At 43.3% G+C, this 72089-nt stretch overlaps 1 protein-coding gene, 1 pseudogene and 3 gene segments (V, D, J or C); 4 read left to right on the forward strand and 1 right to left on the reverse strand.

The window, feature by feature from the left end:
• Positions 1 to 574: 574 nt before the first annotated feature.
• LOC130519907 (Ig heavy chain V region 6.96-like) lies at positions 575 to 1177 on the forward strand. The segment is given in 2 exon segments: positions 575 to 647; positions 732 to 1177. Coding segments are annotated over 2 exon segments (366 nt in total).
• Positions 1178 to 6116: 4939 nt separating this feature from the next.
• On the forward strand, positions 6117 to 6694 carry LOC130519904 (immunoglobulin heavy variable 3-30-3-like). The segment is given in 2 exon segments: positions 6117 to 6241; positions 6327 to 6694. Coding segments are annotated over 2 exon segments (366 nt in total).
• Positions 6695 to 11097: 4403 nt separating this feature from the next.
• On the forward strand, positions 11098 to 11584 carry LOC130519905 (Ig heavy chain V region 5A-like). The segment is given in 2 exon segments: positions 11098 to 11152; positions 11243 to 11584. Coding segments are annotated over 2 exon segments (345 nt in total).
• Positions 11585 to 32671: 21087 nt separating this feature from the next.
• LOC130519908 (immunoglobulin heavy variable 3-48-like) lies at positions 32672 to 33122 on the forward strand (annotated as a pseudogene).
• Positions 33123 to 53777: 20655 nt separating this feature from the next.
• LOC130519906 (uncharacterized) lies at positions 53778 to 56408 on the reverse strand. 2 transcript variants are annotated; one of them, XM_057023514.1, is made up of 6 exons: positions 55551 to 56408; positions 55396 to 55434; positions 55264 to 55311; positions 54912 to 55163; positions 54560 to 54820; positions 53779 to 54475 (listed from the first exon to the last, which is right to left on the reverse strand). In XM_057023514.1, exons 1-6 carry the CDS (start codon positions 55570 to 55572, stop codon positions 54288 to 54290), a joined length of 810 nt encoding a protein of 269 aa, XP_056879494.1. In that variant the 5' UTR covers positions 55573 to 56408; the 3' UTR covers positions 53779 to 54287. The 2 variants fall into 2 exon arrangements, with proteins under 2 accessions (XP_056879495.1, XP_056879494.1); XM_057023515.1 differs by lacking the exons at positions 55264 to 55311; positions 55396 to 55434 and having other exon boundaries at positions 53778 to 54475.
• Between the last annotated feature and the right edge of the window lie 15681 nt (positions 56409 to 72089).

Here is a 72089-nt window from a genome sequence, read left to right on the forward strand (position 1 = left end):
GGAGGCCTCTGCTGTGTATTAGTGTCCACATACCCTGTTGAAGAGAGCTGAGAGGCTTTTTTGAAATTCCAAAGTTATTTTTCAGATTTATCATTGTGACAGATAATGGTTTATTTCCTGTTTTTGAGTCAATATTATGACTAAAACAATCCATCCAGCACAGGAATGTAGGCAGAATTAATTAATAATGCCAATGAATTTATTTCACTTGATATTTATTTAATTTCTCCAGCCAAAAAGGCAATATCTTCACATTTAACATCAAACATGCAAAAATCAGACAGATTAGATTTTGGTGAAAGTCTTGTTGAATCTTCAATAAAAAGATATTCTTATTGATTCCATCTTATTTATTGTGTTAAATATTTACGTGAAAATATTTTAAAAATTCATGACTGAAATCATGTGAATTAAGCTGTCACAATTGTTTTAAAACTGGTAAATAAAAAATATTTTTTTGAGAAAAACTCAAAAAGTGAGAATCGAATTGATGCTGTGCAAATGAAACTGAGGAGGAGTTGATGCAAAACTCAGATGTGCTCCACGTCTACTTATGTGAGAGCAGAGAGGACAGAGAAGAGGGGACACACAGTTGAACATGATGGACTGTAGGACAGGACTGCTGCTTCTAACTATCTGCTGGGCAGGTGAAGATCTTAACTCATCCTGATTGTTGACACACTTTGATTTTGTCATGAGCTGATTAACTTGATGTTTCATCTTTTAAACAGGTGTTGATGCTCAGACTCTGACCCAGTCTGAACCAGTGGTTAAAAGACCTGGAGAATCTCACACACTGACCTGTTCAGCCTCTGGATTCACATTCAGCAGCTACTACATGGCCTGGGTCAGACAGGCTCCTGGAAAAGGACTGGAGTGGATTTATGCTATCAGCAGCGGCAGCAACTACAAGTACTACTACTCTGAGTCAGTCAAAGGCCGGTTTATCATCTCCAGAGACAACAACAGAGCACAGCTGAATCTGCAGATGAACAGCCTGAAGACTGAAGATTCTGCTGTTTATTATTGTCCTCGATGGTCACAGTGAGTGAAGTCAGTTCAGCAGCTGTACAAAAACACACACCTCATATTTCCTGGTCTGATCACATCTATATTTCCTCTTCTTTCAAAATACAATTATTTCCTTTTCAAATAAATGAGAAAATAACATCACAAATTTTTCAAGAATAACTGAATATTTATCGGGGAGCTGATCAAAACCCTCAGAGCATCAAAACAAGATCTCCACAAGAGGCGCCTTCACACCAAGATTGCTTCAACGCCTTCTTCCTTAAGATTTTTTTGTGCCTTGCAACAAATGTAACAGAGAGGGAGGTCTGCACAAACTTTTTGTTCTTGAAACGCACCAGGAACGTTTGAAAGAAGCTTGGAGCAGTTTTACACAGTACTGCTCACAACAAAAATGAACACTGTGAGGCGTCATTCCTGTTTCTTCAAAATAAAATGGGATGATCTCATCTTTTAAGTTTTGTTAGATAATGAATGAATAAACAAACCAGTAAATATTCTTGTTTTGAATGAATGTGTTTTTAGATATTTCCCCATCCAAACTCTTCAAAATATTATTTACCATTTGCTGAATTGTTAGTCTTTGGGTCAAACAGTCATTAGAGGAGTACTAACTGTTGAATGGTTTCCTGGAGCCTGTTTGAGCCTGTTTGAGCCTGTCCTCCTGATACCCTGATGCAAATCTTCAGTGTCTGGTGGACGTCTGTCCTGCTGACTGCTCTTGTTCTCTCTGCTCCATGACAGGTCACATCTCCAGCATCAGTATGTTGAACACTCTCTCTCGCTGATGCTGCTCACTGACTCTCTGTCCTGTGAGTTCTGCTGCTGTCTGACACTGCTGAGAGACGGTGACTCTCCCAGACCAACAACTTTCTTCTAAATGTCATTTCCTCTCTACAGGTGGTTCAGGTCACAGTATGGAGTCCATTCCTTCCAATTCGGTCATTAAAAGCATGGGAGACCCTCCATCTGTCCTGAAGGAGATCTGACTCCACATTTAGGTGTAGAATGAACTGGATCAGACAGGATCCTGGAAAAGGACAGTGTGAAAGGATGTATAGAAATCACTGAAGACAACATCAACAGTATGGCTTATCTGAAACTGTCCACTCTAAATCAGGTGGACTCTGCTGTGCATTACAGTCCCAAAAAACACTGGGTGAAGATAGTAGAGAGGCTTTTCTGAAATTCCACAGGTTATTTCTACATTTAGACCAAAAGGTGGGAGCAGAACACACAAAGTCAGATGTCTCAGTGTGACAGTTGATGTGGTTTTTCATTTCCTATTTTTGAGTCAAGATCAACACTTAAAAAATCCATTCCATCACAGGAATATTAGCAGCAGTAATACAATCATGCTAAAAAGAAAAAGACAATATCTTCACTCTAATTAATATCAAGCATAAAAATCAGACATATTACATTTTGTTAAAAGTCTTGTTCATCCTTCAATAACAATGTGTTTGGATGAACAATTGGTTGGCTTATTGATCAACCTGTCTCTCTGTCTGTCTAATTATTAAAGTTGATTTGCATATTCTTGTATCTTATTCATTGAATTTGGTGAAAAAAATTACAGGATCAGATGGGACCATCACTTTAATAGGCAAACTTTATTAAAACTTTTGAAGAACAGATTTTAAAGTTTAAAAAATAACAAAGTTTTACTGTTGGTCAAAATTAAATTTGTGCTGCACACATCTCAGGATGAGTTGGTATAGTTATGGTTGGGTAGGGAGCTTTGAAATAAATGATGTCTCTAAATACCAACAAAGATAGGGAAAGGATTGTGCATGTGTGTGTGTGCGTTGTGTGTGTGTATGTGCGTGTGTGTGTGTGTGTGTGTGTGTGTGAGTAAGAGAGTCAGACGAGAGAGAGAAAGAAATGAGGACTCTCAACACTGAAGAATGATGAGATAATGCTGATTTGTGTTTCCACACGTTTTGACTTGATCTCATCCAGCTTCCAGACTCACTGGCATTAACCAAAATGATGCCTTGAACAAGTTTTAATGACACAAACATACTTTAGTAACTCTGTGACAGCAGATAATGAGGAGGCTGAAGACACAGATCAGGTGCACAAACATCTATAAACCATGAAAACAAACAGAAGAAAAGCATTTTAGAACATAAGAAAATAATGAATTGATGAAACAAACAAGTGGGATGATGATGATGATGATGATGATGATGATGATGATGATGATGATGATGATGATGATGAAATGATGATTGTCTGTGATCAGATGTACGACAGGTTAAATTCTAGAATATAGAACGCTCCCTGCAGACATGTTTAAAAGTCTACATTTCTGCTCAGTCTAATGTGATCAAAACAGTCATGTGACACAATTTATACGGTTCAAGTTCATTAAACATATAATGGATCACCATGGATACATTTCATGATGAATGATTCTGAGTGTCTCTCTTCAGATTGTCTTGGGGTGTTTATGAAAATGTCCCAGAGAGGGACGTCTATGCAAACTCTCTCCTGTCCTATAAAAACAGCAGGAACTTGAGGAGCCTGGAGCAGTTTTACACAGTTCTGCTCAGATCAGAGCACAGAACTGCAGTGTCAGCACATAATGGAGAACACAGTGATCAGAGGTTTACTGATCATTGTCACTGTTCACGGTGAGAACATCAGGGCTGCTGTTACTTCTTGTGGACAGGTCCAGAATGGGCTTGACCTGGTTGTTGGGTGTATTTCTATTGTCTTTCAGGTGTTTGGAGTGAAAGACTGGATCAGTCTCAGCCTGAAGTAAAAAGACCTGGAGAGACAGTGAAGATGTCCTGCACCATTTCAGGGTTTGACATGACCAGCTACTATATCCACTGGATACGACAGAGACCAGGGAAAGCTCTGGAGTGGATCGGGAGGATGGATATCAGGTTCAAACTCTGCTATCTATGGAAGCTCTTTCAAAAGTGGTTACGTGATGACTGAAGACGTGTCCAGCAGCACTCAGTACCTGCAGATCAGCAGCCTGACAGCAGAGGATTCTGCTGTTTTCTTCTGTGCTCGGAGAAACACAGTGACTCCAGAGAGGAACAGCTGTGCAAAAACCTCCACAGACAACAAACATGTCTCCTTCTCAAAAACTGAATTACAATCTTCATAAAGATTTACCAGGAAAGTTTTTCAAAGTATTTCCAGCAGTTTCTTTCTTAGGTGCACATAAATAGACATAATGTTTTAGACTCTCCTGTGTTTGTTTATTATTTTATTTATTTTTGTTCTGCTTGTTGTCTTGCTCTGTCCTGTTAAGATACTAATTACTGTCATGTCCCTCATTTGTGTCTCATCATCTTTGCCCCGTCCTTGTGTATTAAAACCACTTCTCCATCCATCCTGTAACAGAGAGTGTTTTGTTAAAGTGTCCAGTGGGCCCCTCATGTCTTTGACCGGGTTATCTTGTGTTTTGGTTTGGGCTGCTGTCCTCAAAAGTTTGACTTTTTTCCTCCTCCGAGATTGATTGATTGGTTTGATCCCTGATGCAGTTTATTAGATTTCAGAGCTTTCTTTTGGATTTTTTTCTTGTCCTCCTCATCAAGATCCATTGATTGGTTTGATCTTGTGAAATAAATCTGTATTCTTCCAAAACTGTTTTGCATGTGCTGAACTTCACATGTAAAACATGATTTGACTGTAGGTTTCCACTCTCCTATTGGCTCCAGTTAGATCAACAGTGATGCTTCACATGTTTGATTCGATGCAAATTCAGAGTTCTTCTTTGTTCCTCATCTATAAAACCATCACATCAGACTGTCAGTGGAGTTCTCTGCACCTGACTTTCAACATTAACCATGTTCTCTGCAGCTCTGCTGCTGCTGTTGGCAGCTGGATGTGAGTCTCTCTCTCTCTGTGATTTGTCAAAGTCAGCAGTTGATCTGTTTGAGTGTGATTTTATAATCAGTATTGTCTTTGTTGTTTCACAGGTGTGAAGGGTGAACAGTAGACACAGCCAGCCTCTGTGACTGTGCAGCCAGGTCAGCGTCTGACCATCACCTGTCAGGTCTCTTATTCTGTTAGCAGCTACTGGACACACTGGATCAGACAGCCTGCAGGGAAAGGACTGGAGTGGATTGGAAGTTGGGCTGTATCCACCCCATATTATAAAGCTTCCCTGAAGAACAAGTTCAGCATCAGTTCGGACTCTTCCAGCAACACAGTGACTCTAAATGGAGTGAATGTGCAGCCTGAAGACACTGCTGTGTATTACTGTGCCAGATACACAATAACACAAAGCATCAGTGGAGCTGAACAAAAACCCCTCGGAGCATCAACACATCATCACCAGAGGGGGCGCTGTTACACCAGGAATGATTAATCACTCAACATGGTTGACTTTGAAATGTTGAGGAAAGTTGCTTTAGATCAATACTTTTAGAACAGAACAATTTAAAAGAAACTATTAAAATATAGAAGAGTTTTGATACGGATACATTCATTAAAATTACTTAATATATTCAAAACTGCTTTTACAGAATCCTAAACATTTTAGCCTCAATATTCTGCAAGAAAAAATCATGGATATGAGAAGTAGTTTCACAAGGACAGAGCAGCAACAATAAATGTATTACTCAGTAATTTCATCAATGATCACAACAGTTAATCTCAACATACATCCAAAATTTAAAGAACACACACTAGGTCACAATTTTAAACATATATCAGTGTTTATATTGTTACCCAAACATTCATGATCAAATGAAGACTTATGGACAAAATTCTGTCCTTGTTTATTAATAATGATTAAATATTGAAGAAAGAGTTGTTTTACGTGCCTGAAAATACTTCAATGTCAGTGACTGAAATCTGGAATCCGTTTAAATTCCCACATCTCAGAGTTCTCCCTCGAGATGTTCTAAAGGCCTTTCTGCATTAAAAAAACCCCCAAAAAAACAGAATTAGCAGCTGGAATAGGACTGATAACAAGCACCACTTAGTCCTTAGTCCTTGGGCCACTAACGAACCATTAATTTAAAGGTTTAAAAAGGCTGAGATCATAGGCTCACATCATCCAAAGAGGAGGAGGCATCACAATCAAATCCAGTTGTTTACTGAGGAGGAGTCGATGCAAAACTCAGATGTGTTCCACGTCTACTTATGTGAGAGCAGAGAGGAGGACAGAGAAGAGGGGACACACAGTTGAACATGATGGACTGTAGGACAGGACTGCTGCTTCTAACTATCTGCTGGGCAGGTGAAGATCTTCACTTATTCTGATTGTTGACAGACCATGATTTTAGTCATCATCTGATTAACTTGATGTTTCATCTTCTAAACAGGTGTGGATGCTCAGACTCTGACCCAGTCTGAACCAGTGGTTAAAAGACCTGGAGAATCTCACACACTGACCTGTTCAGCCTCTGGATTCACATTCAGCAGCTATGCGATGCACTGGGTCAGACAGGCTCCTGGAAAAGGACTGGAGTGGATCGCTTATATCAGCAGCGGCAGTGGCAGCAGCCAGTACTACTCTGAGTCAGTCAAAGGCCGGTTTATCATCTCCAGAGACAACAACAAAGCACAGCTGAATCTGCAGATGAACAGCCTGAAGACTGAAGATTCTGCTGTTTATTATTGTGCTCGATACGCACAGTGACTGAAGTCAGTTCAGCAGCTGTACAAAAACAAACACTTCTTATATTTACTGCTGTGAAGAGCAGAATTGAACACTGACAATTGTATTATTTTAGGCGTTTTAAATCCATATTATTATATTACCTTTTTATTTTTAATAAATCCTATAAATTCACATAATTCATTAACTATTTTTAGCCAAAGATAACAATACAATACAACACAATACACAGTACATGCTTGAATGGATCAGAGCTACGATGATTAATGTTGACTATTTGGGATGAATATATGAGGAATAATAGCTTAAACATTATGAATACACACACATGGCCTTCACTGTTGGCTGGTTAAGGCTGAGACTTAGCGAACTCAGGGTTTTAAGCATTGACATTTTTACCCCTTCACCCGCCAGCACTCTCTCCAATCACTTTTCACCTGCAATGGTCCTATGTTTGTTCAGCTACAATTAACCTCTATCAAAACTATTTTAAAATGGACTAAGGTGATTGCAAAACTGTTTCTATTTCCCTGGAATCCCTGATGCAGTTCAATACATTTCATAGCTCTCTTTTGGATTTTTTGTTGTCTTTCCCACCTGTTTCTTTTGCGAGGTCTCAGGTGTCTGTCTTGGGACGACTCATTCTTGGTCTATGATGCAATATCCTTTTTCACTGTTGAAAGTTAAGACAGGAACAAATACAAACATCCAAGTTAAAGTGAGATTTATTTCAATCCATCAATCAACCAATCAGTCAATCTTTATGTGACGGGTGCAGGAACCCAGGAACCGTTGCAGCTGTTTCCGGGACTCGGGGATGGGCCCGGAGGTGACGGCAGAGACCTTGGAGGGGTCCATCTCCACACTGCCTTGACCGATAATGTATCCCAGGAAAGAGACGGAGGTAGCATGGAATTCACACTTCTCGGCCTTGACAATCAGCGAGTTCTCCAGCAGGCGTTGGAGGACGGCCTGGACATGATGCACGTGTTCCTCCTTGAACGGGAGAAGATCAGGATGTCGTCCAGGTAGACAAACACAGTCTTGTTGAGCATGTCTCTCAAAATGTCATTAATGAGTGCCTGGAATACGGCCGGGGCATTAGTAAGGCCGAAAGGCATGACCAGGTACTCATAGTGTCCAGTGGGTGTGTTGAAGGCGGTCTTCCACTCGTCCCCCTCCCGGATCCGGACTAGGTGGTAGGCATTGCGGAGATCCAACTTGGTGAAGACCATGGCCCCCTGAAGCAGCTCAAAGGCTGAAGCGATGAGTGGGAGAGGGTATCGATTCTTGACCGTGATCTCATTGAGGCCCCTGTAGTCGATGCAGGGCCTCAGGGACCTGTCCTTTTTCTCCACAAAGAAGAACCCTGCCCCAGCAGGCGATGAGGAGGGACGGATAATCCCGGTAGCCAGAGCGTCATTAATGTAGACCTCCATGGCCTCTCTTTCTGGCGCAGACAGTGAGTAGAGGCGACCCTTGGGAGGCGTGGTGCCGGGCTGAAGGTCTATGGCGCAGTCGTAGGGTCGATGAGGGGGCAGGGAGGTAGCCTTAGCCTTGCTGAACACCTCCCGGAAGTCATGGTACTCGGAGGGTACCGCAGACAGGTCGGGGGCCGGAATGGATTCGACTGATAGAGGCGCGGCAGCTTGATTAAGGCAGACCTGGTGACAGGAGGAACTCCACCCCAGAATGGAACCCGTCGCCCAGTCAATGTGGGGATTGTGACGACGGAGCCAGGGGTAACCAAGGATGAGTGGGAGGTGAGGTGACTTCAGGACGTGGAATTGTATGGTCTCGTGGTGGTTGCCCGACAGAAGCATGTGGATGGGCGTGGTCTGGTGAGTGACAGTCCCTAGGAGATGGCCATCCAGGGCGCTGGCAGGAACTGAATGTGGTAACGGAACCCGGTCGATACCCAGCTGGACGGCAAGCTCCTCATCGATCAGGCTGACATCAGCCCCGGAGTCTATGAAGGTGGCGAGGGTGTGAGAGCCCCCCGCCAACAGAAGCCGGACGTGAAACAATGGCCGTGGGCAGGGGGCAGAGTCTTGAGTCCGGCTCAGCAGTACGCCCCCGTCTACTGCTGAGCCCTCCCCTTTTACTGGGCAATGAGAGACAAAGTGCCCAGCCTATCCGCAGGAGAGACAGAGGTTCCCCTGTTGTCATCGCTCTCGCTCCGCAGGAGTCAGGCTGGTGCGTCCCACCTGCATGGGTTCGGCCCCCCCAGATGCGGGCCCTGTGAGAAGGTTGGAGGCGGCTGGAGATCCTCGCAGGCGGGCAGACGACCGGTGCGCCACCTCTCCCTGGCGTAGCTCTCTTCTCCTTGCCTGGATGCGCCCGTCCAGCCTAGAAGTCAGCTTGATGAGTCCATCAAGGGAGGGCGGAAGATCAAAGGGAACAACGCATCCTTTATGTATGGCGCTAGCCCATTGAGGAAGGCGTCGCACTGGGCTGCTGGGTTCCAGTCACTAAGCCGGGCCCGGGTATGGAAGTCGATAGCGTAGTCAGCAATGGGCCGACTTCCCTGCTTCACGCTCATGAGTCCCCCGGTGGCATCCGGGCCCAGAGAAACAGGCCCAAAAACCTTACGAAGTTCCGCAGAGAAGGCCTGGAAAGAGGAACAGGCTGGCGTTGCCCCTCTCCCACTCTGCCGTTCCCCACAGGCATGCTCTGCCAGTCAGGTGATTGATGGTAAAGGCGACCTTCGCTGCCTCCGAGGCGAAGGTGTAGGGCTGCAGAGCAAACAGGATTGAACAGTTCGTGAGGACGGATTGCAGCCCTCTGGGTCCCCAGAATAACGCTCTGGGGTTCCCACCCGGGGCTCTGGAGCAGTGCCTGGTGGGGGAGCAGGAACAGGAGCGGCCGGTTGTGACACTGAGACCACCAGCTGTTGGACCTGGGTGGCTACTGACATTAATGCCCGCTCCAGGACCGAGGCTGTCTGCCGAGCCTCCGCAGCATTGGAGGCTAGCTGGGCCTTGAATTGTTGGAGCCTTCCCTCCACTTGGTCCAAACGAGACTGAGGTGGTGACGAGTGTGCTGGGTCCATGTAGGGCCAGATTGTACTGTGACGGGTGCAGTTTGGACCCAAATGCAGCACTCTGGAAAGCTAGACCGTAGTAATGCCTTTTATTAACACACGGGCAAACAGGAACTCAGGCAGACAACGACACATAGGAAATAGTCCGTTCTTCAGGCTCCGGGCCCACACAAAGTCTATGGGTTGCAGGCTCGGGGAGTGGGGCGAGCAGCAGCGAAGTCGGGGCCGGGCGGAGAAGTCTAAACCAGGTGAGGAGACAGGAACCAGAGACGCTGAGGCAGAAGTCGTAGTCAGGGGCAGAAAGCAGGTAGGTTGTCCGGGGAACAGGCAAGGCAGGCAGAACGAAGACAGGCAGGGTTGGTAACGGGTAATCCGGCAGGGAAACAATGCTGGAAAGTCTCGCATGAAAGCAGAAGAACAATCTGGCACTGAGTGAGTGTGAGGCTGGAGAATATACAGTATACTGGTAGGTGAGCTGATTGATGAGTGAGGGCAGGTGTGTGATCAGTGACTGAGAGCAGGTGTGGTGATCAGAGGGTGTGTTGTGAGCAGGGCAGTGGAAAAGTACTGGGACAGGAGGGAACTGGGGAAAAGGGGCTGTGACACCTTTATTCATATACCGTCTGTTACATTCTAAATTGTTTTGAGGAACTTCACAGAATCCCAGGGCCTGACCTAACTAGCAACAGTGGCAGGAAAACCTCCCCTTTAACAGGAAGAAACTGTTGCAAATCTGCTTCGCAGGTTCGGACCGTGAAACGACCAGAGAATCCGTGATCTTCAGTAAAAGTTTATTAGACACATTTGTGGGCCTTTTCACAATACGAGAGAAACATTCTCCGTCTGCCAACAGATAAAAAAAAGTGCTGGACCTTTTTGGGTGTTGGTTTATATTCAGCAGAAAAGTTAGCAACAGTGTTCAAATGGTCATATGATTAACTGACGACGCCATCTTATTACCTTAAATGATTATGTTCTATGTAAGTTCTGGTACCTCATGAGCCAGTCACAAAGTGGCACCAAGAAGTGTGATTAAATGCCTGCACGTACGCACATTCTTCAGTATATGCATAAGTCAGTTCTAGTGATTCAAAGTTACATGATAAACTTGTGCTACACAGGAAGTTTCACAGTAGATTTCATAGTAAATTTCCACAAAACCTTAAATAGGAATTTCATGAATATTTTAATAGGTTACAATTCAATTTCCCTGCGGGGATGAATAAAGTACATCTTAATCTTAATAAGGTAACTAACAGCAGACCTTTATATGTAAAACATGATTTGACTGTAGGTTTCCACTTTTCTATTGGCTCCAGTCAGATCAACAGTGATGCTTCACATGTTTGATTCTATGCAAATTCAGAGTTCTTTTTGTTCCTCAGCTATAAAACCATCACATCAGACTGTCAGTGGAGTTCTCTGCACCTGACTTTCACCATTAACCATGTTCTCTGCAGCTCTGCTGCTGCTGTTGGCAGCTGGATGTGAGTCTCTTTCTGTGGATTTTTCAAAGTCAGCAGTTGATCTGTTTGAGTGTGATTTTATAATCAGCATTTTTCTTTGTTGTTTCACAGGTGTGAAGTGTGAACAGTTGACACAGCCAGCCTCTGTGACTGTGCAGCCAGGTCAGAGTCTGACCATCACCTGTCAGGTCTCTTATTCTGTTAGCAGCTATTACACACACTGGATCAGACAGCCTGCAGGGAAAGGACTGGACTGGATTGGACGGAAATATACTGGAGCCTCCAACTACAAAGATTCCCTGAAGAACAAGTTCAGCATCAGTTTAGACTCTTCCAGCAACACAGTGACTCTAAATGGAGTGAATGTGCAGCCTGAAGACACTGCTGTGTATTACTGTGCCAGAGAGTCACAATGACACAAACCATCAGTGGAGCTGAACAAAAACCCCTCAGAGCATCAACACAACATCCAGAGGGGGCGCTGTCACACCAGGAATGAATCATGACAACAACGTTGAGGCAGAAAGTTTGAGAAGAAGATTTTTACCTCAGAATTTAAAGTAAATATAAAACCTGTAGGAACCTTCAATTTTTTTGTAGTAAAAATGAACTACAAAATGAGAAAATGTTTTTGGATTCCTTTTGCACAAATAAAGACCAAATGACCTAAAACATATATGATGACTGATTTCGTTGAATGCTGAACTTCTGATCTCATTATGATACAAGTGAATTTCACATGCATTTAAAATTGTTTCATAAGGATAATGCAGCAACAATGTATTTGTTTCTCTGTAATTTCAATGATCTCAACAGTTAATTTCAACTTTCACCCAAAATAAAAGCACACACCCCAGAACCCTTTTTTTTTAGAGATCAGTGTTTAAAATTGTTACTCAAACATTCATGATCAATTGATGACTCATGGAAAAAAGGTGTATTTTTTAAAAATCGATTAAATGATGTCACAAATTCATTGAAAATCCCTGATCTCATGAATCTCCCTTTAGACATTCTTGTTGTACACTAAAATTGATTTTCAGCTGGACGAGAACTGCTGAGTGTGAAGTGTGGGGGTACCTCACAAATCATTACTAGGACCACTAGTGCATCATTAATTGGACAAGATTTAAAGTGTCTTGATCATTGCTCACATCATCAAAGAGGAGGAGGCATCACAATCAAATCCAGTTCTTCACTGAGGAGGAGTCGATGCAAACCTCAGATGTGTTCCACGTCTACTTATGTGAGAGCAGAGAGGAGGACAGAGAAGAGGGGACACACAGTTGAACATGATGGACTGTAGACAGGACTGCTGCTTCTAACTATCTGCTGGGCAGGTGAAGATCTTCACTCATCCTGATTGTTGACACACTTTGATTTTCGTCATCAGCTGATTAACTTGATGTTTCATCTTCTAAACAGGTGTTGATGCTCAGACTCTGACTCAGTCTGAACCAGTGGTTAAAAGACCTGGAGAATCTCACACACTGACCTGTTCAGCCTCTGGATTCACATTCAGCAGCTACTGGATGAGCGGGGTCAGACAGGCTCCTGGAAAAGGACTGGAGTGGATCAGTGATATCAAATATGATGGCAGCAGCCAGTACTACTGAGTCAGTCAAAGGCCGGTTTTCTCATCTCCAGAGACAACAACAGAGCACAGCTGAATCTGCAGATGAACAGCCTGAAGACTGAAGATTCTGCTGTTTATTATGTGCTCGAGAGTCACAGTGAATGAAGTCAGTTCAGCAGCTGTACAAAAACACACACTTCTCATATTCGCTGCTGTGAAGAGCAGAACTGCACACTGAATACTCTGATCTGTCATTTTCTGCCTTTTAATTTGTTAAATTACCTTTTTACTTTTAAATTATCTTAAAAAAATAATGATTTCATGATTATTTTGAACAATAAATAGCATAAAAAATGGTGCCAACATGAATTATTTGCAATTTTCCCTTAATGCCATCTTAATTTAAGTATGAGATACTATCATCAAAAGAAAATGTATTCATTTTTGGCTCATGTTGACAGGAGTTTTTGAACTTTGAACAAAATTAGACCTTTTGCTCAGAAGGTACCTGTCTGTGTGTTCATGCCAAAAAAGTGACTCAGAGACCAGAAGATGCAGCCCAGAATATACATAGTAGTGAATTAAACCCAATCATCAGTTGCTTGGGAATAAGTTGCAGTAGCAGCTCCACCGCCCCCCGGTCTCCAAGGTACCTGAACACTCACCAACTGGAGCAGTTTGGACTTGAAATGATGCCTTATGGTCTCTGCCGAATGCTAATATTCAGTTTTTTACTTCTGTCCAGGTCCATCCTATACATATCATGTGTTTCCAGAGCAAACTATTCCTGAGGCTTCAGAGGCAAAGCAGACAACTTATCTTTACACAACGCAAACATGTCGCTCAAAACTCAGTATGAGCAGTCAGTGCTTGGATGATGACTAAATAAGAACATTCAGTGTCTAACCTAAGCAAGACACACCAGTGCATGTTTCCAGTTCAGTCATTCCAGTCCATTCCTTCCAGTTCGGTCATTAAAAAGCACTGGAGACTCTGCATCTGTCCTGACGGAGATCTGACTTCACATTTACCGTAGGTCTAGTATGAACTGGATCAGACAGGATCCTGGAAAAGGACTGGAGTCGATCGGTGAAGGATTCACTGATACCAGCAGTAACGACTATGCTGGCAGTGTGAAAGGATGTATAGAAATCAGTAAAGACAACATCAACAGTATGGCTTATCTGAGACTGTTCAGTCTAAATCTGGAGGACTCTGCTGTGTATTACTGTGCCAAACACACTGGTTGAAGAGAGCAGAGAGGCTTTTCTGAAATTCCACAGGATATTTGTCCATTTAGACCAAAAGGTGGCAGCAGAACACACAAAGTCAGATGTCTCAGTGTGACAGTTGATGTGGTTTTTCATTTCTTGTTTTTGAGTCAAGATCATCACTTGAACAATCCATCCCAGCACAGGAATATTAGCAGCAGTAATACAATCATACTAAAAAAAAAAAAGGCAATATCTTCACATTTATTATCAAGCATAAAAAAAAGTCAGATTAGATTCTGGTATAAGTCTTGTTCAACCTTAAAATAATTTCAATGCAGAAAATTGAGTACTGTTAATTTGGCTTGAAAGAATAGTTGTTCAGAAATTATTAGTTATCATTAAGAAGTTATTATTTCAACACGTTCAACTGTAAAACAGTTTCAAAACAGGGAAAAAATATATTTATTTTTAAGAGTAACTCAAAAAGTAACAATCAAATTGATGCTGTGCAAATGAAAGTGAGGAGGAGTCGATGCAAAACTCAGATGTGCTCCACGTCTACTTATGTGAGAGCAGAGAGGAGGACAGAGAAGAGGGGACACACAGTTGAACATGATGGACTGTAGGACAGGACTGCTGCTTCTAACTATCTGCTGGGCAGGTGAAGATCTTCACTCATCCTGATTGTTGACAGACTTTTTGTCATCAGCTGATTAACTTGATGTTTCATCTTCTAAACAGGTGTTGATGCTCAGACTCTGACCCAGTCTGAACCAGTGGTTAAAAGACCTGGAGAATCTCACACACTGACCTGTTCAGCCTCTGGATTCACGTTCAGCAGCTACTGGATGGTCTGGGTCAGACAGGCTCCTGGAAAAGGACTGGAGTGGATCAGTCGTATCAGCAGCCCCAGTGGCAGCGACAAGTACTACTCTGAGTCAGTCAAAGGCCGGTTTATCATCTCCAGAGACAACAACAGAGCACAACTGAATCTGCAGATGAACAGCCTGAAGACTGAAGATTCTGCTGTTTATTATTGTGCTCGAGAGTCACAGTGACTGAAGTCAGTTCAGCAGCTGTACAAAACACACACACTTCTCATATTTACTGCTGTGAAGAGCTGAAGTGAACGCTGTCTTTATTTTAATAATGCATGCCTTTTAAATGTTATTTAAATTATTTAAATTTACTACTGCTTTTAACCAAAATTAATGTAAAGTGCCTACATGACTAATTTGTAAATTTACTTTAAAGTCATTTCATTTAATTAACATAAACTATCATCAACTGAACATGTATTAATTCTCATTGATCCACCATCACTCTCTACAACTGTTTTACCTTCAATGCTCCAATATTTGGTCATCAACAATTAACCTCAGGTAATCTATCTTCTCTACCCAAAGGATTTAAAAATGACTGTGGTGACTCCCATACTGTTTCCATTGTCCTGCAATCACTGATGCAGTTCAGCAGATTTCAAAACAGCCTTTTGGATTTTTTTCTTCCTTCTCACTTGTTACTTTAGGGGTCCCTCAGGTGTCTGTCCGAGGATGTCTCATTCTGGTCTGTGATACAAAATCCTGTTTGACTGTAAAAAGACAAAAACAATTGACAGTCAAATCAGTGACATCAGATGTTCAATTAATTAGATTGAATATGATAAAAACATTTATTCAGAGGTGAATTGACTGAAGGTATTATAAATACAGTAATTAATTTCTGTTTACATTGGTAAAGGAGATTTTTTCTTACTAAGAAATCTAAATTTATTTATACTAAAATGAAATGATGTAATCACTGACAACCCGATATCAAAAAGAAATTTCTGTCTGTCTAGTTGATTACTCTTAATCTCAGTGATTCATATTCAAATCGCAAGTAATTATTTACAATAAGAATGAAAGATTTAACTATATTATTCTACTTAGTGTGAAATAAAACAACATAACATTGTTTCTACCCTGAGCTGATTTCTGTTTGGTGTTTTGTGGTCAGAACAGTTGGTGCTTCTTTTATATCCTGTCAGAGTTCTTCGCTATGCAAAGGGAACTTCCTGTCCATCTGCTATAAAGACTTGACATCCTGCTGTTAGCTGCAGCAGAAGAAGAGAAGCTCCCATCAGATCAGCTTCAATACCACCATGTTCTCTGTAGCTCTGCTGCTGCTGTTGGCAGCTGGATCCTGTGAGTCTGACTGAGCCAGAGACACTGACAGTGTGATCACCCTGACTGTTCCCTCTACGTCCACTGATTCAATCTTCTGCTCTTCATCCACAGTGTGAAGTGTGAACAGTTGACACAGCCAGCCTCTGTGACTGTGCAGCCAGGTCAGCGTCTGACCATCACCTGTCAGGTCTCCTATTCTGTTAGCAGCTATTACACAAGCTGGATCAGACAGCCTGCAGGGAAAGGACTGGAGTGGATTGGATACCATCGTGTTGGATACAACCCAGTTTACAAAGCTTCCCTGAAGAACAAGTTCAGCATCAGTTTGGACTCTTCCAGCAACACAGTGACTCTAAATGGAGTGAATGTGCAGCCTGAAGACACTGCTGTGTATTACTGTGCCAGATACACAATAACACAAAGCATCAGTGGAGCTGAACAAAAACCCCTCGGAGCATCAACACAACATCACCAGAGGGGGCGCTGTCACACCAGGAATGATTAATCACCTCAACATGGTTGACTTTGAAATGTTGAGGAAAGTTGCTTTAGATCAATACTTTTAGAACAGAACAATTTAAAAGACACTATTAAAATATAGAAGAGTTTTGATACGGATACATTCATTAAAATTACTTAATATATTCAAAACTGCTTTTACAGAATCCTAAACATTTTAGCCTCAATATTCTGCAAGAAAAAATCATGGATATGAGAAGTAGTTTCACAAGGACAGAGCAGAAACAATAAATGTGTTACTCAGTAATTTCATCAATGATCACAACAGTTAATCTCAACATACATCCAAAATTTAAAGAACACACACTAGGTCACAATTTTAACATATATCAGTGTTTAATATTGTTACCCAAACATTCATGATCAAATGAAGACTTATGGACAAAATTCTGTCCTTGTTTATTAATATTGATTAAATATTGAAGAAAGAGTTGTTTTACGTGCCTGAAAATACTTCAATGTCAGTGACTGAAATCTGGAATCCGTTTAAATTCCCACATCTCAGAGTTCTCCCTCGAGATGTTCTAAAGGCCTTTCTGCATTAAAAAAACAACAACAAAAAAAAACAGAATTAGCAGCTGGAATAGGACTGATAACAAGCACCACTTAGTCCTTAGTCCTTGGACCACTAACGAACCATTAATTTAAAGGTTTTAAAAAGTCTGAGATCATTGGCTCACATCCTCCAAAGAGGAGGAGGCATCACAATCAAATCCAGTTCTTTACTGAGGAGGAGTCGATGCAAAACTCAGATGTGTTCCACGTCTACTTATGTGAGAGCAGAGAGGAGGACAGAGAAGAGGGGACACACAGTTGAACATGATGGACTGTAGGACAGGACTGCTGCTTCTAACTATCTGCTGGGCAGGTGAAGATCTTCACTCATTCTGATTGTTGACAGACTTTGATTTTAGTCATCATCTGATTAACTTGATGTTTCATCTTCTAAACAGGTGTTGATGCTCAGACTCTGACCCAGTCTGAACCAGTGGTTAAAAGACCTGGGGAATCTCACACACTGACCTGTTCAGCCGCTGGATTCACATTCAGCAGCTACTACATGGTCTGGGTCAGACAGGCTCCTGGAAAAGGACTGGAGTGGATCGCTTTAATCGGCACCAGTAGCAGCCCTAAGTACTACTCTGAGTCAGTCAAAGGCCGGTTTATCATCTCCAGAGACGACAACAGAGCACAGCTGAATCTGCAGATGAACACCTGAAGACTGAAGATTCTGCTGTTTATTATTGTGCTCGATGGTCACAGTGACTGAAGTCAGTTCAGCAGCTGTACAAAAACACACTTCTCGTATTTACTGCTATGAAGTGCAGAACTGCACACTGAATACTGTTTTTATTTTAATAATTTCTGCTTTTATATTTTTAATTTACCTCCTTACTTTTTAATAATTTACAAACTATGTGTATGTTTATGCATTTATTAAACCCATCAGTAACAAATACATCACATTTCCCCCTCAAATAATATAATATTCTGGTAGCTCAATTACATTGTATTGATGGTAAATTAAGCATAGTTTTGACTGATTCACCTCGAGGTTTTTTGGAGTATCTGCATATTTTAGATGAACTCTTCCCACTACCTTCATTTAACATCAATTATTCTTATGGAATAGTTCACTTCAACAACAGCTGATAAATTCTTGTTGATCCAGCATTTTTCTGTAAGTTATTTTTAACCTGCAATGGTCCAATCTTTGACCGAAACAATTAACCTGAACTCTATCTTATTTCCGAACAAACTATAATAAAAAATGGTACAATGACAACTTTATTAATCACCACACTCCTGCAAAAATTCAACTGATTTCACAACCTTATTTGCAACATTAAATAAATTCGGAGGAATAGATTGAACCAAAAATTTATCTGGATTTAGTTGTGTTCTTTTATGGAATTTGTTGGAAAACAATTACAGGATCTGACTGAACGGGACCAGAGTGAAAATATCCAACAGGAAAAGAAGCACAGTGAGTCAGGATTTAGGCTGAGAGACGAGCAGGAGCAGATGGTGTTGGCAGGTCTGCAGGCAGAGAGACAGCGCTGATGAGCAAAGAAATGACATCTGAAACTATGACTGCGGGAATGAAAACTGAGTTGAACGGATGACCAAAGATTTCACATCAAACCGGCAGAGAACGTGGAGAAGAGACAGCCTGGATAACAAGAAACATGTGGACAGTGCCTCCCTGACCAAAAAAAGAAAAAAGAAAGTGTACATAAATAAATATTAATATTTTCCAATGACATGTGTTAAAAATTAATTTAGAGTATGACTACACATTGTGTCCATTTTCTTGAGTTAAAAGTGCCGAATTTGAGTTTTACCGATCAAATCCAGGGCAGAAACCCCGGGTGAGACAGAGGTGAATTGTGCCTCACGTCTGACTGCATGATCCACTACAAACTGGGTTGCATGACGTGTGCCAGTTTTTGTTCCTCAGCATATCGCTAATATGAACTTTACATGCATGTGTGAGAGAAATATTCCTGCTGATCGCACAGCAGAGTGCAGAGAAAAGTCAGCAGGTGAGGCGTGCAGTACTCTGCCTCAACTCAAGGGGCGGACGCAAGCTGGCAGGTGCTTTCTCGCTGCAGCGCTGCTTCAACAGAGGCAATCCTGTCCTTAAAGAATTATTTTTTTTTTGTGATCATTTTAATAGGCAAACTTTATTAAAATTTATTGAAGACAGAATTTAAAGTTTTTTGAAAAATAACAGAAATTTTTACTGTTGGTCAAAATTAAATTTCTGCTGCTGCACACATCTCTGCACTTTAATTTGTTCACAGAATATATGAATTTCTTAAAACGCAAGATGGGTGCTCTATCCATAGCTATAAAAGAAAGTTCTTTATAGGACAAATATGTTCCTGTGTATATGTTTGTGTTGGATTGTGAGTGTAATTGAAACAGGAATGCTGATGGGATATGACGCATTATCAGTTGTTGTATGCTGTTGGAAAAATGGTGAAATAAGATGCTTTTTTCAGTTCTTACCATCGTAAATCTGACTCTTGAGGAGTCAGTGCCTCACCAGCCATGAACCTCACCGCACATCACTGCTATTTAATACATATTGAATAACACAATCCTCAATCTACTGACAATGGGAGGACCTGTTTGTGAAGTTGGGCCCATTTGCTCAGGATGAGTTCGTATAGTTATGGTTGGGTAGGAAGCTTTGAAATAAATTATGTCTCTAAATACAAACAAAGATAGGGAAAGGATTGTGCATGTGTGTGTGTGTGCGTGTTTGTGTGTGTGTGTGTGTGAGCAAGAGAGTCAGATGGAGAGAGAGAAAGAAATGAGGACTCTCAACACTGAAGAATGATGGAGATAATGCTGATTTGTGTTTCAGCACGTTTTGACTGACTTGATCTCATCCAGCTTCCAGACTCACTGGCATTAACCAAAATGATGCCTTGAACAAGTTTTAATGACACAAACATACTTTAGTAACTCTATGACAGCAGAGAATGAGGAGGCTGCAGACACAGATGAGGTGCACAAACATCTATAAACCATGAAAACAAACAGAAAACATTTTAGAGCATAAAGAAATGATGAATTGATGAAACAAACAAGTGAAACAAACAATTCTAGAATAAAGAACGCTCCCTGCAGACATGTTTAAAAGTCTACATTTCTACTCAGTCTAATGTGATCAATACAGTCATGTGACACAAATTATACAGGCTCAAGTTCATTAAACATATAATGGATCACCATGGATACATTTCATGATGACTGATTCTGAGTGTCTCTCTTCAGATTGTCTTGGGGTGTTTATGAAAATGTCCCAGAGAGGGACGTCTATGCAAACTCCCCTGTCCTATAAAAACAGCAGGAACTTGTGACAGGAGCCTGGAGCAGTTTTACACAGTTCTGCTCAGATCAGAGCACAGAACTGCAGTGTCAGCACATAATGGAGAACACAGTGATCAGAGGTTTACTGATCATTGTCACTGTTCATGGTGAGAACATCAGGGCTGCTGTTACTTCTTCTGTGGACAGGTCCAGAATGGGCTTGACCTGGTTGTTGGGTGTATTTCTATTGTCTTTCAGGTGTTTGGAGTGAAAGACTGGATCAGTCTCAGCCTGAAGTAAAAAGACCTGGAGAGACAGTGAAGATGTCCTGCACCATTTCAGGGTTTCGCATGACCAGCTACTATATCCACTGGATACGACAGAGACCAGGGAAAGCTCTGGAGTGGATCGGGTTGATGAACACAGGTTCAAACTCTGCTAGCTATGGAAGCTCTTTCGAAAGTGGTTACGTGATGACTGAAGACGTGTCCAGCAGCACTCAGTACCTGCAGATCAGCAGCCTGACAGCAGAGGATTCTGCTGTTTTCTTCTGCGCTCGACAACCACAGTGACTCCAGAGAGAGGAACAGCTGTGCAAAAACCTCCACAGACAACAAACGTGGCTCCTTCTCAAAAACTGAATTACAATCTTTTTTTCAAATATTTCCAACATTTCATTTTTCATGAGAAGACTCCAAGTAAAACATTAAACTATGGAGAACTTTTTAGGGATTTTTTTCTTACAAAGATGAACTCAGTTAAAATTAAGAAATATATTTTTGAGTGACCTCTATATAACATATAGAACGATCAATGGTGTGACCTAAAGTATAAATCAATTCAATGACTCAAATGTTAATCTCCTTGACTCTTGGAGAATGCTCCATTAATAACATTCTAAACCCATAATTGTCCTTGGTTTTGTCTTTCCCATGTCCCCTGTGTGTCTGCTTTTCCTCCCTGCTGAGTAGAGTGGTGATGGGGCCTTTTTCTGCCACTATATTGGCGCAGCTGTGGCTCATCGTCTCGTCAGCTGCTAGTTAAAGGCCGGTCCGTCCTTGTGCTCGGCGCTAGTTTGTTAGAAAACTCCAGTGGTATCTGCTTAGCACTCACTAGCCCGAAAATTCTTTGTGGTCTTTTCCTCACCTGTGCTCTCTTTCACCTGTCCGCAGCTGTGCTGGCATCACCCGTCCCTGCTCAGCATCCTACCAGACTTGTCCTACGTCAAACAAGAGATCCTCTTTGGATTCTGGAGTCAGCTACTCTTTTGTTCAGCCTCCTGTGCTCAATAAAGTTGTGAAAGAATCTGTTCCTTTCTCCTGTGTCTGAATTTTGCATTTCAATTAATTTCTGCTTGTCAGTGACCCAACAACAATCTCTTTATTTTACAAGAGAATTTTGCATAAATGTGAAATATCTCCTTTTTACTGTTTTGTTCATGTTTTAAGTGTGCTCCGATAACCTCAACGTAGCAAACCATACATACAGATTCTTGTCCTGCAAGTCAGAAATATCATGTGATCACAAGTGAAAAATGAAGAATGACAAGAAGAAACATGCCAACAACCAGCAAACACACACACACACAACTTGGAAGAGTACATACAATAAGAGCCAGGGATGGTGGTCTTGAGAGCCTTTTTAAAAATAAGATAAAAGACTGTGGAGAGAACCCTGGAGGCAGCATCAACATGCTTGTTTCTCTTCACACCTACTTCCTTCTTCAGTCAGCTCGCGTCTTGATTTCCTAAATTCTGTTCCACGTCAAAATATGTGGAGTCATGACTTAGGAGTCGTCGGCTTGCAACACGCTTGTGGAGATTTTTGGTTGTAAAGACTGAGCAAGTTTAATATTTACTCTAACTGTTTTTAGAGCAACTGTCAGGACACATTTACTCTGAAAAAAACCTCAGACCACTGATTACTGGACCATCAGTGGGACGAAATGACGACATGAATACACATCCTCCAAAGAGGAGGAGGCATCACAATCAAATCCAGTTGTTTACTGAGGAGGAGTTGATGCAAAACTCAGATGTGTTCCACGTCTACTTATGTGAGAGCAGAGAGAGGACAGAGAAGAGGGGACACACAGTTGAACATGATGGACTGTAGGACAGGACTGCTGCTTCTAACTATCTGCTGGGCAGGTGAAGATCTTCACTTATTCTGATTGTTGACAGACCATGATTTTAGTCATCATCTGATTAACTTGATGTTTCATCTTCTAAACAGGTGTTGATGCTCAGACTCTGACCCAGTCTGAACCAGTGGTTAAAAGACCTGGAGAATCTCACACACTGACCTGTTCAGCCTCTGGATTCACATTCAGCAGCTACTACATGGCCTGGGTCAGACAGGCTCCTGGAAAAGGACTGGAGTGGATCAGTCTTATTTACTATGATGGCAGCAGCCAGTACTACTCTGAGTCAGTCAAAGGCCGGTTTATCATCTCCAGAGACAACAACAGAGCACAGCTGAATCTGCAGATGAACAGCCTGAAGACTGAAGATTCTGCTGTTTATTATTGTGCTCGATGGTCACAGTGACTGAAGTCAGTTCAGCAGCTGTACAAAAACACACACTACTCATATTTACTGCTGTGGAGAGCAGAAGGGAACAGTGAACACTGTCTTTATTTGATTATAAATGCCTTTTAAATTGTTAATGACCTCACTTTAAAATGTTTTTTTTAATTATTTTACAACTGCTTTTGACCGAAAAAATGCAAAGTGCCTACATGAATATTTTGTCATTTTCCCTGAAAATCATCTTCATTTAATTAGCATAAACCATCATCAACAGAACATTTATTATTTCTCATTAATCCACCATCACTCTCTACAACTGTTTTTACGTGCAATGGTCCAATATTTTTTCACAAACAATTAACCTCAGGTAATCTATCTTCTCTACCCAAAGGATTTAAAAATGGACTGTGGTGACTCCAATACTGTTTCCATTTCCCTGGAATCACCGATGCAGTTCAGCAGATTTCAAAACAGCCTTTTGGATTTTTTTTCTTCCTTCTCACTTATTACTTTAGGGGGCCCTCAGGTGTTTGTCCTAGGATGTCTCATTCTCATTTTTTCATGGTCTGTGATAAAATATCCCATTTTACTGTAAAAAGATAGGAACAAGTGACATCAGATGTTCAATTAATTAGATTGAATATGATAAAAACATTTATTCAGAGGTGAATTGACTGAAGGTACTATGAATGTGCAATGACACATTGTCAGTATCTGATATATCTGATGTACGGAATATTCACTCATAGAATCAATTTTTAACACTAACGTTTATCATTTCTATTTTCCAACTACTCACCTTCACCACTCGGCATTTTTTTCAGTTTAAATTGACCTAATTTCTATACCTATTGGTAAAGAAGAATTGATATGATTTTTTTTACGAAAAAAAAAAATTCTATCAAACATTTAGTTGATTACTCTTAATCTCAGTGATTCATATCCAAATCCCAAGTAATTATTTACAATAAGAATGAAAGATTTACCTGTATATTTCTACTTAGTGTTAAATAAAACAACATAACATTGTTGCTACCCTGAGCTGATTTCTGTTTGGTGTTTTGTGGTCAGAACAGTCCACTGATTCAATCTTCTGCTCTTCATCCACAGGTGTGAAGTGTGAACAGTTGACACAGCCAGCCTCTGTGACTGTGCAGCCAGGTCAGCGTCTGACCATCACCTGTCAGGTCTCCTATTCTGTTAGCAGCTATGCTACAAACTGGATCAGACAGCCTGCAGGGAAAGGACTGGAGTGGATTGGAAGTTGGGCTGTATCCACCCCATATTATAAAGCTTCCCTGAAGAACAAGTTCAGCATCAGTTCGGACTCTTCCAGCAACACAGTGACTCTAAATGGAGTGAATGTGCAGCCTGAAGACACTGCTGTGTATTACTGTGCCAGATACACAATAACACAAAGCATCAGTGGAGATGAACAAAAACCCCTCGGAGCATCAACACATCATCACCAGAGGGGGCGCTGTCACACCAGGAATGATTAATCACCTCAACATGGTTGACTTTGAAATGTTGAGGAAAGTTGCTTTAGATCAATACTTTTAGAACAGAACAATTTAAAAGAAACTATTAAAATATAGAAGAGTTTTGATACGGATACATTCATTAAAATTACTTAATATATTCAAAACTGCTTTTACAGAATCCTAAACATTTTAGCCTCAATATTCTGCAAGAAAAAATCATGGATATGAGAAGTAGTTTCACAAGGACAGAGCAGCAACAATAAATGTATTACTCAGTAATTTCATCAATGATCACAACAGTTAATCTCAACATACATCCAAAATTTAAAGAACACACACTAGGTCACAATTTTAAACATATATCAGTGTTTAATATTGTTACCCAAACATTCATGATCAAATGAAGACTTATGGACAAAATTCTGTCCTTGTTTAATAATAATGATTAAATATTGAAGAAAGAGTTGTTTTACGTGCCTGAAAATACTTCAATGTCAGTGACTGAAATCTGGAATCCGTTTAAATTCCCACATCTCAGAGTTCTCCCTCGAGATGTTCTAAAGGCCTTTCTGCATTAAAAAAAACAACAAAAAAAACAGAATTAGCAGCTGGAATAGGACTGATAACAAGCACCACTTAGTCCTTAGTCCTTGGGCCACTAACGAACCATTAATTTAAAGGTTTTAAAAAGTCTGAGATCATAGGCTCACATCATCCAAAGAGGAGGAGGCATCACAATCAAATCCAGTTGTTTACTGAGGAGGAGTCGATGCAAAACTCAGATGTGTTCCACGTCTACTTATGTGAGAGCAGAGAGGAGGACAGAGAAGAGGGGACACACAGTTGAACATGATGGACTGTAGGACAGGACTGCTGCTTCTAACTATCTGCTGGGCAGGTGAAGATCTTCACTTATTCTGATTGTTGACAGACCATGATTTTAGTCATCATCTGATTAACTTGATGTTTCATCTTCTAAACAGGTGTTGATGCTCAGACTCTGACCCAGTCTGAACCAGTGGTTAAAAGACCTGGAGAATCTCACACACTGACCTGTTCAGCCTCTGGATTCACATTCAGCAGCTATGCGATGGCCTGGGTCAGACAGGCTCCTGGAAAAGGACTGGAGTGGATCGCTTATATCGGCACCAGTAGCAGCCCTAAGTACTACTCTGAGTCAGTCAAAGGCCGGTTTATCATCTCCAGAGACGACAACAGAGCACAGCTGTATCTGCAGATGAACAGCCTGAAGACTGAAGATTCTGCTGTTTATTATTGTGCTCGACGGTCACAGTGACTGAAGTCAGTTCAGCAGCTGTACAAAAACACACACTTCTCATATCTGCTGGTCTGATCATGTCTTTATTTATTCTTTTTCCAAAATATAATTATTTCATTTTCAAACAAATGAGAAAATAACATCACAAATTTGTTAAAAAAAATAACTGAATGCTTATAGTGGAGCTGATCACACCCTCAGAGCATCAAAACAAGATCGCCATCGTTCCAAGATTGATTTCAACACCTCATAAACATCTTCTGAATTTAGATTTTTCTGAGCCTTGCAACAAATATAACAGAGAGGGAGGTCTGCACAAACTTTTGTGTTCTTGGAGCACACCAAGAATGTTTGACAGAAGCCTGGAGCAGTTATGCAAAAGTACTGCTCACAACAAAATTGTAGATTGAGAAGTGACATTTACATTTCTTAAGAAAATGGGATGATCTCATCTTTTCAGTTTTGTTGGACAACGAATGAATAAATAAACCAGTAAATATTCTTGTTTAAACAATAACCTGGACTGGACACACAACACAGACGCCCTTGTCAAGAAGGGCAATAGCAGACTGTTCCTGCTCAGGAGGCTGAGGTCTTTTGGTGTGCAGGGACCACTCCTAAGGACTTTCTATGATTCTGTGGTGGGATCAGCCATCTTCTACGGGGTTGTCTGCTGGTCCAGTAGCATCACGGACAGGGACAGGAAGAGGATGGACAGACTGGTAAGAAGGGCCAGCTCTGTCCTGGGATGTCCCCTGGACTCGGTGGAGGTGCTGGGAAACATCAACATCAAATCAATTAATAACTTCAAATGTATATGTTAAAGTGTTTGTCTTTGGGTCAAACAGTCATTAGAGGAGTACTAACTGTTGGATGGTTTGTTGGAGCCTGTTTGAGACTGTTTGAGCCTGTCCTCCTGATACCCTGATGCAAATCTTCAGTGTGTGGTGGACATCTATCCTGCTGACTGCTCTTGTTCTCTCTCTGCTCCATGACAGGTCACATCTCCAGCATCAGTATGTTGAACACAATCTCTCTGCTGATGCTGCTCACTCACTCTCTGTCCTGTGAGTTCTGCTGCTGTTTGACACTGCTGAGAGACAGTGACTCTCCCAGACCACCAACTTTCTTCTAACTGTCATTTCCTCTTTACAGGTGGTTCATGTCAGAGTATGGAGCCCATTCCTTCCAATTCTACAGACCAGTACCTCCAGTTTGACTCTCACCACCCACAGGAGCACAGGTTGGGAGTGATCAAAACCTTCCATAACCAGGCCAAAGAAATACCCACCACATCCCAAGGCAGGAAGAAGGAACAGGACCACATTAAGACAACTCTCAAAACATGTGGTTACCCAGACTGGGCCTTCACCAAGACCTCAAAAAAACGAGACTCCGGCAAAGAAGAGGAGGAGAGAAACAAACGCCACATCGTTTTGATCCCCAATCTGTCCCGGGTCTCTGAGATGTTTAGGAGGATCCCTCAGAAACATGACATACCGGTTCAGTTTAAACCCAGCAACACTCTCAGACAGAGACTGGTACACCCAAAGGACAAGACACCAAGACATAAACAATGTCATGTAGTTTATGCTGTACAGTGCCAGGAGGAATGCAAGGAACTGTACATTGGGGAAACCAAACAACCTCTTCACAGAAGAATGACACAACACAGACGTGCCACCTCTTCGGGTCAGGACTCGGCAGTCCACTTACATCTAAAGGAGAGTGGGCACTCCTTTGAGGACAGCCAAGTAAGGATACTGGCCAGAGAAGACCGCTGGTTTGAGAGGGGTGTCAAGGAAGCTATCCATGTAAAAAAAAAACATCCTTAAACAGAAGTGGTGGGCTGAGGCACTTCCTATCACCCACATACAATGTAGTCCTCCACTCCTTCCAACAACAACCCAAACATTCACACCATTCCAGGAGACCTGGTGGCTCACCACCAAGTGAGCCAGCAGACAAAGGGGAGACACCTCAACCGAAACTAGGTGAACAACCCTACCAACGACCCTGCCAATGACTCCCCAGGTGACTACCCAGATCATTAGCACGCTAATGGTCCAAAGGGGCTATATTTTCAAGCTCTGTCCCCAGCGGGTTCAGAACTGAAGAAGCTTTCTGGATAGAAGGTGAAATGTCATCAAAGAGAAGAAATACAGTCCAGTTGACAAAGAAAACTACCTTGGATAACTATGACTTGGATGATTGAGAATCTACACAGACATCTATGCTGGCAGTGTGAAAGGATGTATAGAAATCACTAAAGACAACATCAACATTATGGTTAATCTGAGACTGTCCAGTCTAAATCGGGAGGACTCAGCTATGGATTAATGTGCCAAAAACACTGGTTGAAGAGAGCAGAGATATTTTTTTTCGAAACCCCACAGGATATTTGTCCTTTAAGACCAAAAGGTGAGAGCAGAACACACAAACTCAAATGTCAGTTAATGTGGTGTTTCATTTCCTGTTTTTGAGTCAAGATCATCACTTAAAAAAACAACAACATTCCATCCATATTAACAGTGACTCTAAATGGAGTGAATGTGCAGCCTGAAGACACTGCTGTGTATCACTGTGCCAGAGAGACAATAACACAAAGCATCAGTGGAGCTGAACAAATAAATCCTCAGAGCATCAACACATCAACACCAGGTGGGGGGGGGGAGGTGGGGGTCGCTGTCACACCAGGAATGAATCATGACAACAATTTTGAGGAACAATGCTGGAGAAAAAGACTTTTACCTCAGAATTTAAATTTGATATAAAAACTGTAGGACATGTTTAAGGGATAGTGGTAATAAAAAAGAAATACAAAATAAGAAAACATTTTTGGATTGCTTTTGGACAAAATTATAAAGACCATTGACCTAAAATATACTGTATATGATGACTGCTTTTATAGAATTCTAAACTTCTCATTGTGCAACAATTAAAGTTTTACATGTATTTAAAATTGTTTCATAAGGATAATGCAGCAACAAAATATTTGTTTTTCTGTAATTTCAATGATCTCAACAGTTAATTTCAACATTCATCAAAATAAAAGCACATACAGAGTAGACGATTTTCTAAACAAAGATCAGTGTTTAATACGGTTACTCAAACATTCGGGATCAACTGATGACTCTTGGACAAAATTATATTTTTTATTTTTTGATAATGTTTAAATATTTGAAGACACAGTTTGTTTTGTTCTAAAGAAAACACTTAAATATGAGTGACTGTCTGATATGACGAATTCACTGAAAATCCCCAATCTCATTATTCTTCTGTTAGGTTCAGATGAACTAAAACATGAGAGAAACAAATAAAGGCAAAGACAAAAGTTTTGAATTTTACTTGCAAGGAGGACGGAGAGATGTGCTCAGTTACAGATCTCCAACACGTCCTGAGGCGCACCTCGCCACCCTTCTTTTATTAGGATTAGGAGGTCCCTAGTTACACAGAATTCAATTGTGCCTAAAGGGAGGGGAAACACAACAATAGCAGGGCCCATACATAGTAAAACAACTCCAATCAATGCTGCATCCTGATACTCCTTAAAGCGGCTGTATCTTGTTGTTCTTGAACAGGTGCGCGAGCTCACACATTAAGCATTACGAACATTAAGCATTAACAAGTAATAAAAGCATAATGTGATGAGATGCAATATAACAAGAATAAAGAATATAACAATGTAAAGCAAATAAGATATGACTTCATTATAATGATTTTAACAGTTCCCTTCAGACATTGTTTTTGTATAGTAAAATTAATTTGCAGCTGGATGAGAACTGCAGAGTGTGAAGTGTGGGGTACCTCACAAATCATTACTAGGACCACTGGTACATCATTAATTGGACAAGATTAAAAGTGGTATTGATCATTGGCTCACATCATCCAAAGAGGAGGAGGCATCACAATCAAATCCAGTTGTTTACTGAGGAGGAGTCGATGCAAAACTCAGATGTGTTCCACGTCTACTTATGTGAGAGCAGAGAAGAGGACAGAGAAGAGGGGACACACAGTTGAACATGATGGACTGTAGGACAGGACTGCTGCTTCTAACTATCTGCTGGGCAGGTGAAGATCTTCACTCATCCTGATTGTTGACAGACTTTTTGTCATCAGCTGATTAACATGATGTTTCATCTTCTAAACAGGTGTTGATGCTCAGACTCTGACCCAGTCTGAACCAGTGGTTAAAAGACCTGGAGAATCTCACACACTGACCTGTTCAGTCTCTGGATTCACATTCAGCAGCTATGGGATGGTCTGGGTCAGACAGGCTCCTGGAAAAGGACTGGAGTGGATCAGTCTTATTTTCACTGATGGCAGCAGCACATACTACTCTGAGTCAGTCAAAGGCCGGTTTCTCATCTCCAGAGACAACAACAGAGCACAGCTGAATCTGCAGATGAACAGCCTGAAGACTGAAGATTCTGCTGTTTATTATTGTGCTCGATGGTCACAGTGACTGAAGTCAGTTCAGCAGCTGTACAAAAACACACACTTCTTATATTTACTGCTGTGAAGAGCAGAAGTGAATACTGACTATTGTATTATTTTAGGCGTTTTAAATCCATATTATTATATTACCTTTTTATTTTTAATAAATCCTATAAATTCACATAATTCATTTAGTATTTTTAGCCAAAAATAACACAATACAATACAACACAATACACCAGTACATGCTTGAATGGATCAGAGTTACACTCATTGACGTTGACTATTTGGGACGAATATATGAGGAATAATAGCTTAAACATTATGAATACACACACATGGCCTTCACTGTTGGCTGGTTAAGGCTGAGGCACTTTACAGAATCCCAGGGCCTGACCCTAACAAGCAACAGTGGCAGGAAAACCTCCCCTTTAACAGGAACAAACTGTTGCAAATCTGCTTCGTAGGTTCGGACCGTGAAACGACCACAGAATCCGTGATCTTCAGTAAAAAGCTTATCAGACACATTTGTGGGCCTTTTCACAATACGAGAGAAACATTCTCCGTCTGCCAACAGATAAAAAAAAGTGCTGGACCTTTTTGCGTGTTGGTTTATATTCAGCAGAAAAGTTAGCAACAGTGTTCAAATGGTCATATGATTAACTGACGACGCCATCTTATTACCTTAAATGATTATGTTCTATGTAAGTTCCGGTACCTCATGAGCCAGTCACAAAGTGGCACCAAGAAGTGTGATTAAATGCCTGCACGTACGCACATTCTTCAGTTTATGTATAAGTCAGTTCTAGCGATTCAAAGTTGCATGATAAACTTGTGCTACACAGTAAGTTTCACAGTAGATTTCATAGTAAATTTCCACAAAACCTTAAACAGGAATTTCATGAATATTTTAAAAGGTTACAATAGGGGAACTAACAGCAGACCTTTATATGTAAAACATGATTTGACTGTAGGTTTCCACTCTTCTATTGGCTCCAGTGAGATCAACAGTGATGCTTCACATGTTTGATTCTATGCAAATTCAGAGTTCTTCTTTGTTCCTCAACTATAAACCCATCACATCAGACTATCAGTGGAGTTCTCTGCACCTGACTTTCAACATTAACCATGTTCTCTGCAGCTCTGCTGCTGCTGTTGGCAGCTGGATGTGAGTATCTCTCTGTGGATTTGTCAAAGTCAGCAGTTGATCTGTTTGAGTGTGATTTAATAATCAGCATTTTCTTTGTTGTTTCACAGGTGTGAACAGTGAACAGTTGACACAGCCAGCCTCTGTGACTGTGCAGCCAGGTCAGCGTCTGACCATCACCTGTCAGGTCTCCTATTCTGTTAGCAGCCATCACACACACTGGATCAGACAGCCTGCAGGGAAAGGACTGGAGTGGATTGGGGGACATCGTATTAGATATGACCCACTTTTCAAAGCTTCTCTGAAGAACAAGTTCAGCATCAGTTTATACTCTTCCAGCAACACAGTGACTCTAAATGGAGTGAATGTGCAGCCTGAAGACACTGCTGTGTATTACTGTGCCAGAGAGTCACAATGACACAAACCATCAGTGGAGCTGAACAAAAACCCCTCAGAGCATCAATACAACATCACCAGAGGGGGCGCTGTCACACCAGGAATGATTTATCACCCAGACATGTTGAGGTTCAGTCAGAAGTGTTGAGGACAAATGCTTTAGATCAGTACTTTGAGAACATAAGAATTTAAATGTGATATAAAGTCTATAGAGGTTTTGCACAATTTTTTTTTAAAGAAAAAAATTGTAAAGGGATAAAAAACATTTTTGGATGTAATTTGCACTCATTAAATGACCAATTTATATTATTAATGATGACTGCTTCTGTAGCATCATAACTTTTTAATCTCCTCATTAAATTGTAAGTGAATGTGAAATAGTTCCATAAGGACACAGCAGCAATAATACATTTGTTTCTCAGTTATTTCTTTGATGATCTCTATTGCTTATTTTAACATGTATAAACTAAAAGTGCACAGACACGTACATGATTTCTAAACTTAGATCAGTGTTTTATATTCTCACTTGAACATTCATGATGGAGTAATGACTCATGGAAAAAAGTGTATCTTTATTTCATGATGTAAATTAAGTATTTGAAGAAAGGTTTTATGCAGAATATACTCATATGTCAGTGACTGCATGGAATCTGGAATACGTTTTAAAAACAATAAATTGAGGGTTTTCCCTGGGCATGTTCTAAGGGGCTTTCTCTCCAACAGTTTTCATTTGAAGCTTGATTGGAACTGGTTGGTGTGAAATGTGGGGTACCTCAGAGCTCAGTACTGGGACCACTGGTGCACTATTAGTTGGATGAAATTTAAAGTCTCAGATTATAAACGCACATCATCCAAAGAGGAGGAGGCATCACAATCAAATCCAGTTCTTTACTGAGGAGGAGTCGATGCAAAACTCACATGTGTTCCACGTCTACTTATGTGAGAGCAGAGAGGAGGACAGAGAAGAGGGGACACACAGTTGAACATGATGGGCTGTAGGACAGGACTGCTGCTTCTAACTATCTGCTGGGCAGGTGAAGATCTTCACTCATCCTGATTGTTGACTGACTTTTTGTCATCAGCTGATTAACTTGATGTTTCATCTTCCAAACAGGTGTTGATGCTCAGACTCTGACCCAGTCTGAACGAGTGGTTAAAAGACCTGGAGAATCTCACACACTGACCTGTTCAGCCTCTGGATTCACATTCAGCAGCTACAACATGGTCTGGGTCAGACAGGCTCCTGGAAAAGGACTGGAGTGGATCAGTCGTATCAGCAGCCCCAGTGGCAGCGACAAGTACTACTCTGAGTCAGTCAAAGGCCGGTTTCTCATCTCCAGAGACAACAACGAGCACAGCTGAATCTGCAGATGAACAGCCTGAAGACTGAAGATTCTGCTGTTTATTATTGTGCTCGAGAGTCACAGTGACTGAAGTCAGTTCAGCAGCTGTACAAAAACACACACACTCTCATATTCGCTGCTGTGAAGTTCAGAACTGGAGACTGAACACTCTGATCTGTCATTTTCTGCCTAATTTGTTAAATTACCTTTTTACTTTTTTTACTTTTAATTATCTTAAAAAACAAATGATTTAATGATTATTTTGAACAATAGATATCATAAAAAATGGTGCCAACATGAATTATTTGCAATTTTCCCTTAATGTCATCTTAATTTAAGTATGAGAAACTATCATGAAAAGAAAATGTATTCATTTTTGACTCATGTTGACAGGAGTTTTTGAACTTTTAACAAAATTAGATCTTTTGCTCAGAAAGTACCTGTCTGTGTGTTCATGCCAAAAAAGTGACACAGAGACCAGAAGATGCAGCCCAGAATCTATGTAGTGGTGAATTAAACCCAATCATCAGTTGCTTGGGACATAAGTTGCAGTAGCACCGCCTCCGGTCTCCAAGGTACCTGAACACTCACCAACTGTAGCAGTTTGGACTTGAAATAATGAATGCAAACATTCAGTTTTTACTTCTGTCCAGGTCCATCCTATACATATCCTGTGTTTCCAGAGCAAACTATTCCTGAGGCTTCAGAGGCAAAGCAGACAACTTATCTTTACACAACGCAAACATGTTGCTCAAAACTCAGTATGAGCAGTCAGTGCTTGGATGATGACTAAATAAGAACATTCAGTGTCTAACCTAAGCAAGAACACACCAGTGCATGTTTCCAGTTCAGTCATTCCAGTCCATTCCTTCCAGTTCGGTCATTAAAAAGCACGGGAGACTCTCCATCTGTCCTGACGGAGATCTAACTTCACATTTACCGTAGGTCTAGTATAAACTGGATCAGACAGGATCCTGGAAAAGGACTGGAATCGATCGGTGAAGGCTTCACTGATACCAGCAGGAATGACAATGCTGGCAGTGTGAAAGGATGTATAGAAATCAGTAAAGACAACATCAACAGTATCTGAGACTGTTCAGTCTAAATCTGGAGGACTCTGCTGTGTTATTACTGTGCCAAACACACTGGTTGAAGAGAGCAGAGAGGCTTTTCTGAAATTCCACAGGATATTTGTCCATTTAGACCAAAAGGTGGCAGCAGAACACACAAAGTCAGATGTCTCAGTGTGAAAGTTAATGTGGTTTTTCATTTAATTTCTATTCATATTTACTTTAAAATATATAAAAAAATGTCATAATTAAAATAATTTCAATGCAGAAAATAGAGTACTGTTAATTTGGCACGAAAGTTATTTTTCCAACAAGTGAGACGGTCAAAATCAGTTCAAATCTAGTAAATAAAAATACATTTGTTTTGAGAAAAACTCAAAAAAGTGAGACTCAATCTGTTGCTGCGCAAATGAAAGTGAGGAGGAGTCGATGCAAAACTCAGATGTGTTCCACGTCTACTTATGTGAGAGCAGAGAGGAGGACAGAGAAGAGGGGACACACAGTTGAACATGATGGACTGTAGGACAGGACTGCTGCTTCTAACTATCTGCTGGGCAGGTGAAAATCTTCACTCATCCTGATTGTGGACAGACTTTGATTTTTGTCATCAGCTGATTAACTTGATGTTTCATCTTCTAAACAGGTGTTGATGCTCAGACTCTGACCCAGTCTGAACCAGTGGTTAAACCTGGTGGAGAATCTCACACACTGACCTGTTCAGCCTCTGGATTCACATTCAGTGGCTACTGGATGGTCTGGGTCAGACAGGCTCCTGGAAAAGGACTGGAGTGGATTAGTCGTATCAGCAGCTTTGACGGCAGCAACAAGTACTACTCTGAGTCAGTCAAAGGCCGGTTTCTCATCTCCAGAGACAACAACAGAGCACAGCTGAATCTGCAGATGAACAGCCTGAAGACTGAAGATTCTGCTGTTTATTATTGTGCTCGAGAGTCACAGTGACTGAAGTCAGTTCAGCAGCTGTACAAAAACACACACTTCTCATATTTACTGCTGTGAAGTGCAGAAGTGCAGCCTGAATACTGTTTTTATTTTAATAATTTCTTTTCTGCTTTTTATATCTTTAATTTACCTTCTTACTTTTTTAATAATTTACAAACTATGTATATGTTTATGCATTTATTAAACCCATCAGTAACAAATACATCACATTTCCCCCTCAAATAATTCATCATGGTAAATTATGCATAGTTTTGACTGATTGACCTCAAGGTTTTTTGTATCTGAATATTTTAGATGAAATCTTCCCACATTGGGGGTCTACCTTCATTTAACATAAATTATCCTTATGGAATAGTTCACTTCAACAACAGTTGATAAATTCTTGTTGATCCAGCATTTTTCTGTGAAGTTATTTTTAACCTGCAATGGTCCAGTCTTTGACCAAAAACAATAACCAGAACTCTATCTTATTTCCCAACAAACTAAGAGAGAGAAATGGGGTACTTCTTGTCAAAGTGACAGGTTGACCTTTCCCTGAACCCGCCCACATCTGTTCCCCCCCCCCCCACCTCCCTTCCCCGCCTTTCCCCTTCCCCTTTTTTTAAAAAGGAAGGGCAGCAGTTACAAAACAGTTACAAAACAGTTTTGCCATAGTCCTGGCATAGCCATCTGTGGACAACATGAGTAGTTCTACATCCTTGATTGGTGAGACGGCTGTGACCGTTATAAGAGAATTGTGTGGAAAAGTAGTTGAAAAATCCACGGTGTTTGTACAGCGTTCTCAGGCGTCACCTTCTGAGCCTTTGCAGCAAGAATGGTCTTTGGAGCCTTATAGTCAAACAGGGAGTTTTGGGTATGTGTTCCGTTACAAGACGGGGGAGCTGATTCTCTATCAGCGGGAAGAATCTTCCAGTGAGGGGCCTATGTTGTCGGCTACGATGTCTTCCAATGACTGGGGTGTGTTGAAACTGATCAAACCGAGAATGGTGTGTGTGACTGAAGAAGGCTGTGAAGAAAGAAACAACACAGAACAGAAACCTTCCACAGAACAAACATTTGTGAGCATTTGGTTGACGAAAACCTCGGGTACGGGAAGATGGTTCTATCGTGCTAGCTACAAGATGCAGATGGAAGAGATGTCAGGGAAACCGAGACAGTATTTTGTCTTGGATCTTTTTAGCTCAGACTGTGGGGTTTTCAGCAACGTGTTGACTCTACCTCTTGCAGCATGGATCGAAAAGATGCATGAAATGGATGATAAAATCACAAAATTTTTTCACCATTGTCGTCTTTGGAACAACACTGTGGTGACGAAAAAAAGAGTCCTCCCTCGTGTAAGCCCACACCCATATCTCAAATGTATAAAAGACGTTCGTCTGAACCATACGTTACCCACTACCGGAGTGAAACACTAAGGAGAGCATGTCTACCAACAGAAGCGTCAAGAGCGGATCTGACACTCCGAGCAATTCCTATCTGTGGGATGAGGATGAGACACAAGCGAAACGCCCTCAACGTCGGCTTCGGCCTCGCAGGCTGGACTTTGACTCACTCATCCAACGCTTGGATCCCACGGATTCTAAGGAGTCTCTCACTCCTTGGCTAAGCCCTCCACCAACCCCACCCCTCGGACGCTCGGCATCGGATCCTGGGGTGTCCAGTCCTCACTCACCCTCACTGACACCACCCGTCAGAGACTCAGCATCACTTCCAGAGCTGTCCGAGTCTCTTCTCCAAGGCAGAGATCCTGCGCCGTCTCCGGCTTCTTCACGTCCAGGTTCTCCAATCTCTGTGAGCGGTGTGGAGAGTCTTTCACGCTCAACAACCCCTGATCTGCCTTTGCCCGACGACGCATCAGATCTCCCCGGGGTGTATGTAACGGTGCTGACCAGCTTGACGGCTGGGCATCTGAATTCTTTGGTCTGGTAAAAAAAGGCGTTCTTCATCTACTTAGCGTCGTCCTGGACCTGTACAAGGGTGAGGTTTGCAACGGATGTCGGATCGACCACCCCAGCCAGCGCCAACACCAGTGTTTGGATGTGATCGAACCGGGTTTCTACCGCAACAACTTTTACATGTTGATGAAAAGACTCTACACACCCAAGTTCATTCCTGCTATTCAAAATTTCCTGAAAGCGTGCGGTGTCACGCTGACTACGTGAAAGTCAAGATCGCCGCAGAGACCCTTTTGTTCGAGCTGAAATCCAGCGAATTAATCTACACTCCCATCCAACAAATGTACGAGAGTATCGCCGACAACGACAGCGAGATTAAACAGGAACATCTGGACACGGTGACTCAGTACTGGACTGAAAACACTTATATCTGAAAATGGTGTTTTCAGATATAAAATGGGGAGCTTCTGGGGAAAAGTTGTAAACGATGTAGAAGGTGTCAAGATCCAATTGATCAAGGGTCAGATAATAAACATCTTGTACCAGGCTATTGAGAACAAAACGGCTTCAAACAAAAACATCTTGCTGGAAAAATCCAGAACGTGTGCAGGACCCGCACTTTGGGAAGAGATGGTAAATGACACGATGCTTATGAGCAAATCTGGATTGTCGGATTGTTTTAAAGTAATTTTTAAAGAACTGTCCAACGATGTTGTAAAACCATGTCATATGATAGCCTTTTATGCTTTGCTCATTGATGTGACCAGCAGACTTGTGCAAAACAACCATTCTGTAAGCATCTTGGAAGAACTTGGAAAATTACACGATGATATCTGCCTCAGTCTAGATCATAAAGTCTTAACTCAAACTCTATTGATGATAACGCATTGGTCTTGGACTAGTTTTTGACTATCTGTACTTTCACATTACAAATGTTACAAATGTATTTGTTCATGTTACTCACAAAATGTATTTACTCATGTTACTCACAAAATGTGTATGCTAAAGATTTCTTAACAGCTAATAAAAAAATAAATACCTCTCAAACGAGCATCCCTTCTCATTCTGTTTTCAATATGTCTGAGACACGCTTCATGGAAAAAGTGTACTATGATCCCGCGCATCCCGGTAGCCTCGTGGGGTGTAGAGCGGCTCCATAAGGGGTGCAAGAAGAAATGGGAAACGGTTCCTCGAGAAAATGTTAAAAACATTTCTACAGGGACAGGACGCTTACACTCTACACAAACCGGCCAGGATACATTTTCCAAGAAACAGGGTTTCGCCGCCCCCCGCATTTAAACCAATTTCAAGCGGACCTGTGCGATATGCAAGCCCTGTCGGAGCATAATGACGGATATAATTATTTATTAACGGTCATAGACATATTTTCCAAAAAAGCTTACGTCAGGGCTCTGAAGAGAAAATCAGCGGCTGAGGTGGTAAAGGCGTTTGAATCCATTTTTGAGTCAAGTCAGACGCCTGAAAAAATACAAACTGATGCGGGGAAAGAATTTTTTAACAAGAGTTTTTGAAGCTTTGATGAGAAAACACATATCGTTCATTTTTCATTTTTCCACCGCCAGCCACCTTAAGGCCTCTGTGATTGAAAGATTTAATCGTACATTAAAAGGTAGAATGTGGAGATATTTTACAGCAACAACACACACTCTGCGATACACCGACGTCTTACAAGACTTGGTGAAAAGCTATAATCACAGTTATCACAGCAGTATCAAGATGAACCCGCTGAGGTAACCTCGGAGAACACTTTTAAAGTGTTTCAAAACTTGTACGGTAAATCTGAAAACCGACGGAAGGTTGAAACCAAGATGATTTTCAAGAAGGGGACCTAGTTAGAATTTCAAAACTGAGAGGAGTGTTTGATAAAAAATATGAACAGAGTTTTACGAACGAGGTGTTTACGGTATCTGAACGCATCCCTCGCGACCCTCCAGTGTACAAGTTAAAAGATTACGATGGAGAACCCATCCAAGGGTCATTTTATGAGCCAGAGCTACAAAAGGTAACGATGGGGGAAGACAGACTTTTCCACGTAGAAAGATTCTGAAGCATCGCGTCGTCAGGGGTGAAAAGCAAGTCTTTGTAAGTTGGAAAAACTGGCCGGAGAAATTCAACAGCTGGATCAAAGCCGCAGATTTAAAGAACGTATAAAAATCAACTCGCGATCGCAACGGATATCATTTCATCATGTACGGTCCGAAGGACGAGGGTTTTTTTATTACCCTACCCAACCCTCCAACGCCAGCGTCGATGTTTTTAAAGAAAACACGAGTTCCAGTTACCGCGCGGGATTTGCCTCAACATATCGATTTAGAGGGAAGCTGGGAAGTAGCTTTAACGCAGATTTCATACCCGCACACCTTTTATCACCTTTATCAGGAGGATGCCTACTTTTACTGGAGGGAAAAACCTCAAGAACCGCCACGGAGAGCGAGGTGCATCGTCAAGAGATGAGAGAATCATATTTCAACGCCATCTCAGCCTTTAGATTCGAGATGGACGGACAATTTAGAAGAATAAAGTCTGATATTTACCTCGTCTATGACAGTCTTCTGAAAAGATTTGATTTCCAATCGGGAGGTAAAACCCACGTACTCTTCGAAGGACCCCTGGCATATTTGATGGGTATGAAATCAGGGGAATGGTTTACGTTTGACCAAAGGTATGCGTACTATCCCTGCGATTTACGAGCTGGGTTTTATCACATGTATTGTTACAGCGACGTAGTTGCACCGCAGATGGTCGGCGACGTTTATGCGCCACTTTTGAGAACGATTGATGTAAAAGGAACGTTCGGTGAAATCGTCACACAGTATTTCAATCCTGCTTACTATTTACCGGTGTCCAAAAACCGCATTGAAAACATTCAGGTGGAGATAAAAACGGATCAAAACAAACCGGTAAAATTTTCATACGGCAAGACTATCGCGACTCTCCACTTTAGACCTAGAACTTGAACCCCAGGGTTATATATATTCCAATCGCCCGCCCGCGTCCTCATCATTCATTTTCAGGAGGCTGATCAGCTATCCACACACAAAGTGTTCAAGGCTAAGAGAAAATAGAGAAAAAGAAAATGGCTCGGGTAGGTTTGAGAGAAGATCCTCACCGATTTGTACAATATTATGAGAGTCAAGTAGGGGGGAATTTGCCGGGGTTTTACGGTGCACCGGTCATGTACGGTCGGGGGATAGGATCTTTGTTTTCTAAATTATTTCGTTTCGTCAGCCCTTTGGCCAAGAAAGGTTTCGAAATAGCTAAACCTCATCTTAAAGCCGCTGCGAGTAACATCGCCTCCAACGCCGTCAAACACGTGATGGAACGGTTCGCCGGTGATCAAGAAGATGATCAAGAGATGAAGCAAGAAGGATCCGGGGGCATTATGGTGTTGTCGCGTAGGAAGAGAAGACGACCCCCCGGAGAACGCATCCCCTCGAGCTTTAATAAACAGCCGTTCGGTAAAAGGAAGAAATCAGTTGCAAAAGGCCGTCGTGTGAAGAAGAAGTCCGTCCGGAGCTCTGATATTTTTTAAGAATATCTTTTCTTTGAGAAAAAAGACAATGGCTCTAGTACATCAGAAATCTCCAGAGTGTACTCTGGCCGAATTGGATTTATTTTCAGCACCTATGACGCAGCTGTCTATCGATGAAAAAACCTACACGGAAATTTCTCCCCTGTCAGCCATCACCGACGGGGGACCCATTGAGTTTTTCATCCCCGGAGACGGGGACCGGTATCTGGATCTGAACGACACTCTGTTGCATCTCCGTGTAAAAATCACCAACCTAACGGATCGAACCTAGCTAATGACGCAGCGGTGGGTCTTATCAATTATCCTCTAAATACAATTTTCAGTCAATGCGACGTGACCCTGGGGGATCGACTCATCTCTCAGTCGAGCGCTACCCACCCCTATCGCTGCATGATTGAGACCCTGCTCAACTTTTCACCGGACACGCTCTCCAGTCAGTTTACCGGGGGTCTTTTTTACAAAGATACCGCCGGTCAGTGGACTCTATCGTGCTCGTGAACGGTCCAAATAAAGGGTTAACGAGGAGAGCCGCGTCCACAGCCCGTTCCAGAGAAGTACACCTGCTCGGTCCTCTCCACGGGGACATCTTTTTCTGCGAGAGACTATTGCTCAACTCTGTCGATTTGAGAATTAAACTGACGCGAGCCAACGATGCTTTCTGCCTCATGGGGGCGCGTGACTCTGCTTTTAGCCTAAAAGTACTGGGGGCTTCCCTATTTGTTAAAAAAGTAGCCGTGTCCCCTGCAGTCAGGTTAGGTCACGCCGCCACCTTAATGAAGGGCAACGCTCTCTCCACCCCCTTTCACGCGTTAATGTGAAACTTACTCTATTCCGGCAAACTCTAGGGTTTGCAACCAGGAGAATCTGTTTCTGGGTAGCATACCAAAGTACGTGGTTCTGGTATGGTACCCACGAGGCTTTCACAGGAAGACGAGACCTGTCGCCTTTTAATTTCAGACACTATGACATCGAATACCTGGCTCTCTGTCAGGACGGCCGGCAAGTTCCGGCTAAAGCTTTCCAACCCGATTTTAACAACGGGGTGTCCGTCAGAGAATTCTACAACATGTTCCTGGCTACCGGAGACATCGCAAAGATTTACCCCTGAGTATCAGCCGTGATGACTTAATGACGGCTACTCTCTGTTGTGTTTAATCTCAATCCGAGCGATGACAACGACGCACTGTCTACCGTCTCAAACGGAACCTCAGGCTGGATTGAGATCTAGAACACCCCTGCCGCACACCGCGACCCTTATCGTCTACGCCTGTTACGATTCTATTCTGGAGATCAACGCCAAGAGGCAGGTGCTGGTGGACTATTATTAAAAGATGGACAACGTTCAACTAGAGAACCTCTGCATAGCCTGCGGGAGATGTTTTTTGCGGGGTGTGGGCGTCCGATCAACTGCCCATGCTGAATCCCTCTTTTAGAACCCCGGCCTACTTTATCGTCAACACACATCCGCTCACATGCCGGGGACACTGGTTAGCTTTGACGCTGGAAAATGGTGGCATAGCCACCTTTTTTGAGTCTTATGGATTTCCGCCGGACTTTCGATCACTACCCTCCGAGCATCTTACAGTTTCTGGAAAAAACGTTCTAAAAACATTGAGTACCACGACTTCAGTTGCAGCACACATGTCGACGGTCTGCGCACAACATTGCATCTATTACCTCTGTCCCGCGCGTAGCGGGCTTCTTTTGATCAAGTACTGTCTTTGTACAATGAGATGTAATAAGAATGACTTCATGGTGTACGACTATGTGAGGAAAATATCGCGCTGTATTAGAAATAAAATCAATGGTCCCTCCAAGCAGGGGTGTTTTTTTTTGCAATGTTTTAAAGATTTTTAAAAGTTTTTTGAATGAATGACTGTACGCTCGAAAAATGTTTAATAAACGCTTTATTGGTAAAAGACAAACTTTGTGTATTACTTTATTCACGATGAATGTAATCCAACGCGGGGGGTCATTTGTTCGTCATCTAGTTTTTGACGGTATACCGCAGGTGTTTCAGAGTCTTGAGATCCTATCGCATCCATCTTGAGGAGTCGGTATTTATTACGCGCTTGTGGGTTACTTTATAGAAGACAAAGGGATGTTTAATTCTGAGAGAGTATTTAAAAAAATGTGTCCATCCCGGAGGTTCAGAACCCTCTGATTTTTCTTTTTTAAAAGGAAACAGAGTCGTTTGAATAGATCGATCATGTGAGACCCTTTTACACAACGTTGCCCCGGTACACAAATTCCCCTTTTGTATTCCAAACATCGGACGGTCGGATAATTTCTTTAAGACGTATTCGTCGTTCTGCGATCCGCGATCTCGCAGTGGGAGGCTCTGCACACGTCGTCGCTGATGCTATCGGACGTCCGTACGTCCGTCCCAGAATCTGCCTCGGCTCCGTCTTTGTCAGATTCTCTGTCAGATTCTCTGTCTGATCCTGCTTCACAAAGGTCAGATATCTTTGCAGTAACGCGTTATATTTTTAATTTTTTTCAGAGAGCTCAGCCCCTGCTCGTTTAAGATGGCTCTCATCCTAGCATCCAAATCGTCCTCCGCGACATCTCTGATGGACTGGGAGGGTCGCGTCAGGCGGTTGAGTTGATGAGGGGTGACGAGAACAATTTTTTGGGCCTTTTTCAAAGTCATTTTCGTATCAATCCTCCGACGAGTTCCGATCAAAGGTTACCACCGCTGAGGGAGAGGTAAAAGAAAATCCGCCCGTCTGCTTCTTTAGAACTGTTGCTTCCTCTTTAAACTGGTTCTTTATCAGCCCCAGTTGGAAATTTTTTTCTGTTCTCTTCAGTTTTTAATTTAGAAGGAGTCAGGGGACGTTTCCTTTAGAAGATTAAAAAGAAAAGAAATGACTCAGAGAAACGAACAGTGTGGTTCTGGATAAAACTCGGGTGGGGATCTGTATAGAATGTTCTCTAAGCTCTTGAATCGGTGGTTCGTATTTTATAAAAGGCACAAGCAGATGTCTGGGATAATTTCCCGTTGCTGGAGGCTGGTGTTTAGTTTATTCTTAAAATTGGGCATAGATGGCCGAGTGGGGCGACGTCTTTAAAGAGATGTAAAGAAGCGTACGCTCTGTCGTGGTCTGAAGTAAGCTAGGGCTCTGCCTCTAGCGTATTGGCTGTCGTTCTAAACTTTCTTTTTGGCACAAGCGTCACATAGAAACAAGGGCTTTGAGGAAGGGGGTTGGGTGATGCATTATCTGATGTCGCGCTCGATTCGGGATGATAATTTCGCTTGTAAACGATGGCTGAGGAAGTGTTGGCAGGAATGACCCGACCGCTCAGTCTTGTACGGATCTGGGCAGACGGGGGTGAGATCCACTATTAAACACCGTGAGGGTCTTTTGTGGCGTCTTCAAAAACTCTCCAAGAAAATGTCTTTTGTGATGGAAAAAATCTGATGATCCAAGATATATCATTTGTAGTTTATCCCGTGGGTTTTTAAACATGTTACCAAATAATTGCTGTGTTCAAACTGGATGGTCCGACTGTGTTTCCCTGGTGAAACACGTTTTGAGTCAACATCATAACACTCATGTTTCTGTGGTGGCGATACTGGTGTAAAAATCTTTACCACTTCAGGATGGTCAGAGGCTTGAAAAATAACATCGTCCAAAATAATCAAATGCTTTGATCAGAGGAAACAGTGTTTCATCTTCAAAGATAGGCAGACCTTTGACAAATTTAATGTTTTTATATCATCTTTTGCAGTTCAGTGTACATAGGTTGAAAAGAGGTATAAATCCACACGATATTGTCAGGTACAACATTTATTACACGGTCACAGTTTTCCAATACATTTTTTACAAAATAGGTCTTTCCACACCCGCTCGGACCCACGATTAAACAAGAAAAAGGAAAGATAAACCTAGGATCAAATTCAATTTCCTGCTTTCTAATACCCGAAAGGCAGAGTTGTTCCTCAGCAAAGAGTCGTCTTTTGTCCCACCCACCCTAATTTTTTATCAAATGACACATTTCTCAATGCAAAACCCTTTTTTATCACGTCTGATGCTGTGTTGACGGATCTCGATCGTGTTTCCCTCTGTTTATTACTCAGGTAACCCTCCACCAGCTCTCTGACACTGTCAAAGCTCACACGCTCACCACATTCCCGGGTCTGAGTGATACCTTTCACACGCATGACGACTTTCTTTTTATTTCGTGTTTGGTACGTGTAACTCTTGGGACCCGCCGCTGCAAACTCTTGAATGCTGTCACCATCCAGTTCATCCGTCAGGTCACCTAAATAGTTCACCCAGCTCTAGAGGTTTCTCACCCTCTTTGACCAGATAGATTAAACTATCTGTGTCGATGTAAAACACTCTGTCTTGTAGTTTTTCCAGATAACTGTACAGCTTCAGTCGTGCGTGTGCTGTGGTGAATGCTCAATAAAAACATTACTCTGTTTACCTGTGGGTTGAACGTACCTGTCGTGTAATTTCCACCGACAGTGATGAGAGCTCTGTTGCTGTGGAGAACGGAAAGTATTCGACTTTGTATTTACCTGAAACAATGTAACTAAAGAATTCTTTAGGATCTGAGACAATGGTGGTTTTAAACAAATTATCTCTCTGTGCAAACTTTCCCACAAACTGTTGAGACACAATTTAGCAACCTGTCTTTTCACAGGATTGGGTCTCGATTTGCCAGCATCTAAAAGAATGCCCTGATGCTCCTGTAGTCCCTGATGTATTTTTCCCTGCTCTCTCTCGGTCCGTCGCCTCAGCGGGTAACCCGAGGCTTCCTGCTTTCCTTTCAAAAAGGTGTGTATGTAGTCGGTAAACACAGTGTCGCTGCTCTTGTCAAAGTGCCAGACTTCTGTAATTTTACCCACCCTGTACCCCCACCTCCAGAGCTTTGATGAATTCAACGGTGACCCAGACCCCCGTCAGAGCTCTGCCCTCATCGTCGTGTTCGCAGGGGCCACCCTCATTGTTAGTTTCGGCACAGGTGCGACACAGTGAAAGAGTAATTTACCTCCCTCACTTTTGTGGCTGTAACACGGTGAATAAAAGACCTCGAGGAGGATACACAGTGCTCTGATGAAGCCGTAGTAGCTGCGTGGGTCCTCGAAATCTTTGTAGATGATCACGGGGTGACCAAAGGGTAAGAGCAAGTACTGTTGACAAACGGGTACAGTGAGGTGACATCAACATAGTGGATGTTTTCATCGGCGCGCTGCCGTGTGTCGCAGTTTTAAAGCGCTCGTTCTACCTCCGAAAAGTGCTTTTCGGGGGTTGAGAGGCTCAGGAGCGTTAAAGCAACGGAGAAATTCTTTAACCTCCGTGCATGTTGTTTTCATCTGGTTCCACGTGTGTTCTCTCATGACTACAACACGAACCCCATGTGTGGTCTGTAGCTCTCACTCACCCTCTTCTCACTTTTGTAGTGCAGTTCACCAAAGGTGACGCCTCTCATATCGCACTGTACTGTGGGATCAAAGCAACTGGGACAGCCGTGGTAAAACATCCATGAAATTCCCAGACATGTTTTACACACCGTCAATCTCAGCATATCCGTCTACGAAAAATGCACCAATCTGTTTTTCACCCCATGTTTAGAGCATGCTGTATAAAGATTTTTTCTTTGTGCATCAACCATTCTAACCATTGAACCGATGCGCTAGAGAATCTTTTGCTCTGATTCAAATAGTTGTGAGGGCAGGGGATAGCCAGAGTGTTAGGAGTCAGATAATTGGTGCGAACACCTTCATACAGGCTCCGGCTATGGTGATAGAACCAAAAGGTCTACCCCCGTCTCACCTAGGAACTGATCTCTAAATTTAAGACTGCCCTGGGTGAGAATGTCAACATCATTTTTGCAGTACAGCGAGGCCTCCTTTTTGAAGTCAAAGGTACCTCGGCTGACCTCGTTGTACCACGGGTCAAATTCTTCCCGTTCGCGCACCGTCATGCGATCTACGCCCGTAGTCGGACGGAACGGGATAGGGCCCCACGTAATTGAGGTGAATTTCTGAGCTAAATTTGTGTGGAAATACCCCTTGGTCTTGTCAGTGAATCCTAAGGCTTTGGGCATAGCGCTGAGACGCATGGGGAGAAATGACAGGGAATCTATGAATTTGAGACCATAATGGGATTCCTCAAAACTGAGGATTTTACTCCCGTTCATCAGAATCTGTTGTGGCGTCACATCCAGTTCCAACATACCTTTTAACACCAGATAACTGTCAAACCCCTTGGCATTATGGGCTATAAAGATGTTCTGTTTGTATCGTGGCTTCCTGAAATGCAAAATAAACATTTTAGCACAGTCAAGACCATAAAACGCCTTCTCTTTCACCTTTGGATGTTTTGTATGCACTAAAAAGGAACATGCTCTCCATTTTGACCCACAAATGTTTCAAAATCATAAAAACCAAATCAGGATGTGAGATGTCTGGTTGGAGGGTAGGAATGTAACAACTATGATCGCTTTAGAGTCGCTCTGCAGTTTTTCACCACAGATTTTACATTTTTTCACCGCACAGCGATGCTTTGCATCGTCTAACGACAAATTGACACTGTAGTATAGTTCGCATCGTGCGCATTTTTTGATTCGGTCGCAGAGGCTGGACTTTCTGCTTGAACCGACCAATTTGTGTCTGGTGAAACAAGAGGTGAGCGACACGTTCTGTTACAGTCAGAGCAAACCACTGTGTTGAACCCTTCTGTGGGGCAGGCAGGATCGTTGCACACTGCGCAGTAACCTTTACAAAAGTGGGTATAGGGTGCTTAAAAGTCTTGTAACAATAATTACAGACTGACGACCCCAGGAAGGCTTTGAGATTTTTTATCCCATAATAGTGATTTTGTAGTAAAAAGAAACAACTGATTGGAACATCAGAGAATTTTGTCTCATAATGTGAGAGGGGTTTACTGTGGCATGTTCTGTAAAACACAACAATTTTACGCCCCAGAATATTTTCAAATTTACCAATGTCACTGAAAGTGACGGGGGTCTCATCATTTAAACCAGCCTGATGCTGCAACTTCCTCGCAATATCAGGCATTCGTCTTCAGTAAGTTTCGGGTAGATAACGTGAGCTAGACTGATGGCGAAGCAAAGCTGGTTGTCTCTGTTGTCTACGATAAATAAGTGACGTCTTTTTTTCAATGATTTCACAGTCTAGAGTTTTCTCCATCTTACGTTTGGCACCTCCTCCTGGGTTCTGCACCACGTGAAGGATGAATTCTATATTCTCATCCGATGAAATGATACCGCTTGACTGCACAATCCGATCTAGCATTCCATTAAAAGCCGGTAGAATATTTTCACCTTGTTCATCCACAGCAACTGTAACATGATTGTGTACGTTTTTCACCCACCACCTCCAACTGTATTAAATCATTGCGACTACTATGTCGTCTGGCAACATCCACCAATTCGCTGATAACCCCTGTTACATCTCGATAGAATGTTGCAATGTCAGGCACATTTCCCCGATTGGAATGTTAAAGGAGCGTCTTGTTCTCCATGTGTTAAAATCATTAAAAACCTCTCACCCCGGCAGGAGAGAGATCGGATGGATTTTCTCCTAGCCCTCCTCCCCCTTGCTGAGGAGAAAGATGGGGTGATGGTCTGCTCTCTGACCCCCCTTCTCCTGGCCTCTCATCCTGTTCAGGAGGGGGGTTAGGAAGAGCCGATTGTGTCTCTGCTGAATCCGTTTCTGATCTGATTGTTACCCGGTGTGTAAGACATGATCACTTTGCGTGTGGAGCTGATGAAGGAGAATGATTTTCAAACTCTACTCTACTGCATTAAACTGCATTAAGGTTTTCGAGGGCATCATTTATGAGTTGTAAGGTGTCATTTCTAGGACGTTTTCATTTTGCTCTGTAAATTGTAAATTTATTGGAATGGAGATTGGAATTTCACTTAATTGATCAACAGCTATTTGTAAAGCATTCGGTACTTGATTAAAATATTCAACATTGAAATCCTCATCCATATCTTAAACAAAAGACAGAAAAAGGAAAAAAAAATTACAAGCTTTTTCAGATTCTCTGTCAGATTCTCTGTCTGATCCTGCTTCACAAAGGTCAGATATCTTTGCAGTAACGCTTATATTTTTAATTTTTTCATGAGAGCTCAGCCCCTGCTCGTTTAAGATGGCTCTCATCCTAGCATCCAAATCGTCCTCCGCGACATCTCTGATGGACTGGGAGGGTCGCATCAGGCGGTTGAGTTGATGAGGGTGACGAGAAACATTTTTTGGGCCTTTTTCAAAGTCATTTTCGTATCATCCTCCGACGAGGTTCCCGATCAAAGGTACCACCGCTGAGAGGAGAGGTAAAAGAATCCCCCGTCTGCTTCTTTAGAACCTGTTGCTTCCTCTTTAAACTGGTTCTTTTATCAGCCAACAGTTTGATAATTTTATTTCTGTCTCTTCAGTTTTTTTTTTAAATTGAGAAGGAGTCAGGGGGACGTTTCCTTTTAGAAGATTTAAAGAAATCTCACACATGTCTTCTAAATCCGGGGAGCTGTGAATAACGAATGTCTCTACGTTTCTTGGGTGTGGCACGGTACGGGCCTTCAGCAGGGGTGCGTTTCTTTATACGCGCTCATGAGATCTACGTCGACGCTCTGGGGATGTAAACGGCCGCTTGCTGGTGAGGAAGTACACCCTATCCCAGTCTGTAACGATCTGGGCAGACGGGGGTGAGATCCACTATAAATACCCGTGAGGGTCTTTTGTGGCGTCTTCAAACTCTCCAAGAAAAATGTCTTTTGTGATGGAAAAATCTGATGAGCCAATATATTTATTTGTAGTTTATCCCGTGGGTTTTTAAACATGACCAAATAATTGCTGTTCAAACTGATGGTCCGACTGTGTTTACCCTGGTGAAACACGTTTGAGTCAACATCATAACGCTCATGTTTCTGTGGTGGCGTACTGTGTAAAAATCTTTACCACTTCTGATGGTCAGAGGCTTGAAAATAACATCGTCCAAAATAATCAAGCTTTTGATCAGGAGGAAACAGTGTTTCATCTTCAAAAGAATCGGCAGACCTTTGACATTTAATGTTTTTAATCATCTTTTGCAGTTCAGTGTACATAGGTTGAAAAGAGGTATAAATCCACACGATATTGTCAGGACAACATTTATTCCGGTCACAGTTTTCCATCATTTTTTACAATGGTCTTCCACACCCTCTCGGTACCCACGATTAAACAGAAAAAGGAAATCCTTGATCAATCAATTTCCTGCATTAATACCAATAGTTGTTCCTCAGCAAAGGTAACCGAAGTTTTTACAAATAACATTTCTCATGCAAACCAGACGTCTGATGTGGGACGGTATGACGGATACAAGTCACGCCTCAAATAGGTCAGATTTTTCCTCCGTTTGCTAATCTCCCGAGAACTTGCCTTTTGTCATACACCAGTTGCTCAGGATGCTTTCTGAACTGTCAAGCTCAAATTAGTCATTTCGTCAATGCAAACACCTTCCCTTCACGGTCTCTGTTCACGTGGTCTAGTTCCGTTCCCTCGCTCTGATCTCGATGATCATGTGTTCTCCCTCATGTTTATCTTTGTGTTCTTCTTTCTCAGGTCTGACGTCACGTACTCCTGCAAACCGCTCACACGCTCTGTCTCCATCCACAACATTCCCGTCGGAGTGTCTGCTGTCTACCTTTATTTTCACTGCTCAGTTTGACCATTTCGTATTGGTGGATTTCCCCGCGTCGCCTCACTCTTGGACCCACTGCTGCAAACTCTTGAAGCTCTGTCACCATCCAGTTCATCCGTCAGGTCACCTAAATAGTTACCACCTCTCTAGAGGTTTCTCACCCTCTTTGACCAGATAGATTAAACTATCTGTGTCGATGTAAAACACTCTGTCTTGTAGTTTTTCCAGATAACTGTACAGCTTCAGTCGTGCGTGTGCTGTGGTGAATGCCGCAATAAAAACATTATTCTGTTTACCTGGGGGTTGAACGTACCCGTCGGTGTATTTCCACCTGATGAGAGCTCTGTTGCTGTGGAGAACGGAAAAGTATTCGACTTTGTATTTACCTGAAAACATGTAACTAAAGAATTCTTTAGGATCTGAGACAATGGTGGTTTTAAACAAATTATCTCTCTGTGCAAACTTTCCCCACAAACTGTTGAGACACAATTTAGCAACCTGTCTTTTCACAGGATTGGTCTCGATTTTGCCAGCATCTAAAAGAATGCCCTGATGCTCCTGATAGTCCCTGATGTATTTTTCCCTGCTCTCTCGGTCCGTCGCCTCAGCGGGGTAACCCGAGGCTTCCTGCTTTCCTTTCAAAAAGGTGTGTATGTAGTCGGTAAACACAGTGTCGCTGCTCTTGTCAAAGTGCCAGACTTCTGTAATTTTACCCACCCTGTACCCACCTCCAGAGCTTTGATGAATTCAACGGTGACCCAGACCCCCGTCAGAGCTCTGCCCTCATCGTCGTGTTCGCAGGGGCCACCCTCATTGTTAGTTTCGGCACAGGTGCGACACAGTGTAAAGAGTAATTTACCTCCCTCACTTTTGTGCGGTAACACGGGGAATAAAAGACCTCGAGGAGGATACACAGTGGCTCTGATGAAGCCGTAGTAGCTGCGTGGGTCCTCGAAATCTTTGTAGATGATCACGGGGTGACCAAAGGGGTAAGAGCAAGTACTGTTGACAAACGGGTACAGTGAGGTGACATCAACATAGTGGATGGTTTCATCGGGCGCTGCCGGTGTGTCGCAGTTTTAAAGCGCTCGTTTTCTACCCCGAAAAGTGCTTTTCGGGGGTTGAGAGGCTCAGGAGCGTTAAAGCAACGGAGAAATTCTTTAACCTCCGTGCATGTTGTTTTCATCTGGTTCCACGTGTGTTCTCTCATGACTACAACACGAACCCCATGTGTGGTCTGTAGCTCACTCACCCTCTTCTCACTTTTGTAGTGCAGTTCACCAAAGGTGACGCTCTCATATCGCACTGTACTGTGGGATCAAAGCAACTGGGACAGCCGTGGTAAAAACATCCATGAAATTCCCAGACATGTTTTACACCGTCAATCTCAGCATATCCGTCTACGAAAAATGCACCAATCTGTTTTTCACCCATGTTTAGAGCATGCTGTATAAAGATTTTTTCTTTGTGCATCAACCATTCTAACCATTGAACCGATGCGCTAGAGAATCTTTTGCTCTGATTCAAATAGTTGTGAGGGCAGGGGATAGCCAGAGTGTTAGGAGTCAGATAATGGTGCGAAACACCTTCATACAGGCTCCGGCTATGGTGATAGAACCAAAAGGGTCTACCCCCGTCTCACCTAGGAACTGATCTCTAAATTTAAGACTGCCCTGGGTGAGAATGTCAACATCATTTTTGCAGTACAGCGAGGCCTCCTTTTTGAAGTCGAAGGTACCTCGGCTGACCTCGTTGTACCACGGGTCAAATTCTTCCCGTTCGCGCACCGTCATGCGATCTACGCCGTAGTCGGACGGAACGGGATAGGGCCCCACGTAATTGAGGTGAATTTCTGAGCTAAATTTGTGTGGGAAATACCCCTTGGTCTTGTCAGTGAATCCTAAGGCTTTGGGCATAGCGCTGAGACGCATGGGGAGAAATGACAGGGAATCTATGAATTTGAGACCATAATGGGATTCCTCAAAACTGAGGATTTTACTCCCGTTCATCAGAATCTGTTGTGGCGTCACATCCAGTTCCAACATACCTTTTAACACCAGATAACTGTCAAACCCTTGGCATTATGGGCTATAAAGATGTTCTGTTTGTATCGTGGCTTCCTGAAATGCAAAATAAACATTTTAGCACAGTCAAGACCATAAAACGCCTTCTCTTCACTTTGGATGTTTTGTATGCACTAAAAAAGGAACATGCTCTCCATTTTGACCCACAAATGTTTCAAAATCATAAAAAACCAAATCAGGATGTGAGATGTCTGGTTGGAGGGTAGGAATGTAACAACTATGATCGACTTTAGAGTCGCTCTGCAGTTTTTCACCACAGATTTTACATTTTTTCACCGCACAGCGATGCTTTGCATCGTCTAACGACAAATTGACACTGTAGTATAGTTCGCATCGTGCGCATTTTTTGATTCGGCGCAGAGGCTGGACTTTCTGCTTGAACCGACCAATTTGTGTCTGGTGAAACAAGAGGGTGAGCGACACGTTCTGTTACAGTCAGAGCAAACCACTGTGTTGAACCCTTCTGTGGGGCAGGCAGGATCGTTGCACACTGCGCAGTAACCTTTACAAAAGGGTATAGGGGTGCTTAAAAGTCTTGTAACAATAATTACAGACTGACGACCCCAGGAAGGCTTTGAGATTTTTTATGCCATAATAGTGATTTTGTAGTAAAAAGAGAAACAACTGATTGGAACGATCAGAGAATTTTGTCTCATAATGTGAGAGGGGTTTACTGTGGCATGTTCTGTAAAACACAACAATTTTACGCCCCAGAATATTTTCAAATTTACCAATGTCACTGAAAGTGACGGGGGTCTCATCATTTAAACCAGCCTGATGCTGCAACTTCCTCGCAATATCAAGGCATTCGTTTTCAGTAAGTTTCGGGTAGATAACGTGAGCTAGACTGATGGCGAAGCAAAGCTGGTTGTCTCTGTTGTCTACGATAAATAAGTGACGTCTTTTTTTGTCAATGATTTCACAGTCTAGAGTTTTCTCCATCTTACGTTTGGCACCTCCTCCTGGGTTCTGCACCACGTGAAGGATGAATTCTATATTCTCATCCGATGAAATGATACCGCTTGACTGCACAATCCGATCTAGCATTCCATTAAAAGCCGGTAGAATATTTTCACCTTGTTCATCCACAGCAACTGTAACATGATTGTGTACGTTTTCACCCACCACCTCCAACTGTATTAAATCATTGCGACTACTATGTCGTCTGGCAACATCCACCAATTCGCTGATAACCCCTGTTACATCTCGATAGAATGTTGCAATGTCAGGCACATTTCCCCGAGTGGGAATGTTAAAGGAGCGTCTTGTTCTCCATGTGTTAAAATCATTAAAAAAACCTCTCACCCCGCTCAGGAGAGAGATCGGATGGATTTTCTCCTAGCCCTCCTCCCCCTTGCTGAGGAGAAAGATGGGGTGATGGTCTGCTCTCTGACCCCCCTTCTCCTGGCCTCTCATCCTGTTCAGGAGGCGGGTTAGGAAGAGCCGATTGTGTCTCTGCTGAATCCGTCTCTGATCTGATTGTTACCCGTGCGTGTAAGACATGATCACTTTGCGTGTGGAGAGCTGATGAAGGAGAATGATTTTCAAACTCTACTGCATTAACTGCATTAAGGTTTTCGAGGGCATCATTTATGAGTCGTAAGGTGTCAAGTTCTAGGACGTTTTCATTTTGCTCTGTAAATTGTAAATTTATTGGAATGGAGATTGGAATTTCACTTAATTGATCAACAGCTATTTGTAAAGCATTCGGTACTTGATTAAAATATTCAACATTGAAATCCTCATCACTTAATTGATCAACAGCTATTTGTAAAGCATTCGGTACTTGATTAAAATATTCAACATTGAAATCCTCATCACTTAATTGATCAACAGCTATTTGTAAAGCATTCGGTACTTGATTAAAATATTCAACATTGAAATCCTCATCCATATCTTAAACAAAAGACAGAAAAAGGAAAAAAAAAAAATACAGCTTTTTCAACACTGTTTTAGTACACCTTTGGTTACAATTGGAGGAAACAATATACCGTATGACATTATTGAAAATCTCCAGCACTACCTTGTCTTGGGGGTGTTGGGAATGAATGTAGCAGCCTGTATCCTCCTCCACCCTGTCAAAGAGCGGTTCAGGAACGCTCTCGTGGTGCTCGTGCTGTTGTTGGGGATGATCGTTGCCCCCCGTATCCCCTCCACCCTGTCGAAGGACGATTCAGGAACGCTCTCGTTTAATCTCAACCCTGAATCTGTAATTAGATGAGAGATGAGTTATTATTTTTTTTTATATATTATTATTATTATTAGTCAAGAAGATATAGTATAAAATATACCATCAAACAATCTCCTGACAATGTTAGACTTGTGTCTCTGGTTCCTACGTCTCCTTATCGGCCTCGCAGGTTCGAAAGGATCTGGTGAAAGGGAGAGTGGAGCTGCCGTGGGTCCCGCTGTAAGTACAGGGGTCAGAGTGGTACACGCTTGCCGTATTCTACGTCTCCTCGCAGGGGCAGAAGGTTCACGGGAGGGTGGAAAGGCCGTGGGAGTCACAGTGCTCAGAGAGGCGCACGTTTGAAGGTTCTGTTTTGATGGTTCTGTTTAGACAGAGGGGAAAATCGTTAAAATACAAATCATCAAAACGGCACATATTTTGTATATACTTCTAATCACAGATAAATATATTACCTTGTACAGTCGACTTCGGTCCTCCTGGCTGTCTCACACGTCTTCTGGAGAGTTTGTTCGTCTGCTTACTTGAGTCAGTCCCATGTTGAAGTGCCGAGGTTTCCCTCTCAATCTCAATTTCACCAATTTCAGTTACACAGCAATTTGTCCCCTGCACGGGGAGTGGGGTTTCAGAACACAGCAATGCTTTTACTGCTTTTTCAGTTTCTTGGTTGTCTTCGGATACCAATCTTTCAGCCCTGGCTAACAGATCTGAAAAATGTATCATAAAAAGTTATATTTCAGCAATCTATGAACAACTGAGCTGTTCATAAAAAACAAAACAAAACAAAAAAAACTGTATGTAAAATACCAATGTCTGTTTGCGTGAGGGTTATTCCTTCAAACTCATCGGCGCTGACTTTAAAGATACAGAAAATTACACTTAAAAATCTAGAATAAAAATAGAACAACTTTCAGGTTAAAAAGATCACGGATTGCTTACCAGGATAAATTGGCATATGGTGAACCTCTACTGTAACTTCTAAAACACAGTTATTCGTAAATAGTAGTTAATCATTAATAGTTCATTCATTAATAGTTTTCTAAAACTATTTAGAAAACTACAGAGAAAAAGTTTGGGAAGAATTTGAGGCTTACCGGTAGTCATCTTTGCAGCCATCTTTGTTTGTTACACGCGCTCGCAGACGGTGAAGCTTCCGATGAAGTTCTGGAGGACTGAGCTAATGACTGTGAGATGATCATGTATATATTCGCTTTACAATGCTTGGCGAGAAGGAAAAAAAAAAAAAAAAAGTTGATTGGCGCCGAAAAGTCTGATATTGACGATTGCCCCGGTGGACCAACTGGTGGTGATGTAGCTCCCATGGGGATACCTCCCTACACGGGAACTCTACCAAACAACAGGTTCAGGCGATCTAACTCATGTTAAGAATGTTTTTCTCCAGGAGGGCCTCCAGGTCTCCAGGGGATTTAAGCTTCTTCAGTTACACACCTCGGACACCGGAAGACAACGTAGGCCCCTAAATTTCTTACTTGAGGCCACCAACTCTTTTCTCTTTTCTTCTGAACCACAGTGTTAGGGTTCTAACAGTCTAACTTTCTCCAATAGTTTTCTCTTCTCTAGTTTTCACAAATGTTTCACAAAATGTTTGTTCTGTGGAAGGTTTCTGTTCTGTGTTGTTTCTTTCTTCACAGCCTTCTTCAGTCACACACACCATTCTCGGTTTGATCAGTTTCAACACACCCCAGTCATTGGAAGACATCGTAGCCGACAACATAGGCCCCTCACTGGAAGATTCTTCCCGCTGATAGAGAATCAGCTCCCCCGTCTTGTAACGGAACACATACCCAAAACTCCCTGTTTGACTATAAGGCTCCAAAGACCATTCTTGCTGCAAAGGCTCAGAAGGTGACGCCTGAGAACGCTGTACAAACACCGTGGATTTTTCAACTACTTTTCCACACAATTCTCTTATAACGGTCACAGCTGTCTCACCAATCAAGGATGTAGAACTACTCATGTTGTCCACAGATGGCTATGCCAGGACTATGGCAAAACTGTTTTGTAACTGTTTTGTAACTGCTGCCCTTCCTTTTTAAAAAAAGGCGGGAAGGAGAAAGGCGGGAAAGGCGGGGAAGGGAGGTGGGGGGGGGGGGGAACAGATGTGGGCGGGTTCAGGGAAAGGTCAACCTGTCACTTTGACAAGAAGTACCCCATTTCTCTCTCTAGCAGCGACTCTACTCCGAGCTCCTCCCGGATGGCAGAGCTTCTCACCCTATCTCTAAGGGAGAGCCCAGCTACCCTACGGAGGAAGCTCATTTCAGCCGCTTGTACCCGTGATCTTGTTCTTTCGGTCATTACCCAAAGCTCATGACCATAGGTGAGGGTAGGAACGAAGATCGACCGGTAAATTGAGAGCTTTGCCTTTCAGCTCAGCTCTCTTCACCACTACGGACCGGTGCAGAGTCCGCATTACTGCGGACGCCGCACCGATCCGCCTGTCAATCTCCCGCTCCATTCTTCCCTCACTCGTGAACAAGATCCCGAGGTACTTGAACTCCTCCACTTGGGGCAGGATCTCCTCCTTGACCCGGAGAAAGCACTCCACCTTTTTCCGGTTGAGAACCATGGCCTCGGATTTGGAGGTGCTGATTTTCATCCCAGCCGCTTCACATGCGGCGGTGAACCGATCCAGTGATAGTTGGAGGTCACGGGCCGATGACGCCAACAGGACCACATCATCCGCAAAAAGCAGAGACCCGATCCTGAGGTCACCAAACCAGATCCCCTCAACACCATGACTGCACCTAGAAATTCTGTCCATAAAAATTATGAACAGAATCGGTGACAAAGGGCAGCCCTGGCGGAGACCAACCCTCACGAACGAGTTCGACTTACTGCCAGCAATTCGAACCAAGCAATTCCAGCAATTCGAACCAAACTCTGGCACCGATCGTGGGAGCAGACAGCCCGTATCAGCGGGCCCGACACCCCATACTCTCGGAGAACCCCCCACAGGACCCCCCGAGGGACACGGTCAAATGCCTTCTCCAAGTCCACAAAACACATGTGGACTGGTTGGGCAAACTCCCATGCACCCTCGAAGACCCTCCTGAGGGTGTAGAGCTGGTCCACTGTTCCACGCCCAGGACGAAAACCACATTGCTCCTCCTGAATCCGAGGTTCGACTGTCCGGCGGACCCTCCTCTCCAGTACCCCTGAATAGACCTTACCAGGGAGGCTGAGGAGTGTGATCCCCCTATAGTTGGAACACACCCTCCGGTCCCCCTTCTTAAAAAGAGGGACTACCACCCCGGTCTGCCAATCCAGCGGCACTGCCCCCGATGTCCACGCGATGTTGCAGAGTCAAGTCAACCATGACAGCCCTACAACATCCAGAGCCTTAAGGAACTCCGGGCGGATCTCATCCACCCCCGGGGCCTTGCCACCGAGGAGTTTTTTGACTACCTCGGCAACTTCAGCCCCGGAGATATGAGAGCCCATCTCCAGGTCCCCAGGCCCTACTTCCTCACTGGAAGGCGTGTTGGTGGGATTGAGGAGGTCCTCGAAGTATTCCTTCCACCGATCCACAACATCCCGAGTTGAGGTCAGCAGCACACCATCACCACTATACAGTGTTGACAGTGCACTGCTTCCCCTTCCTCAGACGCCGGATGGTGGTCCAGAACCTTTTCGAGGCCATCCGAAAGTAGTTCTCCATGGCCTCACCGAACTCTTCCCACGCCCGGGTCTTTGCCTCGGCAACGGCCGTAGCTGCACTCCGCTTGGCACGCCGGTACCCATCTGCTGCCTCAGGAGTCCCACAGGCCAGTAAGGCCCGATACGACTCCTTCAGCTTGACGGCATCCCTCACCGCTGGTGTCCACCAGCGGGTTCGGGTATTGCCGCCACGACAGGCACCAACCACCTTGCAAATCCGATGACACAACCACAAAGTCGATCATCGATCTGCGTCCTGGTGCCAAGTGCACATGTGGACGCCTTTATGTCTGAACAAGGTCTTTGTTATGGACAATCTGAGACGAGCACAGAAATCCAGTAACAAAACACCACTCGGGTTCAGATCAGGGGGGCCGTTCTTCCCAATCACCCCTCTCCAGGTGTCACGAATACTTGGCTCAAGGTAGCCATGACATACAAATGGGGAGACCAACGATGAGGATTTTCAACCCAACATAACATTTATTAAAGAACCCAGTGGAATATAAAACAGAAAAGTCCAAATAGTCACAAAGAGGGAAACTCCAAACTCCTGCGGCCGTGACAAGCTCCGGGCTCATCTGACGAACTCCACTGCAGCACACCAGAGAGGGCGAGAGGGGGCCTCCTCGACGCTCTCCAGACAGGTTTTATACCTGGACCCGTCAGGCAGCCAATCCCAGCAGATGGGCCACAGGTGAGCAGGTGAACATGCTGGGTCGACTGGAAACGCTTGGCACTCCCCTGCAGGTCAGCCAGGGAATTGCTCTTCCAGCCAGCCCCGACAACAGTGAGGCACGACAGAGCCGTCACACTGTCATTGCCAACGTGAGCATTGAAGTCACCCAGGAGGACGAGGGAGCCCCCAGAAGGAGCACTCTCCAGCACTCCCTCTAAGGACTCCAAAAAGGGTGGATACGCTGAACTGCTGTTTGGACCATAGGCACAAACAACAGTCAGGATCCGTCCCCCCCACCCGAAGGCGAAGGGAGGCTACCCTCTCATCCACCGGGGTAAACTCCAATATACAGGCACTGAGCTGGGGAGCAACGAGAATTGCCACCCCTGCCCGTCGCCTCTCACCATTGGCATCTCCAGAGTGGTAGAGAGTCCAACCCCTCTCGAGAAGACTGGTTCCAGAGCCCTTGCTGTGCGTCGAAGTGAGGCCAACTATATCTAGTCGGAACTTCTCAACCTCGCGCACCAACTCAGGCTCCTTCCCCACCAGAGAGGTCAGAATCAGAGTACTTTATTGATCCCTTTAGGGGGTGTCCATTAGGGAAATTAGCATCTCCCCAAAGAAACATACAGCACTGTTTAAAAAATTAAAAATAATAAAAATAGAATAAAATAAGAATAAAATAGAATAAATTAAAAATAGAATATAATATAAAACTATAGAAATGTAAATAAATGAACTGACTGAATGAATGAATGAACTGAATGAATGGATGTCCCAGTATTATGTTATTGCAGTGTTGTTCCAGTTCTCCTGTTGGCCCTCCTCCCCCCCTGTGAGGAGTTGAACAGCCTGATGGCTCGGGGGATGAATGAGTTCCCCAGTCTGTTTGTCCTGTACTTGGGGAGGCGCAGCCTCTGGCTGATCAGGCTTCTCTGGCTGTGAATGACAGTGTGCAGAGGGTGGCGGACATTGTCCATGATGCTCCGCAGCTTGTCTATAGTTCTCCTCTCTGCCACTGTCACCAGAGGTTTCAGCTTCATCCCAACCACCGAGCTGGCCCGCCTGATCAGCTTCTCCAGCCTGGAGAGGTCTGCTTTTGTCACACTCTTTCCCCCCCAGCACACCACAGTGTAGGACAGGACGCTGGCAGCCACAGACTAGTAGAACATCCAGAGGAGTTTCCTGCAGATGTTGAAGGATCTGAGTCTCCTCAGGAAGTACATCCTGCTCTGGGTCTTTTTGTACAGCTGCCTCGAGTTGCTTGTCCAGTCCAGCCTGTTGTCCAGCCACAGCCCAAGATATTTGTAGGTCTGCACGCCCTCCACCTCCTCCGTTCCTATCTGAACTGGTCTAGGTCTCGGTCGGTCCCTCCCAAAGTCAATGACCAGTTCTTTAGTTTTGGAGGTGTTGAGCTGCAGGCCGTTGTTGTGGCACCAGGCAACAAAGTCCCTCACCAGGCACCGGTACTCCTCCTCTTCGTCGTCTCTGATACAGCCAACGATGGCTGTGTCATCAGCGAACTTCTGAATGTGACACATTTCAGAGTTGTCACAGAAGTCCGAGGTGTACAGAGTGAAGAGGATGGGGGACAGCACAGTCCCCTCTGGAGCACCGATGCTGCTGACCACAGTGTCAGACGTGATGTCCTTCATCCTGACGAACTGCGGCCTGTCGGTGAGGTAGCTGGAGATCCAAGCAACCAGGCAGGGGTCCGCTCGCATCTGTAGAAGCTTGTCCTGTAGGACAAGGGGCTGGATCGTGTTGAAGGCACTCGAGAAATCCAAAAAGAGGATTCTCGCTGCGCCACTCCCCTTGTCCAGATGCGAGTGGACTCGGTGCAGCAGGTAGATGATGGCGTCCTCTACACCGACCTTGTCCCGGTAGGCGAACTGTAAGGAGTCCTCAGCGTGCTGCACCTGGGGCCTGAGGAGGTTGAGGAAGAGCCGCTCCAGAGTCTTCATCAGATGTGAGGTGAGTGCCACCGGCCGGAAGTAGTTCAGCTCACTCGGTCTGTTCTTCTTGGGGACAGGAATGATGCAGGACGTCTTCCATAAGGTGGGCACTTTCCCCAGCTCCAGGCTGAGGTTGAAGACCCGTTGTAGCGGCTCCCCGAGTTCAGCAGCGCAGGTCTTGAGGAGCCGGGGGCAGTGGGGGGGAGAGCGATGACTCTGTATGCCTCCTTGACGTTGGTGTACAGTAGGTCGATCGTCCTGTTGTTTCTTGTGGGGCAGTCAATAACCTGGTGGAGAGCAGCCAGTGTGGAGTCCAGGGTCACATGATTGAAGTCACCAGAGATGATCAGGAGGGCCTCAGGGTGCTTGGTCTGCAGCCGTGCAGCGACGCTGTGGATCTTCTCACACGCAGTTGCTCCGTTGGCCGTGGGGGCAATGTACACACACAGGGCGATCACGTGACTGAACTCCCTGGGCAGGTAATGTGGCCGCATGCTGACGGCTAACAGTTCCAGATTTGGGCAACACAAAACCGCCTTCACAGAGACATGGCCAGGGTTACACCAACGGTTGTTGGTGTAGATGATTAGTCCCCCTCCTTTGCTCTTCCCGCATGCCTTTGTGTCCCTGTCTGCTCTCACCGCGGTGAATCCTCGCAGGTCCACGTTAGCGTCGGGTATGGTAGCGGTTAGCCACGTCTCTGTGAGAATAAACAAGCTGCACTCACGGTAAATCCGCTGGTTTCCCAGGGCTGCCAGCTCGTCTCTTATTCGTTAAAGAGTTGACGTTGCCCATAATCACGGAGGGGAGCGATGGTTTGTGCCTCCGCCGGTTTTCTGTTCGCCGCGCCTGTACTTTAGCCCCGGCTTTGCAGCCTCTGTAGCGTCGCTGCAGCTCAGCTGGGACCCGGTGTCTCCGTCCGTGTTTATTTTTTACGAGTTCCAGTAACTCCTCTTTGGAGTAAGTGAGAGGTCTGGTTCTTCTCTGTGCGGTCGACGTATCCATGGGATGCATAAAAAGTAACTTCTTGACGAAGTGAAATACTAAAAAACAAGCTAAAATGAGTAAAAACACACACAGTGCTGTAGAGCGCGAGGAGTGGCTGCCGTCTGCTACAGCGCCATAGGTAGACCCTTTACAGAGAGACTGGAGCAGTTGTAGCTGCCACAAGCACTCCCCTAAAAAACATTCCATGTCCCTAGAGCCAGTTTATGCAGCCGGGGATCAGACCGCCAAGGTCCCTGCCTCCGGCCGCTACCCAAAACACAATGCACCCGACCCCCTTGGCCCCTCCTACAGGTGGTGAGCCCACGGGAAGGGGGTCCCATGTTGCCTCTTCGGGCTGTGCCCGGCCGGACTCCGTGGGCAGAGGTCCAGCCACCAGGCGCTCGCCAACGTGCCCCACCCCCAGGCCTGGCTCCAGGAGGGGGCCCCGGTGACCCGCATCCGGGCAAGGGAAACGTAGGACCAGTGCTGTTCATCATAAGGAGGGCTACGCTTCGTCTGATCCCTCACCTAGGACCTGTTTGCCATGGGTGGCCCTACCAGAGGCATAAAGCCCCAGACACGAGAGCTCCTGGGATCATTGGGACACGCAAACCCTTCCACCACGATAAGGTGGTAGCCCAGGGAGGGAATGTTAATAATAGAAACTAATAATACATCAATGCACTCCAGAAGTTTGAGATGTTTAAAGAAAAAGCATTAAACTTACCTGTTTTCATAAACTACTGTCAGAAGCTTTCCAGCAATGGACTTGATTTGGGCCTAAAGAGAAAGAACCAGTCACAGTATTGACAACATTCAAACACACGGGGGTTAAATAAGTTTACAATTCTTAAAAACTGAGTATTGAACTAACAAATGTGTGAAATCCCAGCTGTGAGCTAGTGAATATTAAGTATACAGGTGGTTTTGCTGAGATCAGCTCTAAATTTAGCAGCGCCTCACCTCGTAGAAGGTGCCGTTCATTCCTTCTACTTTAAGGTTGACTTGAACCATGTTGGAGCTTGTTTCTTTTGTTTGTTTCTTAGTTGGTTTTGTTTAACTAAAAATGTTTACCTCTGGAGCTTTGCTACTTCATCTAGGCTAAGGTTCTGACCCTCATTAAATAAATTGACTTTGATTTACTTTGATCTTTAAAAATGTGCTTTGGCAAAGGCCATACAGACTCTGCCCTCCCTTATAATCCTGCTATGTTCGGCCATCATACCCGTGTAGACCCGTATAAAGCTCAGCGTTGGCGGCACCACGGGGAGAAAATGGACACCTTTTTAGGCTCCGCGCAAAGAACTGGCGGCTGGTATTGGTACCATAACCTGACCCAAAGGTGGAGCTGATGAAATTTACCACAATGCTTCTATTTCAAACAAAACTGTCCTGTGTCTCTTACAGTGTTTCTCAATCACTTTGGTACATTTTTCCAATCATTCTTGCAATTTGCAGAAGATCAAGTGCATTTCTCAAAACAGTTTGAACAAATAGCAAAACACCGTGGATCACCTGCAAAAGCCAGTCTCTTGCTCAAAATCCTTAGTCCATCCCTCAAAAGCAAGTTTTTTTGTCAATATACTTGTCAGTGCCATCAGAATGTTTAATCATTGTGTCATTGTGTACGGATAAGACAGTCAAATTCATTAGTCATGTTGGCAATTGAATAGTGCACTTTGAAGGGACATGTTGATGTAAAATGTGGTTTAGGTGTGATGACAAGTGTTGTACATTTGACCTCATATAATGTATATGTGTAAGATTGATTGATTGGAAAAGACAAGATTCACATTTACAGAATGACTTCTTTATTGGCAAACATTGACATTGCAGTGCGTAAAGAAAAAAAAAGACAGCACTGCACATAACAAAGGTGAAATACAATACGTAAGTAAACATAGGTCAAAAATATAAACATAGGTCATACAGTAGGTAAACAAAAAAATATGAACAACTCCCCAAATTCTAATCTCAATCCTGATCTTCAGCTTCTTCCCGTTCCTGTCTGTTAGGCCACAAATTCTCATCCACGTCACACCTGATGTCCTCCCGTGCAAGGCAGCGTGGATAGTATCTTCTTGCATGCCTAATCCATGCTCTGCAGGAATCTGCAGTAATGTCTTGGCATGCTGCATCCATTGCAGCCAGAAGGGTCGTGTGTGGTGTGGTGTGTGTGTGTGTGTGTGTGGTGTGTGTGTGTGTGTGTGTGTGTGTGTGTGTGTGTGTGTGTCGGTCATACACCTTCCACCTCCAGGCTGAGAAAAATTCCTCAATAGGGTTGAGGAATGGGGAGTATGGTGGTAAGAACTCCATCACCATTCTGTTATGGTTTGCGTACCACTGCCTTACTAGGTTTGACTTGTGGAAGCTTACATTGTCCCATATTATGGCATATTTGGGCTGGGCCATATTCTCGGCTGGGCCACCTAGGATATGATCCCTGTACAAAGTGTCTAGAAATGCTATTAGACGTTCAGAGTTGTATGGACCCATCAGTGGAATGTGTGTCAGCACACTGTTATCTGATATTGCGGCACACATAGTTATGTTGCCACCCCTTTGGCCTGGCACATCAATGGTGGCTCGATGTCCAATAAGGTTTCGACCCCGTCTTCTGCGCTTTGTCAGATTGAAGCCAGCCTCGTCCATGTAAATGAAGTGACAGGGTGGCTCACTAGCTTCCAGTTCCATCATGCGCTAAATACAGAAGACAAAATGTTATTTTTGGAATTACTGCATTACATGCATTTGCAAAAGAAGTTAGATCAAACGTATATGACATATTGCATCTTCTTTTCTACAGCCATAGCATATGTGCAAATGCCACACTTACAGTAGTGTAGTGTACATCTTTACATTACATTGCATTTGGCAGACACCTTTTACTGTAAACCCAAAGCGACTTACAAACGAGGACATATCTATATATGGTTTTGGAATAAAAGTTGTACCTGGACAAAGTGGTAGCGCAGCTCCTTCACCCTCTCACCATTTCTTTCAAATGGGACAGTGTATAGCTGTTTCATGCGCATGTGTTGTTTTTTAGCACTCTATCAATGGTAGAGATACTGACTGTTTGGATGTTTGCAAATGTGTCGTTGTCCTGCAAAATAGTAGTCTGTATCTCTCTTAGTGTAATGGCGTTGTTTTCCACAACAATGTTGCAGATAGCCATCTCCTGCTGTGGTGTGAAAATCCGCCCTCTACCACCCCTGTGTACTTGTCTTGCAGTCCTATGTGGGAAATAGAAATGTCAACCAAAACAAATTTGAGGAAGACACAATGGCATTGTATAGAGCATCAGTGGAATAGGCTACTGTAATTTTGTATGGGGCATTACTGTATTGACATGTAAATACAGTAAACTCCATGTATTCAGCACATACTGTTAGATTACACACCTGTTCTCTCTGCGGAAAGTTTGAATAATTGAGGACACAGTTGTTCTGCCAACATTTGGCTGCACCCTTCTCCCCGCTTCAGCCATAGTCAGCCCATGATTCAAAACATGGTCTACAAGTGTTGCTCTGATTTCATCAGGAACACGCATGTGTCCGCCTCTTCCTCTTCCTCTCCTCCACCACGCAGCCTCACCCTCTCCCCTCTCTTCTCCTTCTTGGCTGTTGTCCTTCCATTGTCAGACATTGTAACTTTCTATTGTGCTCTGGTTACCTATATACTCCCCAGTAGATTGTTCATGAGATGCTCCCTTGAGCTCATTCAGAAAACTGTCGATCATTGGTTGATCAACTCTTTTCATTAGAGAAAGTCTAGATTCACCTGGGAGGAATTTACCAATTTAGACATATTTACAGACAAATGTCTTATGGAAATGTATATATGCTTGACATGTTATGATGGCTTGGTAAATCATTTTGCATGTGAAGACTTATATGATGAACTATAGCCTAAATGTTTTGGGGAAAGAGACTATTTGATAGATTCCTATAACAAAGCATTTTGATTAGCATGACAAAAGCAATTGATAATGTACGAAAAAACTGAGAATTGTACACAATCATTTGCATGGATGGACAAAAGCATTTGCAATTTGTTCAATGCAATAGAAACTGCCTTTTCATCTGCACAAATGGCATGATGATGTGACAATTGAACAAGAACTTTTGAGAATTTCAATTCTGATGTGAGAAATGTACCAAACCAATTGAGAAAAACTGTAATATGTTCCTCTGCAAACTGAACTTAACAAACACACAAACTTCATAAATCTGCTGGGAAATGTACTTATTCCATATTGATACTCACTACAAACACAACTCATCCTCAGAGAATAATCTCTGCGTTCAGAAATAATAAAAATCTCAAAGATTACCTGGTCAGATCAAAGGTCATTTCACAGATTGAAACAAGAAGAATGGGTATTTGATTCCCAAAAGCAAAAAGTATTCAGAACTGCAACACAAGGAAACTTTTTTTTTCCCCCAAAAAAATGTGTTGCATACAATTTGAAAAAAGATATGTGCGAGAAACAAGACTGACAATACATGTACGGTTTACTTGCCGTAATATCATGAAATGAGAAAACACTGACCGGCATGTTGTCCAGCACGTCCTCTCCCCTGGCTGGGATGCATTGCAAGCCTTGGTCTTAGAGTACAGTCCACACTGGTCCACGGCTTAGAGAAGGAGAGTGGAGAGAGGCTGGATTTATAAATTAGTTACTACACATCCAAATGGCCTAACTAACCTTTTTTCTTTTCTTTTTTTAAACTCATTCTTCCTTTTTCTCTCTCCCCCACTCGCTCTGTTTTCATTTTAACTTCTATCCATGATTTAACTTTTATCCTAACCCAGTTTTAGCCCTAGTCTTAACCTAACCTTAATCTAACCCTAACCCTCTCTACCTGGGATCTCCTTGGATGGCCAGTGCCCCCAGGGCTTCGCCCCAGGGGAAAGCCAAACTCTTAAACCAAACCCTAACCCTCAGCCTTAACCCTAACCCACCATTTGGGGTAGAGGCAACTAAGCAATTAAGCGCTGATACTCGTTAACTGTGTAACTTTGCTGTTTTTTGGAAACAAGCTTGCCAGAACAAGATCCTTTTAAGGACCGAAACGTTGCTATTACAGCTTGTTTCACCACTTTTGTTACTTTATGAACTTAATTAAACAACCAAGTGTCAATAGGAAAAGCCTCCTCATTTCCATTACATCTCGGAGTATCAGACCATTAATCCATTTTTGTGGAATTTTTAGTTCTATTTTTTCAAAGATATAGAATGTTTCAAAGATACACAAACACCAACTTTTCCCATGTATTACATGCACTTTTACATAAAAACAGCGATCAACCCAAACACACGTTTGCAGGTGTAAGCAAATCACAACTATTACCGTTCCATAGAATATGCACACAGCCAGAGGATTTCAAACGAGCCACCAAGGTGTTATTCTCGGTGTTGTCCAGCAGAGGGTACTCTAGGACCTTTCTCCGGAACTGTTAAAACCTTCCTCCAGACCAGGGGTCGGCAACCCAAAATGTTGAAAGAGCCATATTGGACCAAAAAAAACAAGAAACAAATCTGTCTGGAGCTGCAAAAAATTAAAAGCCTTATAATGAAGGCAATACATGCTGTAAGTGTCTATATTAGCTGTATTAGCCTACTTTCCAAATGGTGAGTAAGCAACAAATACATAATGAGCTTTCATGATTGTAGCTACACCGGTCCAATGAAATAATGGCCATGCATCATACAGATGTCTTTTGAAAAGTTTTACTCCCAACTCTCAATCCTCCGCAGATGCTGTGAAAACGTGTGCGCCTCTTGGACCGTGCAGAATTATTTTAAGGCAGTGTATACTTTCTTTAAACTATGTTGGCGCTCTCTGTTACTGCACTGCCTCACCCACAATGCCACGGGTGTGACCTCTGAACCCTACAAGTGACCTATCAAAGGAAACATACATAAAGAACAATACATTTTTAAGCCATATCAACAATAACGAATTGAGACATTAAATGAAATAATGATCATTTTAAAAATGTAAAATAAATGACTGAATTTTTCAATTAACATGTCTCTCAGATATTAAAATTTTCCATTTTCATATTTTTGAAAAAGCTCAAGGGAGCCACTAGGGCGGCGCCAAAGAGCCGCATGCGGCTCTAGAGCCGCGGGTTGCCGACCCCTGCTCCAGACCAAACCAAATCAGGTCTCCACTGCTCTCCCATTTGTCACCGCTTATTCGACATCTACTGTTCAACTGGTTAGACAAATTAGCAACAATTTTGAATCCACAATGAGATCAAATGAACCCAATAATGATCTTAGAATAATGGCCGCATTCAAAAATAATAAAAATCTCAAAGATTACCTGGTCAGATCAAGGCACGGATTAGAAGGCTGATAGTGGGTCTGAGGGCAGTGGCTGTAATCACTTTGATTTGGTTTCTTTTCAACCAAAACATTTTATACCAACATTCTTTAACCCAGGAAATCAGCAGTTGCAAAGTCAGAATGAGCAGCTTAACAAGTGGGCAGTAGCAGCTGGACCAATGGCAGAGCTGAATGAGAAATGGGCAGATAGCAAAGTCACTAAACTCACATATATGTGAACTCAATCATACACAACCAAACATTGATTTCAGGACCAGATCATGAAAAATATAGATGTCTTTCCAAATTCTGAAAAATAAATAAATCAGAAAGGGTGGTTGTAATCACAATGAAACGCTCAGGTAATTGTTGCATGGAAACCAAAACACAGACAAATGACAAAAAAAGTCAGCATCAAAATGACAGTGATGAAAAGACAACGCAAACCATGATGGGCCACCATAATAGGTCAATGGGGACAACAACGTGTTTTACCAGTGGATGAAATACTTTGTCAGAGAAGTACAAGCTCAGACTTGTAGAACATGTTACGCAAGCCTACAGCCCTTTCCAGGTGTGATTGGCGGAAAATCTGACAGAGCAATCACCTGCCTGGCTGAGTGCACGTTACAATTGGCATCAGGGCGTCAAGGCGTGTGGTCAAATGTGGAGCGTGTCTGTCCAGGCCGCTGTCCTCAGACATGCACACAATGGTTCCACCAGTTATATTGGTCCCAAAAGGAATAGAACATCCATTTTGTCTAACAGGAGGATATGATTTAACATATGCCAGCAAGATAAATGTCACATATGATGAACAAATTCAAGTGAAAATCATCTATGTGCAAAAGACAAAATCATGTACTGGAAAAACAGGAACTACAAGAGCTGCCTTTATCTACACCAATAAGCCAAAAGCAAAAATTAAATATGGCACACATGGTGAAATAACATGTATGTTAGGTTCTTCTACACTCTTTACATGAAGCCCATGTGACCACTGGGAGACATTTTCACTATTCAAGATGTACTTTATTCATCCCCGTAGGGAAATTGAATAGTAGAAGCCTAAACGGGGATTAATATAACTGTGGTGTAGGTTTTGTATTTACAAAGCATAGAAATAGAATAAATAAAACACAAATAAGATTAGAACGTTATCAGCATTATAAGCATATGTGGCGGTGGAAGGTGGAACGAGTGACAATAACGCCACCTGGGGAATTTCACCCCAGGAATTAACTGGAGAACAGGCACGCGCAGATAAGTTCTATTCCAGAGGCAGAGACGGGATCGAGGGTTATGCACTACAATTTTATTAAATCCAATACTCAACGAAATATAACTCGGCTGTATAAAAGTTAAATTAACAAAAGGGGTGGACAGGGCTGGGGCCCCACCAGCAGGTAAAACTCAATTAGGGGAGATAAACAAACTAAAAACACCCGTGCTACTGCAAACAAAACCACACACGAGGGGTGTGATGAAAACGCCCTCCACCAGGGGTTGGGTCCCTGCCGTGGCCCGCAGCACCTGTCCACAAAGAAAAGGAACAATTAAACTTTCAGTGATAAACAATTTGACGCGACGAGCACACACGCGCACACATACACACCTAACACAGACAGGCAAATAAATTGTGACCAGATCGTCTAAAAGAACACAACGTCAACTAAGAAACGAAAAGAAACAAAACCTAAAAAGAGTAAATATAGGTTGATGATACAATTTACACGCTGTTAAGAGTCTAAAATGAAGGCAATAACTCCGTGGTCGCCTCGGCGGCACCACTACGTCTCAGCGCCGTTTCTCCGAGCGAGGGGAGAAAGCGAGAGAGAGCGAGAGCGAACAGGAGAGAGTCCCGAACTAAAGGACGGAGCCAAAGCAGCAGTGGGTCCAGTAAGCGAGGTAGTCTGTGCCAACTGTATTTGGTGGCGCCACCACTCCGTGAGGGGTTCCCGTTGGGGCAACGCGACCCACCGACACCAGCCGGCAGCCAACTGCAGCGAGAACAGCCCCATTACCATTTATCTAGGAACTGCATAAGTGGGGGAGTCAGTGACGCGCATTGCTGCGCCTTACCTGCCCAGTGCAGACTAGCGCACGCGCCCTTACGGCAAAGCGCCCTAGACGGAAGGATGGCGGGAGGAAGCACCGACCTTCTTGGCGCTGCCATACAGCATGCTCGTTCTGTGAAACAGTTTCAGTTGGTCGAACTGCCCAGATAAGCCGCAACCCCGCCGTACTGTCGAAGGGGGAAACAACTAAAGCCAGCTGGAGGCAGTGCCTTATATAAACCTTTTCTCCCCCCACCAATTAATGCATTATCGCCATATGGCACCTGTGCAGAGGGCAGGCCACGCCCTGCCACACATATATACAGCATGAATAGCCATAAGGAGCAAATGGCCCCATGGAGGAGAAGGCTAGAGGCAAAAATCATGGCAACATGGAGATAAGTCAGCCTCCTAACAGAGCTGAGTAGAGGCGTGAATCTAAGGACAGAGCGGCCCAAGAAGTACAACAAACTGTCCATACCCGAGGCACTGGAGACTGCTAAGCAAAGGCTCACAGCCCTGGCTACCCGACTAAAGCGGTACACAAGAGAAGTAGAGGAAAGGAGGATAAACAGGGTGTTCTCCACCAACCCAGCAAAGGTCTACTCTCAATGGCAGGGCAACAAGATGACAACATACCCCCCAGGGCTGAGACGGAACAATACTGGAAGAGTATCTGGGAGAAAGAGGCAACGCATAACACTACTGCCCGATGGCTGCAAGACCTACAAGCTGAGCACAGCCAACTCCCAGAACAAGACCCAGTAGTCATCACCTTAGCAGACATCCAAACAAGAGTGTCCAAAATGAAGAGCTGGACAGCACCAGGGCCCAATAAGATCCATGCCTACTGCTTAAGAAGCTGACTGCACTCCATGAACGCCTGGCAGCACAAATGAACCAGCTACTAACATCAGGGGACCACCCAGAGTGGCTAACCCAAGGCCGGACAGTCCTCATAATGAAGGACCCCCAGAAGGGCACAATACCGTCCAACTACCGGCCCATAACCTGCCTCAGCACCACATGGAAGCTCCTATCAGGCATCATAGCGGCTAAGATCAGCAGGCACATGGATCAATACATGAGCAGAGCACAGAAAGGCATAGGGAACAACACCAGAGGTGCCAAGCACCAGCTACTGGTCGACAGGGCAATCATCCAGGACTGTAGGATGCGGCACACCAACCTGTGCACTGCCTGGATTGATTAAAAGAAAGTGTTGGATCGCGATACCTTTCAAGTGTAGCTGCCGATCCGCGTGTTCTTTGAATGAAGACTTCGAGAAGAAAAGTACCAATTTCAAAATGTATTTAACAATAGAACCAATTCCAGATACAAATATTACAGAGCTCCAGGCCAGTTCATAACCCTAGCAACAACATAGTCAATTGTCAGGGCATGAAGTCTGACCACCTAACTATCCCTTGGCCCAGTCTTTTATAGTAACACACATGCAAATTCACAATGTTCATGCAATCCAATCCAGATCCCCTGCTGGGATGGCCTCGTCCTCTTCCTCCAGTCCCATTTGGTGTTGGTAGAGTTCTTCTTTTCCATTGTTTTCCCAGGTAGCCAGATCCCATTCTTCATGCAAATGTGATCATCAACCCCCCTGATGTCCTGTATACAATGAGTGTTTGACACCCCCTGCCTGACTGGCTCCTGAGATTACAGTGGAACAAACAACAATCCTGTGAATGGAATGTCTCTGTTCTTTATTACATTTACCAATGAGTCTACCTTGCCTAACTTCTAAGAGAAGACAGAAACACATGGTGAAACACATAACAACAAGATAAAGACAATTCTCAACAATCCCCCTTTTGGCCTAGCCTAAGCTAGGCCAATACAAACAATTCATTGACAACTCCTCTTGATGTAATGAAGAATAATAGAGGTTTAATCATGGTGCCATCTTCTTTAGATGTTCCTCG

Source organism: Takifugu flavidus, unplaced genomic scaffold, assembly GCF_003711565.1.
Source record: "Takifugu flavidus isolate HTHZ2018 unplaced genomic scaffold, ASM371156v2 ctg244, whole genome shotgun sequence".
Lineage (NCBI taxonomy): Eukaryota > Metazoa > Chordata > Actinopteri > Tetraodontiformes > Tetraodontidae > Takifugu > Takifugu flavidus.

What these genes read in the sequence shown, in the direction of transcription:
- LOC130519906 (XM_057023514.1), bottom strand. Translation starts at nt 55,572, where the DNA reads ATGGCTGCAAAGATGACTACCG. An exon ending in CCTCACGCAAACAGACATTG is followed by an intron (nt 55,164 to 55,263) that starts GTATTTTACATA and finishes TACATTTTTCAG; the next exon opens with ATCTGTTAGCCAGGGCTGAA. An exon ending in ACCGAAGTCGACTGTACAAG is followed by an intron (nt 54,821 to 54,911) that starts GTAATATATTTA and finishes CTGTCTAAACAG; the next exon opens with AACCATCAAAACAGAACCTT.